This window comes from Haliotis rubra, unplaced genomic scaffold, assembly GCF_003918875.1.
Source record: "Haliotis rubra isolate DU_JTF1 unplaced genomic scaffold, ASM391887v1 Scf274, whole genome shotgun sequence".
NCBI lineage: Eukaryota > Metazoa > Mollusca > Gastropoda > Lepetellida > Haliotidae > Haliotis > Haliotis rubra.
The window spans coordinates 373,012-444,120 of record NW_025766825.1 but is presented as its reverse complement, the minus strand read 5'-3'; the positions used below and the strand labels follow the sequence as shown (position 1 = coordinate 444,120).

Here is a 71,109-nt window from a genome sequence, read left to right as displayed (position 1 = left end):
GAAGATATCATATGTCGCTGCATTTTGGTAAGAAGATATCCCATGATACTGCATGTTTGGTAAGAAGTCTAAATCTGTCGCTGCATGTTTGGTAAGAAGATATCATATGCCGCTGCATGTTTGGTAAGAAGATATCATATGCCGCTGCATGTTTGGTAAGAAGATATCATATGTCGCTGCATGTTTGGTAAGAAGATATCATATGTCGCTGCATGTTTGGTATATAAAATGTCGCTGCACATGCTACCTGTGTGACCTGTTTCGCGGTCAAGTCTCCATGTAGAGAAAGGGTTAACGCCACCACAGGTCGCCGTATGTAGGTCTGACCTGATCGATATTCAATCATCTTGCCGTGATAAGATCCTGTACTGTACAAACACACTTGATCGTTGTCCAAGGCACGGGCGTGATGCAAGCCCGTCATGCGGTCAGTACAGCTGGCGATACACTGGATATATCCGACGCTTGTGTAAATCAAGTTAATTATACATATTACGGGCCCTAGGGTAACATCGCAGGCCCTGTGATGTGCAGGTTTTATATAGAAGTCACATGTGGGGATTGTTATGAAACGTCACGTGTTATGGAATAACATGTGAGTGAGTTTAGTTATACGCCGCACTCAGCAATATTCCAGCTATATGGCGGTGGTCTGTAAATAATCGAGTCTGGATCAGATAATCCAGTGATAAACATCGTGAGCATCGATCTACACAATTGGGATAAGACGATATGTGTCAACCAAGTCAGCGATACTGACCACCCGATCCCGTTGGTCGCCTCTTACGACAAGCATGGGTTATTACTGAAGATCTATTCTAACCCGGTGTAATAACTAGTTATATGATAATGGCTTTTTTTGGCATCAAGTGATGGTGATGTTGATGAAGACAAGGGAAGTTACGTCGAAGGCTTGGTTTCGATTCCCAACATGGGTAGAATGTGTGATACCCATTTCTCGTGTCCCCCGTCGTGATATTGCTGGAATAGTGTTGAAAGCGGCGTAAAATACGACTCACTCACTATGTCAAGGAGGATAATTATGCAAATGACGATCAAACCGAAAATGAGGTCGACACCGAGTAAGAATATAGAACCACAAGAAACTGCAGTGGAAGCGCTCTAAACCGACATTCGTTGGGACCAGCAAAAAATGCCGGTATAGAGGGCGTGCCGGTTTAAGAGACGACTTTTGATGAAACCGGTTTCTGTAGTCGAGAGAAAACATTGTCTTCTCGCCTTCAATCATGCTCACTCCAAAGTAGAAAGCCACAACACCAGGAGAGAAACCCATATGCAAATGCCTTTATACAAATGCTGCTGTCGCGCTCTCGTCTCCTTTCTCGCTCGTCCTATCGCTTTCTCTCGTCTCCTGCTATCGCTTTCTCGTCTCGTGCTGCTACCACTCGCTTTCTTCTCGTCTGGTGTTTCCACTGCTATCGCTTTCTCGTCTCCTGCTATCGCTCCTTATCGCTTTCTCGTCCCACGCTACTGCTTTCTCGTCTCATCTCCTGCTATCGCTTTCTCGTCGTGTTTCGCGCTTTCTCGTCTCTTGTTATCGCTTGTCTACCGCTTTCCCATCTCGTGCTACCGTCCTATCGCTTTTCCCGTCTCTTACCGCTTTCAAGTCTCACTTCCCGTGGTGCTATCGCTCTCGCTTTCCTCGCTATCCTTTCTCGTCTCTCCTGCTTTTGCATTCCGTCTCGTGCTTCCGCTACCGCTTTTTCTCGCCTCGTGCTACCACTTTCTCGTCTCGTGCTACCGCTTTCTCGTCTGGTGCTACCACTTTCCCGTCTCGTGCTTTCGCATTCTCGTCTGGTGTTTCCACTTTCGTCTCATGCTACTGCTTTCTCATCTCATGCTACCGCTTTATCGTCTCCTGCTATCGCTTTCTCGTCCCACGCTACTGCTTTCTCGTCTCATGCTAGCGCTTTCTCGTCTCATGCTACAGCTTTCTCGTCTCATGCTACCGCTTTCTCATCTCATGCAAGCGCTTTCTCGTCTCTTGTTATCGCTTTCTCGTCTCCTACCGCTTTCCCATCTCCTGCTACCGCTTTCCCATCTCCTGCTACCGCTTTCCCGTCTCGTGCTACCGCTTTCAAGTCTTGGTACTATCACTTCCCGGCCTGGTTTCCGCTATCGCTTTCTCGTCATATGCGTCAGCTTTCTCGTTATCATCCTTCCGCTTTCTCTTTCTTCCTTCCGCTTTCTCTCCTTCTGCTACCACTCTTTTGTTTCTTGCTACCGCTTTCTCATCTCCTGCTTTTGCATTCCCGTCTCGTGCTTCCGCTTCCTCATCTCGTTCTTCCGCTTTCTCATCTCATGCTACTCCTTTCTCGTCACATGCTTAAGGTTTTCTCGTCTCGTCTCGTGCTATTGCTTTCTCGTCTCATGCTTCCGCTTTCTCGTCTCGTCTTATGCTATCGCTTTCTCGTCTCGTACTACTATCGCTTTCTCGTCTCATGCTTCCGCTTTCTCGTCTCGTGCTTTCTCGCCTCATGCTACCGCTTTCTCGTCTCGTGCTTCCGCTTTCTCGTCTCGTACTATCGCTTTCTCGTCTCATGCTTCCGCTTTCTCGTCTCGTACTATTCTTTCTCGTCTCGTACTATCGCTTTCTCGTCTCGTACTATCGCTTTCTCGTCTCATGCTATCGCTTTCTCGTCTCGTACTATCGCTTTCTCGTCTCATGCTTCCGCTTTCTCGTCTCGTGCTTCCGCTTTCTCGTCTCGTACTATCGCTTTCTCGTCTCATGCTATCGCTTTCTCGTTTCAGGCTACTGCTTTCTCGTCTCATGCAAGCGCTTTCTCGTCTCACCCTACTGCTTTCTCGTCTCATGCTAGCCCTTTCTCGTCTCATGCAAGCGTTTTCTCGTCTCTTGTTATCGCTTTCTCGTCTCCTGCTGCTTTCCCATCTCCTGCTACCGCTTCCCGTCTCGTGCTACCGCTTTCTCGTCTCGTACTATCGCTTTCTCGTCTTGTGCTTTCGCTTTTCGTCTCGTGCTTTAACTTTCTCGTCTCCTGCTATCACTTTCTAGTCTCTTGCTATCGCTTTCTCTTGAAGTTGAAGGCGAGAAAGCGATGTCCCATCCGGACCACCATGCATTTCAGAACTTCTGTCTTACAATATCAGACACCATGTGGTCTAGTTTAGAATCTAATGTGTACCAACAGCCATCATAAAACAGGAGTGAGTGAGTTTAGTTTTACGCCGCTTTCAGCTATAGACATTCACCTGACATCCATAATATTTTGAATACTTGAATGCCTCTCAAGAACCTGAATCTGTACAGTTTTACGCACCTTTCAGTAACAACGAGAGAACAGGAATGGGCTTCACAAACTGTACCCTTGCACAGCGTGACGAGCGAACGCTTCAACCACTAGGCTACCCCACCGCCCCCATAAACCAGGAACAGTGCAGCGTTAAACAGAAAACAAGTATGACAATACCACTGCTCGATGAGTTGACCCTTCCTCACTTGGTCTATCATCTAAAATAAGGCGGATATAAATGACTGACTGACTGACTAAGTTTGGTTTTACGCCGCTTTCAGCAATATTCCAGCAACATCACGGCGGGGGACACCAGAAATGGGCTTCACATATTCTACCCATGTGGGGATTCGAACCCGGGTCCTCGGCGTGACGAGCCAACGCTTTAACCACTTGGCTTCCCTACCGCCCCGGATATAAATAAAATAGTGTTCACAAAATAGGCAACAGAGCGCTTATGCAAGTAGTTTCGGTATACATGTATTTGAGTGTCAGCAAGTGTCTAAAACTGTGCGCTATTGTGTATGAATTCTCAAGGTTACTCTTTCATAACTCCCGTGTAAGAAGTCCCCCCTACGCGTGATTGCGTAAATAGTATAATAATGTGCATGACTAAGGCATTAAATGTATAGAAGTGTGGGACGCGATCGTGATGTGGTTTGCGGCAGATGTTGTTCACACGATGTTGATGGTGCTGTAGTGCACTTTAACAGTCGTTTGCAGTCTATAATCACAGATTGTCAAAACAGTAGAGGTTGTCATGTTTATACCGCGAGATCGTGGGTTATAACGAGCACTATAATCTAATACCACGCTGACCGGTCAAAACAGTAGATGTTGTCATGTTTATATCGTGAGATCGTGGGTTATAACGCTCACTATAATCTAATATCACGCTGACCGGTCAAAACAGTAGAGGTTGTCATGTTTATACCGTGAGATCGTGGGTTATAACGCTCACTATAATCTAATATCACGCTGACCGGTCAAAACAGTAGAGGTTGTCATGTTTATACCGTGAGATCGTTGGTTATAACTCTCACTATAATCTAATACCACGCTGACCGGTCAAAACAGTAGAGGTTGTCATGTTTATACCGTGAGATCGTGGGTTATAACTCTCACTATAATCTAATACCACGCTGACCGGTCAAAACAGTAGAGGTTGTCATGTTTATACCGTGAGATCGTGGGTTATAACGCTCACTATAAGGACGCATTCATAATTTATGGCTAGGGGAGCGTTGATGGTTCCGTAAGGGAGTTCACCCATTATGTTCTGGGGAGGTGTGTGTGTGTGGGGGGTGTGTGGGGTGGGGAGGGGTGGTGTAAGCAATTTTGTACACATGTACTAAGGGAGACGGGGTGTTCAGCTACTCAGCTATTTTGTACATGAAAATATTAAAACAATTATGCTAAATATTATGGGAAGGGGTGGGGTCGTTGATGTTGTACATGACATGCAGGGTGGTCACTATTAGTTTGTACATAAATTTTAGTAGGGGGGATCATTCACATTGTACACGCTTCTCCATAAAAATCATCATCACCCCCTAGCCATAAATTATTAACGATCCCTAATGGAAAATCGTTTACCTGTCAATACAATAGTGGTTATCTGTTAACATATGTTATAATTCCCAGATGCTGGCTGAGCGGGTTAGGCGGCTGACTTTGTGTGTTGGCAATTGTAGTCTGTCATCCCAACTTTGGGGACACCCCTTTTGTGAAACATCTTCCAAATAACACCGACATGACCACATGCCATTAACGTATATCTTAATGATCCCCTTTGATATATTTGGAACTTAAGTGTTTGACAGTGAGTGGCACCAAGTGTGCATGTCGATCGTATTTTGTACATTATAAGTCCCAAAACTTATACACTCAGGGGCAAAAGAAACGATACCATATTATTGAGGCTAATTAATAAATGATTACAAAAGATAAACAGAAAATCAATGTTGTAGTTTGAAGACAAATATGTGAGGAGCATGGAAAATCAAATTCATTAATCGAGGCCAATAATTGTTTGAGATAGTTGCAAAAAACACACATAATATTCATATGTCCTGTATTCGATCACTCAAGTAAGATGAGATACGTCAATGTCTGTGACACAGAGACACTCCTGCGAGTCAATATCGAGTGTGGTCACCACCGGCATCGATGCAGGCTCTAACACGACGTCGAACACATGAGGTCAGACGTCTGATCACGTGAGGAGGTATCCTGTTCCACTCCTCCCTCAAAGCTTGGATAAGGGCTTGTCTGTTCACTTGGGCGACCTGTCTGGCACGAATCTGCCTCCCAAGATGGTCCCACAAATGCTCAATGGGTGAAAGATCCGGAGAGCGTTATGGCCGTGGCAGGACAACAACGTTGTTGGAGTTGAGAAAGCCTTGAACACGTTGAGCTGTGTGACATGGGGCGTTGTCCTGTTGAAATACGGTTCTTGGATTCTGTTGTAGGAAGGGTAGAACAACTGGCTTGGTCGATATAACGCTGCCCATTCAAATTCCCATCGACAACAACCAGATTTGTCTTTCTGTCACCACATACACCCCCACACCATAACGCCACCACCGCCAAACGGCTCAACCTCCTGCACGCAGCAACGTGCCGTCCGCTCTCCTCTGCGTCGATGTACTCGTGTCCTGCCGTCAGGTCTGTTCAGGAGGTATCTGCTCTCATCAGTAAACAAGACTGTCCCATCGTCTGCGCTGCCAACCTTGAACGATACGTGCCCATCTCACACGTCGACGTCGATGTAGGCGCCTCAGTGCTACACCACGGTAGGGTCTGTACGCTCACAGACTAATATGTTGCCAAAACACCACAGATATCGTGCCCAATTGCGAAGTTTTCAAATAATCCCCAAACGCCAGGTGTATACTTTCTTTTGTACGTCAGTTTAGAATTATGAGAGACATAAAAAAAGTTTAAAAAAAGTTTTAACCATATAATGATTTACAACCAATCCAGGTCCTAACTAAATCTGTTAATGGCCAAAAACTTATCAAATTCTCTAAAATATTTAAGATTCCAACATTCAGGTCTCCAAGGAGTAAAATTGTGACATTATCTGTCGTACTTGTACCTGAATATGTGACCGGTTGGTTGTTGTTTAACGCCACACTCAGCAATATTCCAGCTATATGGCGATGGCCTGTAAATAACCGAGTCTGGACCAGACAATCCAGTGATCAACAGCATGAGCATTAATCTACGAAATTGGGATACGATGACATGTGTCAACTAAGTCAGTGAGTCTGACCACCCGATCCCGTTAGTCGCCTCTTACGACAAGCATCCGAATATGTGAAGTGAGGCCATCCTTCAGGGGAATATATAAAAAAAATAAAAAAATAAAAAAAATTCTTGGATCCCCCTATGTATATAGTGTACCATAGCTGAAGTTGCTTGAGGGCGGTGGGGTAGCCTAGTGGATAAAGTGTTCGCTAGTCACGCCGAAAACCCGGGTTCGTTTCCACATTTGGGTACAATGTGTGAAGCTTAGTTCTGGTGTCCCCCGCCGTGATATTGCCGTAAAGCGGTTAAGCGGTGTAAAATCATACTCACTCACTACTCACCTACAACCGAGGCACGTAATCTTCAGCCAAACAGGACGGTCATTGGGCGAGCAAGCGAGTATGGTTTTACGCCGCTTTTAGCAATATTCCAGCAACATCACGGCGGGGGCACCAGACATGGGCTTCACACATTGTACCCATGTGGGGAATCGAACCCAGGTCTTCGACGTGATGAGCCAACGCTTTAACCACTAGGCTACCCCACCGCCCCTACGGTCATTGGTCTTGGCTTCAATTGTGATAATGTTACACAGTTACACAGTTTTCCTACCGTGGACTGTGATTATGCGGGTAGCTTTTGGTTGGAAAGTTTGTGGCTTTGTGCCAAACACGTGACCCCGAGGCGAGCGGTGTTGAACTGAGCTACGATCATGACTCAGATTTCGTGACTTCACTGACGTAACGTACATAAGAAAGTACACTCTTGGTGAGTGAGTGAGTGAGTGAGTGAGTATGGCTTTACGCCGCTTTTAGCAATATTCCAGCAATATCACGGCGGGGGACACCAGGAATGGGCTTCACACATTGTACCCATGCAGCGAATCGAACTGGGTCTTCGGTGTGAAGAGCGAACGCTTTAACCACTGGGCCATCCCACCGTTTCAGGTTAGGTGAAAGCGTCATGAAACGTAACTGATACCATTCGTAATGCAACACGTTTGTTCAATGTGAACAATCACGGCGGGGGACACCAGAAATGGGCTTCACACATTGTACCCATGTGGGGAATCGAACCCGGGTCTTCGGCGTGACGAGCCTACCACTAGGCTACTCCACCGCCCGACACTCTTGGTATTTTGGGCGATAATTCTAAAAAACAACAACCCCAAACAACAACAAACACCCCCACACCACCCCCCCCCCACACACACCTCCCAATCCCACCTCCTCACATTGTAAATTTTAGCATGTGAGTTGTAAATCACAATCAAGACACTTTTCAAGATAGTGAACTTGATGTTCGAACCTGTCTGAAGTCATAGAGACAACCGAGTTGAAAATGGTAATTGCAGACATGGAAATCGGTCTGTAGTATGTATTGATGATATCACAAGTGTGTAACCACAGACTCATATTTTACTAACCCGTGAAGGTCCGGGTTAGAATATTGATCTTCAGTAACCCCTGCTTGTCGTAAGGGGCGACTAACGGGGGTTGTGTTGATATGATTTGTCTCACTGAAAGATGATCTGGTATGGTTGTGTTGATATGATTTGTCTCACTGATTGATCTGGTATGGTTGTGTTGATATGATGTGTCTCACTGGTATTGATCTGGTATGGTTGTGTTGATTGTTGGATTGATATGATCTGTCTCACTGATTGATCTGGTATGGTTGTGTTGATATGATGTGTGTCTCACTATTGATCTGGATCTGTTGGTATGGTTGTGTTGATATGATGTGTCTCACTGATTGATCTGGTATGGTTGTGTTGATATGATGTGTCTCACTGATTGATCTGGTATGGTTGTTGTGTTGATATGATGTGTCTCACTGATTGATCTGGTATGGTTGTGTTGATATGATGTGTCTCACTGATTGATCTGGTATGGTTGTGTTGATATGATGTGTCTCACTAACTGATCTGGTATGGTTGTGTTGATATGATGTGTCTCTCACTGATTGATCTGGTATGGTTGTGTTGATATGATGTGTCTCACTGATTGATCTGGTATGGTTGTGTTGATATGATTGTGTCTCACTGATATGATTTGTTGATCTGGTATGGTATGGTTGTGTTGATATGATGTGTCTCACTGATTGATCTGGTATGGTTGTGTTGATATGATGTGTCTCACTGATTGATCTGGTATGGTTGTGTTGATATGATTTGTCTCACTGATTGATCTGGTATGGTTGTGTTGATATGATTTGTCTCACTGATTGATCTGGTATGGTTGTGTTGATATGATTTGTCTCACTGATTGATCTGGTATGGTTGTGTTGATATGATGTGTCTCACTGATTGATCTGATCTTGGTTGATATGATTGTGTTGATCTATGATGTGTTGATATGATGTGTCTCACTGATTGATCTGGTATGGTTGTGTTGATATGATGTGTCTCACTGATTGATCTGGTATGGTTGTGTTGATATGATGTGTCTCACTGATTGATCTGGTATGGTTGTGTTGATATGATGTGTCTCACTGATTGATCTGGTATCTTGTGTTGATATGGTTGTCTCACTGATTGATCTGCTATGGTTGTGTTGATATGATGTGTCTCACTGATTGATCTGGTATGGTTGTGTTGATATGATGTGTCTCACTGATTGATCTGGTATGGTTGTGTTGATATGATTTGTCTCACTGATTGATCTGGTATGGTTGTGTTGATATGATTTGTCTCACTGATTGATCTGGTATGGTTGTGTTGATATGATGTGTCTCACTGATTGATCTGGTATGGTTGTGTTGATATGATTTGTCTCACTGATTGATCTGGTATGGTTGTGTTGATATGATGTGTCTCACTGATTGATCTGGTATGGTTGTGTTGATATGATTTGTCTCACTGATTGATCTGGTATGGTTGTGTTGATATGATGTGTCTCACTGATTGATCTGGTATGGTTGTGTTGATATGATGTGTCTCACTGATTGATCTGGTATGGTTGTGTTGATATGATGTGATGTCTCACTGATTGATCTGGTATGGTTGTGTTGATATGATGTGTCTCACTGATTGATCTGGTATGGTTGTGTTGATATGATGTGTCTCACTGATTGATCTGGTATGGTTGTGTTGATATGATGTGTCTCACTGATTGATCTGGTATGGTTGTGTTGATATGATGTGTCTCTGACTGATTGATCTGGTATGGTTGTGTTGATATGATGTCTCTCACTGATTGATCTGGTATGGTTGTGTTGATATGATTTGTCTCACTGATTGATCTGGTATGGTTGTGTTGATATGATGTGTCTCACTGATTGATCTGGTATGGTTGTGTTGATATGATGTGTCTCACTGATTGATCTGGTATGGTTGTGTTGATATGATTTGTCTCACTGATTGATCTGGTATGGTTGTGTTGATATGATTTGTCTCACTGATTGATCTGGTATGGTTGTGTTGATATGATTGTCTCACTGATTGATCTGGTATGGTTGTGTTGATATGATGTGTCTCACTGATTGATCTGGTATGGTTGTGTTGATATGATGTGTCTCACTGATTGATCTGGTATGGTTGTGTTGATATGATGTGTCTCACTGATTGATCTGGTATGGTTGTGTTGATATGATGTGTCTCACTGATTGATCTGGTATGGTTGTGTTGATATGATGTGTCTCACTGATTGATCTGGTATGGTTGTGTTGATATGATGTGTCTCTACTGATTGATCTGATTGATGTGTTGATATGATCTCTCTCACTGATTGATCTGGTATGGTTGTGTTGATATGATTTGTCTCACTGATTGATCTGGTATGGTTGTGTTGATATGATGTGTCTCACTGATTGATCTGGTATGGTTGTGTTGATATGATGTGTCTCACTGATTGATCTGGTATGGTTGTGTTGATATGATGTGTCTCACTGATTGATCTGGTATGGTTGTGTTGATATGATGTGTCTCACTGATTGATCTGGTATGGTTGTGTTGATATGATGTGTCTCACTGATTGATCTGGTATGGTTGTGTTGATATGATGTGTCTCACTGATTGATCTGGTATGGTTGTGTTGATATGATGTGTCCACTGACCGATTGATCTGGTATGGTTGTGTTGATATGATGTTGTCTCACTGATTGATCTGGTATGGTTGTGTTGATATGATGTGTCTCACTGATTGATCTGGTATGGTTGTGTTGATATGATGATGTCTCACTGATTGATCTGGTATGGTTGTGTTGATATGATGTGTCTCACTGATTGATCTGGTATGGTTGTGTTGATATGATGTGTCTCACTGATTGATCTGGTATGGTTGTGTTGATATGATGTGTCTCACTGATTGATCTGGTATGGTTGTGTTGATATGATCTGTCTCACTGATTGATCTGGTATGGTTGTGTTGATATGATGTGTCTCACTGATTGATCTGGTATGGTTGTGTTGATATGATGTGTCTCACTGATTGATCTGGTATGGTTGTGTTGATATGATGTGTCTCACTGATTGATCTGGTATGGTTGTGTTGATATGATGTGTCTCACTGATTGATCTGGTATGGTTGTGTTGATATGATGTGTCTCACTGATTGATCTGGTATGGTTGTGTTGATATGATGTGTCTCACTGATCTGATCTGGTATGTTTATGTTGATATGATTGATCTGGTATTGATCTGGTATGATTGTGTTGATATTGATGATGTTTCTCACTGATTGATCTGGTATGGTTGTGTTGATATGATTTGTCTCACTGATTAATCTGGCATGGTAATGTTGATATGATTTGTCTCAATGACTGATCTGGTATGGTTGTGTTTGGAATGGTGTGAATGAGTGAGGAAATACTGTTTAAACCCCGCTTCTAACAACATTCTAGAATTATCATATCATAAATGGAATTCACTCCTTGGAATTCAGCCCATGTTGGGATTCGACCCTGTGTCTTTCAGGTCATGAGCCAATGGTGAGACTACATTCCACAGGAAAAACAACACAACTCAAAAATGTAAAAAAAAACAATATGAATTTTATTCAACAACATTGTACCAGTCTCTGTACACACCTGCCTTGACCTTCATTGTGAAGGTGAAGGTCATCTAAGCTAGCAGAATTTGCCCTGGACTGTTGAACATATGGAGTCCCAAGGCTTCCACAGGTTATCATCACGTGTTATAACCACATGTTATAACCATGTGTTATAACCACATGACATCTGTACAGACAGATACAGGCTGGTAGGTAGTATTCCATTGACTTGAACTAATCACACACATGCGTCCCCTCTGTACACATGGACTGTCCCAACCTCACCTCAATTATCCATACTCTTCCTCACTCACAGTAGCCATGCTCTGGCTACACAAACACCAAGTAGGCCTCCTACTTCTTAAGGCTTTGCCTGCTTTTAACTTCAGTTATCCATACTCTTTAACACTCACAGCAGCCCTACTCTTGCTGAATTTTTGTTTAAAGTAGCCCCCCAATCTCTAACTTAGGCATGGCCTGCCTAATAACCAGTTTACCATACTGTTCATGTCACAGCTGCCCCGCCCATCCTATACATTTATAACGGTACATCTGTCTCCCAGTAAGTAACAATCTAATCTTACTCTTCATATAACACACCATGCTGTGTTTTTAAGTCTTAAAGGGGGACTCACATCCTCAAAAAGCTGGACCTACCTACTTAGCAATACAACTCTTATTTTTCATCTCAGTTTGCACAACCCTTTTAAATGCTAAATATCTTCAGTTTGTATACAATGTCAATTCTGGATGCATCTATTTCCTATCAACATTTATCGGTGTAGTCTAAAAGCACTTCAGCACTCGATTTAAAAATAAACTAAATCAATTTTAACTGGGACAAATGTATAATAACAATCAACTTAAAAGGACTTTAAAAGATTCTTAAAACTGGCCCCAGGTCGATCCCAGTATCAAGTCAATGGGAACACACACAGCAGATATTAAACATTTGAAAACATCTTCTGTCATTGGTAGTATGCGGAGAGAATACACACATACCTTATCCAAGATAAAATGCAGAGTAACGGAAGCAGATTCGGAGCAGGCAAACCCCTGTTGGGCGTATAACACGTCTCATTTGTACTGGACACAAACATTTGAAAAAAAACAATCTATATATCATAACATACTACTTTATGGTATATATAGCTTTTGTTTTGTCAGTTTTTTCATCACCTTGGATGGTTATCTAATTAAACATGATTCTTCATCTCTCTTCCATGGTGATTGCACCTCATCACTTCATGGAGCTTCAGATATTTTCCATATAATTATTTCCACATCAAAATTGTGATTCTATAACATATCATATATATTATAAATGAAATCTGAATGTGTATAAATCACCTCATACAATAAGGCTTGCCTAAACATCCACTTTTGCTGTGATGTTAGGATTACATTATAAATCCATAGCCTTAGCAACACTACAACACCTCATTCAATTGCACAGAGGACTCTTACAACTTTAACTATTGCCAACTAGTAGTTAGGAAAACAATATCAGAAAAAAAATGGTATTCTCAACATCATTGTAAATGACTGACTACCACTTCAGTCCTGCGGTTTGTAATATACTACATATCATAATTGATATTTTTGTGAATATTTTGTGTACAACAATAATAATGCACCCACAAGCCTTCTAGAAGGGTCCTTGTTACCATGACAAATTAATTAATCGTTTCTTAGAGTGACAGCTTGTTCCATACATATGGGGTAGTATTAAACTAGAAGTTTCTTGATTTGCTGTTACTATTAGTCCACTATTTGACCACTATTTGACCACTATTTGAAGGTCAATCTGGCCTCAACACCTCTGTAAAATATTTCTCAATATCTGGAAATATGCCAAGAAACTCAGAACTATCTTTCATTCATTGTCAAATTGAACTGATTAGATTAATCTCTGACATTCAGATCACATTATCTATAATACCCCTGAAAGGCCATTTACCTGTCCATGCCAAGAGTGTGTGGGGAGTGCAGTCCATTCCGTTGTGTCTTGTGTCCAAATAAGGAAGGACACAAACTTACAGGTCATGATCTCATCATCAACCAATCAAAATATGCCACATCATCAAGGTATCAAATTATCTACAGCATATTGAGAAGGACATGAACATTGTCAACAACAAACACAGACCAACTAAGGGGGATAACTGCTGTTGCAACTAAGGGAGATAACTGATGTTACGATTTGATGGAAGTAGTATGAGGTAAAATTCTTGCCATTTCTGAGTCACTATTAACAAACAGTTCATTGATAATCAAACACAACAACCAGGACATACATGGCACCATCATTAATACCTTTCTGTTATATATACCTGCTTACTTCAGCACGTGAGACAATCCACAGATGAAACAACAAAATTCAAATTCTACAAATACTCTCAAATAATTGGACAGTCATAGGAACAATTTTCTTTTCGTCGTGTCAATTTATCTGACATCATCATCTTTTGATGATGGCAAACGTATTTCTGAGCGTAAAATTCAATTTATACCAATTTATTTTTTTAAAACTCTTCCATATGGTCTGAAAGTAATAATTATAGATAATCAATATTACACTTATTTTTTAAACAAAATATTTTTCAATGTTTAGGGATCAGTGGTCTGTATGGTTGGTGTCCCTGTATGTTTCTTGACCTCAATGTCAGTCCTACGGATCTGCTTCTGGTGTCTGACCAGCTTCAATTTAAATAGTTACACTGTCATTTCACTTTCACAATTTATAAAAAATACAAGACCTTTTTTAATTGTCATTGGAAACACCGTCTTTTTACCTTTCAAATAAATACCTACACATTCAAATTATTTACTTTTTATCCAATAAAAACAAAATAATTCAATAATTAACAAGAAATTAAGTGATCATTAAAGCACTAATAAATGGCCACAGATAAAGTCATTCTGGATACTGTCTCATCCCAAGCTCATGGTGGTATAGATATAGATATATATATTTTAAAAGAATACTAAACATTGAATAGCACAAGACTTGGAGGATCTGTGTCAAAAATGAAAAAATGCTTTTGACACAGCCCCCAATAGAATTATCACAAATAGCACTTAAACCAAATCTACCAGCACAGCAGAGCAGAGCAGAGCAGGACAGATTGTGCAAAACGGTCACATTTTGAAGATATTTGGCAGTGTCAGGCACATCAACAGATACCACATCAGTTTGAGGGTCTTAACAAGTCCAAACTCTTCATTTGGCATTATTTTAGGCACTTGATGCAAAAATAATATTTTATTTAATTGTTAGGTACCTCAGAAAAAATTCTTTAGCAACAGTAAAAATGGCCTATTCTCAGTCTAAAAGCTAAGCCAAAAACATTTGCATGAAACGATGGGTTAAATGACAAATGTTGATTTAATTGTGAAATGTATTTCCTGCCAATATCTTCAGAAATGTTTGAAATATTTTCACAAAATACACGCTAAGCACATGAAACGTATCCTGTAACAACATGATGTCTGACGAACGGATGAATCCGTTTGTCCGTAAAAGGCGTTGACACAACAACCCAGCTCAAAGAGTGTTCAGAAATAACAATTTCACATTTCATTTGCAATATTCTGCATAAAACTCAAATCTGTGAAATCTCAACATTAGAATAGCTTCATGAAGTTGCCATGACAACTGAAATACTCATATGTCCATAGTGTAGCCTTTTATGTTGATCAGTGAGGGTCAGAAATGAGGGGTTTCAACTTGAAAATAATCTTATGAATATTTCTCCATATCATAGGAAATACTTATTTAAGTTAAAATAAATATTTGCGATGTATGAATAGAAATGTTTAATTTCAGACAAAATGCATTTTCAAAAACATTCTCCACATGGTTTACGACATCCCCATTGCAAGCCTCACTGAGAACACAGAAAAATATCATTCCTACAGATTGAGATTCCCAGCACTACGCCCATCAAGTTGCGCTCTCTCACATACAAAAAACAGGGAATATGTAAAAAGAGGGATCCACTATTTTGAACCAACACCACTGTTTACAATACTGCTTTCCTCAAGGCAATCATGGTGGTTGGATCACGTTCACAAGACTTTGAAAAATCACGTCGCCACAAGAATGAATTTTTTAATTTTCGAAAAAAATTTTGGTTTGGTATCAATTGCTGGTGATGCAATGATTATTTAAAAAATGGCCATGTTTTATCTTGCGACACATTAACAAATTAATATATGTTCTTCAGACCTTGTCCTTCATTTTGGTTCCCTCTTTTTAAATAAACCCTTGGTAAATATATACAGCATACTCCTGAGTAAGTAGTAGTTCTCTTGAGATCCATAGTGTATTCTAGCCAATCAGTGTCTCTCTTGCAAAAACAGGCAGCAAATGTGACCAATCACATCCTCTGGCACTACTACAAACCATCACCACATGTTGGTTTATTCTAAGAGGGACTGCTGATGGCTAGGTTTGACACCACATACACCGCACTACCTTGAGGTGTCATAATATTTACGACAACAGTTCATGAATAGTTGATCAATTTCAAAATCAAGCAGATTTCATAAATAGGTATCAAGATTTTGTGAGAATATTCAACTATGTATCACAAAAACATCTCCACATATTGTTTATCCAAAATGGCTTATATCCAACATGGCCGTAGTCTTGTCCAAGTTCGTCTCTACTCCCAACTGGCCTATATTAAAACTGACCACAACATGTGGGTATTCTGTCCACCACGCATCAAACTGAGGCTCAGAATGTCAAATTGAGGCTCAAAAGGTCACATGATCATATGAGGTCAGGATATTAAATGTCTTCATGACTTCAGATCATGTGATGGTATTCCAAAAACTTGACTATATACAGAGTAATATTTGTATAATATTTCCAGAAAACAAGTCTCATAAGAAAAATGAAAATCCCTGGTGAGGGGTTCTTGAAAAACAATTGTGAAAGCCGTCTCTACCTCACAGAAACACATTCTGCCATCGCAATTCCTGGAGTCCAAGCAATAACACACCTCCCTCAGAGCACAGGAGGTCTCAGACTAGTACCACAAGTGGTCCTTACCAAAAAGGTTCTTCATTCATGACCGATTTGGTTCCCAAAACAATATGGCCGTCCATCCTGCACATGACCACTCAACCAGAGCTTGATGAAACAAAATAATCCCCATCTTCGATTCAGTCTCCGACTAATGGGCAAGCATTTCCTTTCATCAAGCACAAGTAATTTCCCAATGCACCATGGGAATATTTTCCAGAGCATTATGGGAAAATCACACACATGCGAAACAAGCTTCCTTGAAGTGCTGTTTGAGCATTATGTTTATATTGTACTCTCCACTTCCAAGCGTAGTGTTTCGGTGATTGGCATCTCCTCGGGCAGCCTCGCAGGCTGTTTGTTCAGCTCCCAGTTTTTAAGGCGTCGTAGTGGGATTCCAAGAAGGCCAGAGAGAGCAAGAAGCGAGCCAGCCAAGTAGAAACAGACATTCACACTCTTCGTCGAATCCAGCAGAGTACCTGGGGAGGAGAAGGTCATGGTTATTGTCGAATGTCATGGTCACAGGGAGGTCAGGTCACATGATTGAAACATGGTGAGAGAGGTTTTCACACATAGTGTTCTTGTAATTCCATGATGCACAACCAAAACATGATGAAATCAATACCCAGAAATAAAAATGGAACCAAAACGTTTTTATTAACTGCAGAATTAATCAACAAAGAAAATTTGAAGACAGGCCCAAAAAATAATAATGTTGTGGTTCCAACTACACCTGTTTAAAATTTAGGGTAGGTAGGTCGGAATTCTTTCGTTTTTTTCACATATATTTTTAGAAGTAAAGTACGAACAAATAACACATTTATCAATGTGTAATTGTTTATTCAATCAAGCTTGCGGCCATCATGTCGACTTTCTCTATCAGAATGACCAATGTCCGTTGGTGCCAGGAAAAAAACAATGGTATCTGAAAGCTTATTTTATTCATACCTCTTTAAAAAACTAGGATCGGCACCAGAATTCAAGGGTCGATCGGGTAATCGGAACCATTTTTTTATAGGCTACATCAATGCATTGTTCGCTCTTGACTCACCTGCAAGAGGGGGGCCAGCCATGGAAGCCACACCTTGAAAAAGCATGAGGATCCCAAAGGACTTGGAGAGCTGGTCGAGACCCAGGAGGTCCACAAGGAGGATGGACCTCAGAGATACAAACACCGCTGTAAAGAAAAATTTGTCAATATGAGAAATATTTTGTATTTGCGTAGGAAAAACTGCGATATCACAAATCACTGACAATTTGACAGTTTTCTCAGTGTGAAGCAGGACATGTAATCATCCCCACAGATGACTTCCTGACTATCAGCCTGCTGACCATTGGCCATTGGATAAGGTGACCGACCTTGATCAGAAGGTCGCAAAATTTTATGGTTGTAACAAGTGACAATTGGAATTAAAGTTTTATAAGTGTTGTTTCATGCCATTGGCAGCATTTCCGTCAAAATCATCCTATTAGTCTTATGACATGCGGTGGGGTAGCACAGTGGTTGGGGTGTTTGTGGGTCCCGCCGAAGACCTGGGTTCAATTCCACACATGGGCACAATGGTGTGATTTTGATGCCAAAGCATGAACAATGTGAATCACCCCCCCCCCCTTCTAAAATTTACGTACAAAGTAAGTGACCCCCTTTGCATATCATGTACAAAATCAATGACCCCCTTCCCCCTTTAATCTGTAAACATAATTATTCATTCTTTTAATGAACAAAATTGCTGACCCCTCCTAGTACATGTGTACAAAACTGATGACCACCAAAAAAATAAAATATAAAAATCAAAAATCAAATCAAAATCATCAAACTAAAGTGTAACCATCCATTGTTAACTCACCAACACACAACCCAAAGGCGGTGCCATAGATCGCCAGCGAGACATAGGAGTGACACATCGGTACCATCAGCGTTGCGATCCCTGCGATGATAAGTGCTATGTTGTTAAGATGGAGAGGGTCCGCCCATGGCCGGTCTGCGATCCAGCCGCTGATGATGCGTCCGAGGGTGTTGGTGATGCCAATGACCGTCAAGATCAGCGCACCCTCTGTTTTACTGATTGACTCCATCTCTGCCTTGTCTTTCAGGAAGAAGAACGGGATAAAGAAAGCTGGAAAAGAAAAAAAGTATAATAATAATTGGCCACTTATATAGAGCTGAACCCAATGTTCCAGGGACATGCTTAAAGCACATACAACATGATGGACTGTGAGGCTCTAGAAGGTTATAGTCATATGACTTACACCACCAGGTACCCATTTGCTGCTGGGTGAACCAAGGCAATTTTGAACAAACTCACTTGCCTTAAAAGTGTGACCACATAGGTGCTTCATTGTGGGGCAGGACAGAAGTCCTAGAAACTCTCAGGAGTCAAGCTGCCAAACATGGTCACCCATCAAAGGACTCTTCTTCACCTACGTTGCTTAACGTCACCTAACTTGTGACCTGAGCTCTATGCACCAGATCACACACCACCACAATTAAATACAATGCCCCAACAAACTAAAACATACAGTTCTCTAAACCATTACTTCATAAGACCCTTGTACTGCCTGCAAGGACCCTTAAAACTAATTATTAGGGGGTACCAAGACCCCCATGTTTGTGAGTTGAGGTAAAACCTTGGTTCTTAGATTCTTATACAATGTTCAAACACTCACATACTTGGTACAGATTAACAGAGCCAGACAAGCACGATGACATACAGACGACTCATCTGGGAAATAACATGAAGGAGGTGGTGAAATGATGACGTGCATGTGTGTGCTTGCTCACTGAGATACCATGCCGCAATTAAGCATGAATACCCCACTCAGACACATTATAATAACTCCGAGCCGACCAGTCCTTGTTGTACCTATTAATGCCGAACACCAGGCAGGGACCAACAAGTATCATATTTTAACATCTTTTGGGATGACGCGGCCGGGGATCGAACCCGCGACTTTCCGCTCTCCAGGCGGACACTCTAACCACTACACCACGGAGGCGGTATAACATGAATGAATATACAACGGGAGATGAAGTCAGTACTTACCCAACATGCTGAGAATACTGGCAAATACTAGGAGAGCAAACATCGGGCTCTTCAGCAAATGGAAGTCAAACATCTCCTTGAGAAGATAGAAGACTTTCCTCAAGGTGGACTGCTTCTCCTCGTACTGGTCGATAGTCTGCACACTGTACTGAGGTATGCTCATCACACTACCCGACACAATACTCGAAGGGTGCATGTTCCCTGAACTCGCGTATGCAATGGAGCGCGACGAAGAGGACCTGTACGCCCGGTGGCGTGACCGCGTGGTTGGTGGGGTCGGGACGACCTGGATACTTATCACACTCGCTCCCATCGCGGGACAGTTCACAGATTTCATGCTCTGCGTGCACGAATTTAATTCTGAGTCTTGTGAGGACCGCACTGCCCCAGGGATTATGTCACAGCTCTTGGCGGTGAGGATGAACTCAGGTGTCATGTTACACCCACTGTCGCTGCTGGTGGACAGGGAAGACTGAGACGTGTTTTTGGCACTGGGTCTGTAGATGGGGCTGAGAGGCTGGGAGCCAGCACAGTTGCCATTAGACACATGGTGGTCAATCTTAATACTGGGAATCACCAGGCTCTGCTTACTCTTGTCCAAACTCTTGGTGCTGAAACCTAGCGACTCCTTAAACCTAGCAATAAACGAGTTGTTCCGCTTAGCCTCGAAGAACGAAGGGTCGATCTTGATGAGGCGGTTGTCTTTTGTAATAATACAGTTGTCCAAGGAACCATTGGAGATTGTTCTCTGTCGTTTCTTTTCCTCGATCAGGGCTTTCATGATCGATCCTCGCTGAATCTCAACCATGCGGCGGGGAATTCTCTGAGGGGTTTTGTCCAGCGGCCTGAAGAGTGCCCCACACACGACACAGTTTAGGATAAGTCCTGCCAAGATGGCAAGTCCACCCTGCCAACGGTACTCTTCAACGAGGTAGTTGACAAACGGTGCAAAGATGGATGTTCCCACGCCAGATCCACACACTGCTATACCTGTAGCAAATGCACGCTTCTTCTCAAACCAGAATCCAACGGTCACTATCGCTGGGAGGTAGATCATACCAAACCCAATACCTGCAACACAAACAAGTCAGTGATTTATGGGTTAGTGAGTGAAATATACATTATTCGCTGAGTGTATTTTCATGTGATAAATTGGAATATTTTTGTATTTTGCACACTTTTAATACGTCATATTTCTAATATATGATATTTACCGATATGGAAACAGACAAGGATGATATTGATAATTTTAATCTAAACAAATCGAAGTGTAACATGTTTAAATTTATTAATTTAACTAATGAAGTCATACACTGACATAAATGAACTGTCCTATTAATTTTTTCAAAACGATTGGTTTCATGCTGGTTTACATAACCACAAATGGAAACCCGATCTAAACCTTTGGGGAACTGAACGAAAATGTTTTTGGAGCAAGTAGACTTTGGCTCGATTTAAAGAGTTTACTGCAACTAGTTCCGACTTGATAACCTCATTTCCATAGTTATCAAATGATGATACCAAATATATTGCACTGGTGTACCATATTGATAACACTATCCCTCATATGATAAAATTCCCTCTGTCATCTTCAATATCTTCTGATGGGACATATCTTTATCTTCTATCAAAGAGGTGATAGAGCAAAATGTGAAAGTCAAATATACATTAATAAAAGAATTCTTCATATGTTATTTTGAACAAAACGAAAGCATTGAAAATGAAGGACTTGCGCTTTAAATTGTCAATTTCATTCAATATGTTCTTAGGGACCATTCATAATTTATGGCCAGTGGGGGTGATGATGATTTTATGATTTTAAGGGGTGGGTGGGGGTGTTCATAAAAATATGTTTAAAATTATGCTTAGTAATTATGGGAAGGGTTAGTAATTTTTGGAAGGGGAGGGGGAGTCATTGATTTTGTCCATATAATTTAAGGGGGATCATTCACATTGTATATGCTTCTCCATAAGAATCATCATCCCCCCCCCCCCACCATGAATTATGAACAGTCCCTAAAAGGGAAGTCCCATGGGGGAGGAGACATATTAGTTTGATAAAATATTCTGTATCGTCCATTGGGAACCTACCAAGACAATCAACCTACCTCCCATAATTCCGAGTGTTACGATCATCATCTGAATACTGCTTGCTTGTGTGCTGAGCAGGAAGGCAGATGTTGCGATGAGGCTGCCCATGATCGTCACCTTCCGACAGCCATATTTAGAGGCCAGGGCGCTAACCAGCGGACCTGTGTGGATTAGAAACATGTTGATCTTATCTTGAGGATAATACTACTTTCCAACAACTGTACTCTTTACTTAGACAAACGCTTAGACCCAGAATATATATAATTTTATTAGTAACAAATAAACTCATTTAAATTGAAAAGGAGTCCCAGTGAGATGGGAGATTCTGAACCTGAGTAAATCTAGACATGCTTCATTTAGGGAGAGAGGAAGAGACTCTCTGAGGGAGTGTGTGTGTTTGTGTTTGTGTTTGTGTGTGTGTGTGTGTGTGTGAAGCAACACAACTATGGCGATTTTTTTTCTCTATTTCTTTCATAATCTGCACCGATACAAAATAATACACTTGCAAAATGACTACTCATTCAATAACACCCCACCCTCCGTCCATGTTTGACAATCAAATATCACACAACGAATGACAATGAGTGTTTCAAGTTCTACTAAAATAACCGCTATGAACATGCATCGAGGACCATATCTCCTTCAGAACCTACTCTGAAATATTTCTGATAACATTTCCACACGATGGAAGCTAAACAAGTGTATGATGTATTGTATACATCGTGACTGGCATTGTATTGTGACCTTGTATCATTTCCCGCCTTGTGTGATGGTGTTTTTACTCACCTACAGTGAGGTAGCAGCCCGCCAACAGGGAGGGTATGAGAGCTGCCTGCGCATGGTTACAATCGAACCGACTCATCAGCTGCTGTTCGAAGGTGGCGATGGTGAAGCAGATGCCGTCAACGATGATGTTGCACAGCAGAGAGGCAAGGACAACCATCCATCCCCATCCTCCATCGGGAGGGCCGTTGCCCCTAGAGGGCGCTCGCACGTCCTCCTCCTCCTCGCACTTATCCTTACAGCAGCAGTCATCATTGGAGTCGATTGCTCGTGTCATTATCACAAGTGCCGCTATTTAGATCATGGTACACCCTGCAAACGAAACAAAGCATTGATAATTTATTGACAGTTTAGATTTACCTGAGGGAATCATGGCAAGAATATTGACCCTCGCCAACGTTAATCTCAACCAATCACTGGATTGTCCGGTCCAGATCTGACAACTGTAAGATTGCTTAGTTTCCTGTTAAACTATAACAGACAATTATAATAAACATTTTCCCCCATGAAGCAAAAACCCATCATTTGGTGTTAAATAGGTGATGGAGTCAATATCGTTTTGTGCAGCAATATAAATTGCACCAAATACAGGATCTGGACCAGACAAACCTGTGACCAGGCACTATGTAGCTGCACATCATAAACTGACGTACAAAAGAAAGTATACACCCGGTACTTTTGGATTACTTTCGAAAAAGCGATGTAAATGTTTTCAAAAGAGTTTTTACAGTGATATATAAGTCACAGATTTTCCTAATATGTTGCCCAAAAACCAGAGATATTGTGCCCAGTTGCGAAGTTGCCAGTCAAAATCACAACACTTTTCAATATTCCAGCAATATCGCGGCGGGGGACACCAGAAATGGGCTTCACACATTGTGCCCATGTGGGATTCGAACCCGGGTCTCCGGCGTGACCAGCGGACGCTTTAACCACCAGGTTAACCCACCGCCAGCAGTAGTAGTAGTAGTAGTAGTAGTAGTAGTAGTAGTAGTAGTAGTAGTAAAAACAATAAAACAATGAAAATAATCGAGTTAATTTGATCTGTTAAGTGAGTGAGTGAGTGAGTTGGATTTGACACAGATTTTAGCAATATTCCAGCAATATCACCGCGAGGGACACCAGAAATGGGCTTCACACATTGTATTGAACATAGGGAATCGAACCTGGGCCTTCTGCTTGACTATATGGCTGGAATAACGCCGATGTGACGTAAAGCCCAACTCAACTCAACCCTTCTGCTTGACGCGAACGCTTTAACCACTAGGCTACCCCATGGCCCCTTGAGCTATTATGATTTTCACCAGTTTTTCATTTTTTAACTTTTCACTTGGTTCAGACTTGGATTAGGTCTCACTATCATGTCCCTCACTATCCATACACAGATGGGAGCCACCACTATCACGTCCCTCACTATCCATACACAGATGGGAGCCACCACTATCCAGCCAATGTCGGACACAGCGGGATGCACCTGTGCACTGCGTGTGTCCACGGAACACAATGGACAGCCAGTGGACACGCCGCATCTGCTGCTGCAAGTGCGTGGAGGTCAGCAAACATTACTCTCCAGTTGGATCGTTATCTACTTCAGACGTTGTTTCCCCTATAAAGATCTACAGGCGACAGCTGAATCGCCACGGCGATTTATATCGTTTTGTTCAGCTACCTATGTGTTAAACTGAGTTGACGTGATATACTATTTCCATGACTCGGGGTCACACGCGTCAGGAAAATTATATTTCCGAATCATGTGTGGCCATGAGCTGGGAGAAATGTCAGACCAAATTTCTTTCAAATCCGGAAAGAAGGCAATATACCTCCAATCGTTAACCGACATCCAACAGTTCAAACATTCAGCAGAGACAGAGTCCTTGAACGGCACTGGGATACATATAAAGGCGAGAATTTACAGATGTCAACTTCCTTATTTTGGGGGGACACGACGTTTGGGCTATATGATCTCGTGTTCGCGAAAACATAAATAAAATAATAGTAATAGTAATAGTCCGCTTATATGGCGCTCATATCCAGGCACATTGCCTGCTCACGGCGCTACGTACAATACTATCCCCGTTCATAGGACACTATCGTACTTTCCGATACTTTTTCAACTCCCTGGGGATCATGCAGCCATGCTGCCTGTTAGGCGCGATGAACTAACACTCACATTGCCAGCACATCCTCACGGGTACCCATTTTACAGCTGGGTGAACTGAGACAATGTGGATCTCTAAGTATCTTGTCCAAGGATACTACGCAAATGTGCAAACCTCGGACCCGAACCTAGGTGCCTCCACCGGGGATCGAACCCGGGCCTTCAGCGTGATAGGCAGACGCCTTACCACTGCTCTACTGCGCTCCCAAACAATATAGAAGTTAACATCCATCAATTATCGCCCTTAAGGACAGACAAATGTCCAGCTTCAAACACGGTACCAATTACAGTATCTAGATATGGCGTGGAACCACCCAACATTTCATATGTGATTGGGTCTGTGGTTCGAATCTTATCATTTTATCATATCAAATTTCAAACAGACAACTTCCTTGTTACTATCAAAATTATATACATTCAGAGACTAAGAATTAGTCCAAGTTCTCAACAACAGCCCTCTTGCGAGTAACACGCACACCTGCCGAGAGTTCGCGGGCCAATTTGAGTTGACAAACGTAAATGTAAGACATTTTATCATCAAGGGTTATCTAGACACCTGCTGACTTTTCTTCAGTCTCAAAAACATGGCGCGAACAAGTTGTTTCGACAGTTTCCTGAATATATAGTAAATCATGGATCTCAAGAGCCCCTATTTTCACAGTGTCTTCAAAACGTCTTCCGCTAGTTTGCACTTTGCACGGGTGTGTTCTGGAAATACTCGAGTCGGGGCCAGACAAAACTAGTGACTGGTACTTTGAACAGTAACTCACGTGAAACATGACCAGCTGTACGTCAGATTGGCTTGGCCGCTTGCTGGATAAGCGGGCACTGGGAACCTTGTCTGCCCTGGCCTGTCCAACCTTCGAGCAGCAATGACGAAATATTTTACTGACTTAACAAAATTACTTTAAAAAACTTGAGGTACTTTATGCCTGCATGCTTCCGCGAATTTGGGGAATATAACTCCGTTCTCCCTCAAAAGTCTTCATCATATAACCAAACTCAACCACTAACAATGACAAACTGACCGATCAACAAGTCTTTCAATGAACAGGATCCACCTACCAAATCTACAGTATTCAACAGCGTCTGCGGGCGTCACGTCTGCCTCGGCCTGTGCTCATCGCACACATGCGAGCAGACGACAACTTGTTATCTCATCCAACAACCGCAAACATGTTCCTCGGTCTGGTATGTCGCCAGGTCCTCAGATCAGTATCTCTCCGTATAAACCTTCCCACTTCGAAGCGCCCGTGAAGGTCCGGGTTAGAATACTGATCTTCAGTAACCCCTGCTTGTCATAAGAGGCGACTAACGGGGTCGGGTGGTCAGGCTCGCTGACTTTGTTGACACATGTCATCGGTTCCCAATTGCCCAGTTCGATGCTCATGCCGTTGATCACTGGATTGTCTGGTCCAGACTCGATTATTTACAAATCACCGCCTTATAGCTGGAATATTGCTGAGTGCGGCGTAAAACTAAACTCACTCCCACTTCGAAGCGTCAACCAATCAGCCTGTCGTCATAGCAACTGCCCCACGCTATCGACTCGGCAGGGTAATGTATCAAATCTCCCGACCGTCCCGGCAACAGTATCCGGCAGTCTCACGTAGTGATGATACACTTTTACATCTTCACTTCCATATTTATTCATAAATCATAGTTCTCAACTGCGAAGTTACCTACTAGATATCTGGCGACATTGTACAGTGCTACGAAGACAGCGACACTCATATACTGAGGAAACATGTTTATTCCACAGACGTACTATAACAAGTATTGTAACTGAGTGAGTTTAGTTTTACGCCGCACTCACCAATATTCCAGCCATAGGCGGCGGTCTGTAAATAATCGAGTCTGGACGAGACAATCCAGTGATCAACAGCATGAGCATCGATCTGCGCAATTGGGAACCGATGACATGTGTCAACCAAGCCAGCGAGCCTGACCACCCGATCCCGTTAGTCCTTTACGACAAGCAAGGGTTACTGAAGATCAATATTCTAACCCCGACCTTCACGGGTCTCCTTTGGAGGAATAGAGAAAATATATACTTCTACGAGACGACTGAATGGATTGGAAGGCCAGGCTCAGTGATTAAGTTGAAGTTTTAAGGAGAAAGTAGCCTAGTAGTTGAAGTGTTCCCTCGTCACGTCTAAAGACGGTTCGATTTCAACATACGTACAATGTTTGGAGCCTACTTCTGTATCCCCTGTGCTGATTGTGTTTGAATAGTGTTAAAGGCGGCGTAAAACTATACTCACTCCCTCTGGGGTGATCGGGTTGTTTAGGGAACTCTGACCGTCAGTTTCAGGGTCGCACCAAATCGTCACCGCCACTGCCTCGGATAGTTCTGGGACGGGACAAGATCCTTTACTACAGTGATACAACGTCACCACCCCCTTTCCGTAACCGAGTGTACAAGTAGTACACATTGTGAAACACTTATAAATATCTTGACCTTTGCTCGTGTCGCTTCACACTGAACGCTCGTATTGTTGTCTTGAACAAAGTCGACGGTGTATGGCATATATGTTGCACGACATCGACGACACTGCCGATGTCAGCGGAATGTGTCAACAGAATACTCTGACGCCTCATAAATGACATACAACGACACAATATACATGATAATAAACCTGCTCACAAGAGGACAAACACAGTGTTTGGACTGTCACATTTACCAACACAGTATGCTTTGAACAAGAATAACAGTTCAATCATATATATCGTCGGATTATTTGTTTTCGGACGTCACACGTTTACTCGCGCTATAACGAGGTGGGTTGCGCCACACAGATATTGTTTACACCCGGACGATAGCTTGTTCCAAGGCTGTACTGAATGCTAAGCTCATGGATGTATAGTAATTCTATCCTTTAAAGAGGCAAGTCTAGATAAGCGGGCGGTCTAAGGATGCCGGTCTGTTAGAGGGACAATATATTAATATTATTTATATTTTTTTTAGAAATCATTTAAACTATTAATTAATACCTTGCAAGTCTAGGGTACAATGTGTGAACGTCATTTTCAGTGACCTCTGATTAAAAACGGCATAAAACAATACTCTCACAAAGCGGCTTAACCCCCCACAACACACATAAACCGCACCTGCTTATGTAAATCATTGTTCAATCCTTGTATCACATTCGCGAACAGGTGGTGACAGAGTGGATTGAGCAATTAAAGGCGTAAGTATATGCCTTTACAGCACCCGCTCACAACAGCGTCCTTGACATTGTATTATTTCCGTCAGGAGATATACGATATATATCCCTTTTGTTCTGTAGACACGTGACACCAGGGTACCGGAGATGGAGTATATGGTGACACCACTGGGTCAGGGAGGCAGATGAGATAGGGATAATGGGGTATATATCCCCAGAGGTTGAAGGTTGTCAGTGTGGGTAGGCAGAGGGGTGATTGATAACCGTGATGGATACGAGATAACGTCTTCCGTTATAACGTCCGATGACGACACTCCTGCACGTTGCCGTCAACGTGTCTGCAGACGCTCATCACGTGATAATCGCAAATGACGGTTGAGTGTGTGGGTGGGTGGTAGAGTGTGAATAACTCCGATATTCAGACCCAGAGATATTTAGAGATCTGAAATATTTAACACATATATCTACAAAATATAATTACATATGAACCAAATGGAGCCCAGAACAGTTCTTAATTCCCAGGGGGGCGGTGGGTAGCCTAGTGGTTAAAGCGTTCGCTTGTTACGCCGAAGGCCCGGGTTCGATTCCCCACTTGTGTACAATGTGTGAAACCCATTTCTGGTGTCCCCGCCGTGATATTGCTGGAATATTGTTAAAAGCGGCGTGAAACCCAACTCACTCAATCACCCACAAATACTGGAGCTAAGACACCGTAGACTTGCGCAATCGTTACAGACTTGATTTGGGCTCCTTTTTCAACTTATTCTCTTGGGTCGCATCGAAGAAAACATCGGGTGAACAGGTCTGGATTTAACAGTTGGCTCAATGTGGAAGTAGAAGAAAGGTTGTACATTTCGTGGATCTGGAATTTGAACATTCCGCCAAGAAACCCCGACGTACCGAAAGGCTGAAGTCCATGGAATGGTTTCCTCTGTACGCGACGATGACTCAGCGTGCTCTCTTCTTGACAGTCGAGCAAATGTGTGGAAATGCTTGTCAGGTCTTTAAACACGTACACAGACACAGACAGACAGAAAGACAGGCAGGCAGACAAGCCATGTAGTGTACGTTCCGCCCCACTCACAGGTGTCTGAGACACAAAGTTTGTCTTAGAGACACACTAGCAAATATGTGCATAAAATGTACAAAATATAAGCTTAAAACATAAAAGGAGTATCACATATAAGAAAGATCTAGAACAAAAATAAAATGTTATTGGGATGATATATGTGAAAGGTCCGATAGATGTTTGATCGTATTGCATAACGTCGTACGGTGAACATTACCGGAAGTGAAATCCGTAGATGTGACGTGTGCAGATTTTAGCACTAATGTATCTATTCTATCACACTCGGAAACCGTGAATTGCTTGCGTTCTGGTCTATTATAATGGAAACATATGCATGTAAGCAGTAAGATTCCTTCAAATAGACTGAGGAACATACGGCTGATAGGTGGTGAAACAGTACACCGTATCATCTTCCATCTCACTCATGTCGATAACTCACTTCATTCAAAATGAGTTGTATAACAAATAGTATAATACCAAATAAGTCCAAAGTAGGGGCCATTCACGCATGTTTTTCTATCCAACTCTAAATACCTAGTTCTTGAACAAGGATTCAAATTGACATTGACACAAGTGTGTAGATTGTAATGTCCAGCTGTGACCTCAGCGGAGGTCAATCCCTAACATCTGCTTCCAGCAAGTCCGTTCAAGCCCAGCTCGGTCATAAACCAGCTACCATTCCAGGTGAAGTCCAAGAAAAATCCAGTAGCGTCTTTGGTCAACCTCATCTCGGGAGTTGGATTCCAGAACCCGGGAAGATCCGGGTTAGAATTGATCTTCAGTAACCCATGCTTGTCGTAAGTGGCAATTAACGGGATAGTGGTCAGGCTCGCTGACTTGGTTGACACATGTCATCGTATCCCAGTTGCGTGCATCGATGCTCATGCTGTTGATCACTGGGTTGTCTGGTCAATACTCAATTATTTACAGACCGCCGCCATATAGCTGGAATATTGCTGAGTGCTGCGTAAAACTAAAACTCACTGGATTTCAGAATCTGTCACGGTGTTCCCATCCACGTTCCCACCACTACGCAGATCATCAATGAATTTCGCCACGAAGTAAACACTACTGTTTAGAAAGCGCCTTACGCTCACGTTGTAATCAAATCAGTGGTATAATAATTAATATAGTAAAAACGTCTTATATTGTCAACAGAGTTATCGCCCCTTTGTAAGCACTCCCGTTATATCACAATTCTAGAAAATCCCTAGATTGTCCCGGGTCATTATTCACATTTGTTTTAGTATATGTATTGTTACTCTGACTTATTATGTATCTTGTTTATGTAGTTTATAGAATATTGCCTCTGTGTCTACATGGAACGTTTGCGGGGGCGGTGGGGTAGCCTAGTGGTTAAAGCGTTGGCTCGTCACGCCGAAGACCCGGGTTCGATTCCCCACATGGGCACAATGTGTTAAGCCCATTTCTGGTGTCCCCCCGCCGTGATATTGCTGGAATATTGCTAAAAGCGGCGTAAAACTAAACTCAGTCAGTCAGTCGAACGTTTGCGCAATAAATATCTTGTATCAATGCGAGGTGTTTATATTGGAGGGAAGTCTCGAGTCAACACGTGTCGTAGACGTTTGCTATTTCGATGAAACCAGCAGACATGTCTCTGACACCACGGATCGTAATCAAGGTGGATACTGACATCCAAACGCAAGACTTGCAGATCCTTGCTTGACTAAGAGGCGTAACTCTGCATTCGTTCTCGACCAGTCGGGGGCCTGTTAAGGCCCTAGGTCGTCCTAAACCCTTACATACCTACCCTACCTCGACTCGTCGACCTGTTTGCCCCCTGTCAATGTCAAACCTAGGAAGGAGGCCGAATCACAAAGTAAACGCATTACCATGTGGGGCTTTTGGAAGAAAACAGGAAGAGTATTTCAATAGGGTTTTCACTGCAGTTAATCTAGCATGGATATTTCAATAGGCCTCGCGATTGTGACAGGGACAACCCATTCAGGACCTGCCAAGTGCAAAACGATTTCGTTGAAAATACTATCGAGTAGCATATATGCGATTCACTTAGTAGTTTACAAAACTTGGTGCCTTTCCTAGTTTCCACCAAGTGGCCCTAGCACTACTACAGTCGTAGGTCTACGTTAAAGTATGGGTGAGTGAGTATAGCGTTCCGCCGCTTTTAGCAGTATTCCAACAATATCACGACGGGGGGACACCAGAAATGGGCTTCAAACATTGTACCCATGCGGGGAATCGAACCCAGGTCTTCGGCGTGACGAGCGAAGGCTTTAACCATTAGACTACCCCACCGCCGTTAAAGTATGGGAGTTACTATCACTTAAGCGGTACAATGACTTTGTTGAACGGGACCCTTGATGTGCCGAGAAAACATTGGCGAAAATTGTCACCTGCAGCGAATAGGAGGGTATATGAGTATCTGCTTCAAGGTCCAGAAGTGGGCACACAACACGTGTGCATGAGTGAGTGAGTTTAAATTTACACCGCTTTTAGCAATATTCCAGCAATATCACGACGAGGGAACCTAGAAATGGGCTTCAAACACTGTACCCATGCGGAGAGTCGAACCCGGGTCTTCTGTGTGAGGAGCCAACGTTTTAACCACTAGGCCACCCAACCGCCCCTCACGACAAGTGTGTGGAGAAGGTTTTTTTCTGATGATTTAGAGTCAATGGGAATGTACAAGATGGAGTATATACATGTTCTAAGGTGGCTGTTGGCCTGTAGTAGGTGTTGCACATGATGGCGTCCATGCTGCGTATGAGATGCGCCTGTCGCATGGCATCAATGGGATTACGTTTTTGTATTAAAAGGAACAAACATTGTCACTAAGGTGACATAATCCCCCTCCGCAAATTATTAACTCAAACTTAAAAAGTAATGAAAGTGAAGGTTGTAGTTTAAGATAAAGTTTAATGTCAACAAAAGCATGACCAGTCAACCACCTTCCCTAGATGAAGCTTGGTGTCAAATATGAAGAAAATCCAGTGAATGGGTCTTGAGGTATCTCGCTGACAATCATAACATGCAGGTTAACATGCTGAAATCTTCAAAGTGTCGCTGTGACCTTGACAATTAAGTGAAGGTCACCAAATCAACCGGGCCCTGCGCCTTCTTGAGATATCTCGCTGACAAGGGTTGAACTGAAATGAAGGTCAAGGTCACCAAACCTGACTGGGACCTTTTGCATACTGTGATGAACCTAGGTACCAACTATGAAAATAATCTAGTCGGCGGTTCTTAAGATATTCAAATTCTTACGTACGGACGGAGCCTAATACTATATTCCCCGCTTCGCGCTATACGCACGACGGGGGATAATTATACACCCAGCCTCCCCTCGATTATCAAGCTGACTTGGTTGACACATGTCATCGGTTTCCAATTGTGCAGATCGATGCTCAGGCTGTTGATCACTGGATTGTCTGGTCCAGACTCGATTATTTACAGACCGCCGCCATATAGCTGGAATATTGGTGAGTGCGGCGTAAAACTAAACTCACTCAATCAGACTGGAGTTGCTGAGGCCCTGAAGTAGATCCCATGCATCATCATAGTGCTTGAGTCTGTTCTCACTCTGGGTATTTATTTTGGTGACTGCGGTACTGAACATCATTCACCAACTCTTTCTGTCCAGCAAATTCCACAATGATGGTGATGCAGTTGTGGCAGACAGATCAACACTCACACTGACATAACCTATATTTTCATTTTTGTGAACATGGTGACAATGACCTGCTATTACCCCTATACAGCCAAGGGGAAATTCCCCACAACGCGGCTATTCACCCCTAGTTTACAATACCGCAATATGAACAAACACCAAATTCAGGTGGTCATTCGACCGAGGCGACTTTCTACGCCTCTAGCGTACATCACATAAGCATGACTGGCAAGAGGTCCACGCGTGTGTCCCGACTGTTACCTTGCCCTTGTTACAGGACAGAAAGGAAGTCAAGACTTACGGTCACTGACAAAGCTAGAGAAGACTTAAGAATGTCGTACACGTTAACGGAATTTCTGGTGGGACTCGATTGTAAATGTAAAATATGACAATGTAAATGTAAAATATGTAACGGGTTTGTCCCAACTAGTATATCACCGTCTTCACAAATTAAGCAATCTCAGCACATTACGACTGTGAAAAGTAGTCTGCAAAATCCGGAAACTCTCATCCTGGCGATTGACGTTCACAACATTAAGCAATATAAGCATATTACGACTGTGAAAAGTAGTCTGCAAAATCCGGAAACTCTCATCCTGCGATTGACGTTCACAAAATTAAGCAATATAAGCATATTACGACTGTGAAAGGTAGTCTGCAAAATCCGGAAAACTCTCATCCGGGCGATTAATGTTAGTAACATCTATCGGAAACGGAAACTGATCCATGCCATAATTATTTGTGTGTTGTTGAAAGCTTTACTCAGCACCATTCCAGTAGTATGACGCCGGTCTGACAATAATAGTATCTGGATTTCGACAAACCAGTGATTGATATCATGAGCAATGAATATGAGGTACGATCACACGAGAAATCCCCTCTTACTACAAGCATAGGTTGTTGGGGTCCATTTGAACCCGGAATCAATACCGCATCCACACCAAAGGTCGAGGCTTGAGTAACGTCCGTGTCCAGTATGAAGCGGTTCTATTGTACTGGACAAGTGTGAAGTCCATTCTGGCCTACCCAACCCTGATACTGCTGAAATATAACCTAAAACGGAGTCAAACAATACTCACTCACTAATGTATTTAACTCGACACGCAACGGTTAGGTATCGGTAAATTACCGTATTTCCCCTAATAAGTTCCCGGGCGTTTATTTTTTCAACGGACTTACAGACCCGGTATTTATAGAGGTCCGGCGCTTATTGCGCTTACTGGGTATACCGTAATTAATTTTTAGTGAGCGTTACGTCAAAATTAGGGACCATTCCTTAATAAATCTATTTTGGGATCAAGGGAGAATACATTTATAAAAAACGTACCCTGCGCTCATTAGTGACCCGGCGCTTATTAGAGGCCAGGCGCTTTTTCTTAAACCGCTGCTTTACCCCCAGCGCTTACTGGAGACCGGTGCTTATTGGAGGAAATGCGGTACCTTGACTTTGCTGGACGGAAATAATTCCCACTGTTTTAACCCACTTCCGAGAATCAATTCATCCCGCGGATTCTAGAGGTATTAGCTGCGTAGGTCCCCGACAGGGTTCATGGCGATCAACACAACTTCCTAGCGTGGAATACACGGGGTCATTCCACTACTAACAACAACATATTAACGTGTAATAACGCGGTGAAGGTCAGCTGGAGGCGATGACTTGGGCCCGTATATGGACAAAGGTGCCTGAACTGTATGGCCTTATAAAATTGGTTGGTTTGTTGCTTAACGCCGCACTCAGCAATATTCCAGCTATATGGCGCCGGTCTGTAAATAATTGAGTCTTGACCAGACAATTTAGTGATCAACAGCATGAGCATCGATCTACGCAACTGGGATACGATGACATGCGTCAACCAAGTCAGCGAGCCTGACCACCCGATCCCGTTAGTCCCTTCTTACGACAAGCATGGGTTACTGAAGATCAATTCTAACCTGGATCTTCACGGGTATATAGCTTTATATAACAATGTTCCAGTTTAATGTCTATCACTGGATTGTCTGTACAATGTGTGAAACCCGCCGTGATATTGCTCACATATTGCTTAAAACGGCGTAAAAACATACTCACTCACTCACTTCAGGGAGATATACGAAGGCTTCAAATCTATCATTCTTTTCGCAGTGGTTCTAACCATAACTCGCTGTAAAAAGGTATTGTTTCTGACAAGCACATGACGTCACATCAATGACTATGACGTCACGACCTACAATATAACAATATCATCCTCCTTCTCGATAATATTAACATTATGATTCACTGCATTCAAAAACGTTGCTGCAACAGTCATTGAGATCTCCTGGACTATTCTAACTGCAGGGTGCTATAATGGAATGATCCAACTGCTTCAAACGTCTTATATATCTCATCAATGGTGTTTTAAATGCTGACCTCCCAAAAGTGGCCATTTTGTAAGGCACTAGTTCTTCCCTACTTAGCAATGAATGTCGAGTCTGCTGTCTTACGAGACAGTCCACGGACAGAGGTTTTAGTTTAATGGTTTACAGATTAAAGGTACCGAGAAACAACATGGCTTCACATGGCGACAACATGGCGGCGGAAGAAACAAATCATTTTCGTTCGAGCAGAAGATGACAAAGAAGTTTTTCAAAGCAAAGCATTATTCGGACAATATTTAAAGACTTATCCTATTATTAAACAAATGCTCAGCTTCCTTTATAATGCTTGATCTATGTAATTATTACAAAAGGTGTCCTGTTTGAAGGGTCGTTTCCAGCGCAACACTTTCAACCTGTGATGACACTAATTTAAACATGCTCGATTTGGGCCTTAGTGCAAAAGAGTCATTTTTGAATAAGAAAATCAGAACTACAGAGAAACTGAATATCAGACAATAGCTGTGACCCATATCTGTATTCACATCATAAACATGTTGATGTAGCGAAGGTCAATCACAGCCCTACTTCCAAAACAGAATAAAACTGGGTTAGAGGCTATGCATCGCAAGATGGGTTCGAGGCTGCAGAAGTAGTGACACCTGATCGTTTCTGTGTCAGACAATTATTCACGCTTTTCCAGATTGTTGACAGAAACACAACGAGAGCAACACGTGGCGAGTACATTGCATACAATGCCCCTAAGAGTACAAATCAATAGCGCCATATTTCATCTAAAAAAAATTATTTTTGAAGGGAATATCGCATCCATCATATATTGTGTCACTTACTCACTTGGGTTGACTCACAAACGTGCATTATGATATTGGGTTCAATATTTCCCCTTGAACTCACATGACTTCGGTAGGAATGAGTTGTGTTTTACGCCGCTTTTAGCAACATTCCAGCAACATCACGGCGAGGGACACCAGAAATGGGCTTCACACATTGTACCCATGTGGGGAATCGAACCCGGGACCTCGGCGTGACGAGCTATCACTGGGTTACCCCACCGCCCGGGAATGGTATGAAACCGGGTTCGATTCCCCTGATGAGTACAATGTGTGAAGCCCATTTCTGGAGTTCCCCGCCTTGATATTGCTGGAATATTGTATACTAAAACGGCATAAAACCAAAGTCACTTACTCTGAGGTTCTATTGAGCATAAGAGATACAGACTGTGCGCGTGTGTGTGTATGTGTGAATCATACCGATGTTTCACCACATTCCCACATGTACCATTACATCAGGCGATCTGTCTGACACACGCTCCAGATGTTCGCAGTTCTCATGACAACATACTTCCACAAAGGGAACGTGGGAGAGTCAGGTAGGGGGCCCTCTCAGCATACATTTCTCAACAATCATCCCCATAATGTGGACAGAACTTATCAAAAATACACATTCCATTTGAAAATTACTTAAAAATTAATAACTATACCCAATTTAATAAATTTCCCATTCCTGTAGCGATTTTTTATAACAAAATGGCAACTGTGCTGTATATACGTGCCCTCTGACAGATGGGGGCTGACATGACACACCCCACGCACGTGTCAACAGTACTGCCAGTAGTTATAAGCACAGCCCAGTGATACGAAACTAAAAATAATCACTCCTGCTTTGTCTGTCACTTCTGTCACTTAATGTTCACACCTTTTATCATAACGTTTATGGCCGTACAGGTTCATATAACCATACTCTGTGTTGATCTGTAGCGCGAGATTATGCCTGGATATATTGCATGCATATTTTTGTTTCAAATTTTATTAAAAGTTTTCAAATTGTGCATCACTGTTTGTGCTTAATAACGTAGGTTTTACAAACAGACATTAACACAAAACTCCCTTTCACAATTAACTAACCGTCTGGGGGGGGGGAGAGACTTTACTACATTAAAACATTATACCCTGTTAATAAAAAAGGTGATTAACACTTAAAATCAAACTATCAATATTCTCCGAAACACAAAGTAACCACCAGATATTGTGACAGTTTCTGTTATCCATCAATCATAATATTTCGCATTTTAATTAAATACATATGATATATAAAGATATCATGACACGTGCAATAGGTTCAAATGACACTGTTATATCCCTACTGCGCAATAACTACAATAATGCCGCGCGAAGTCCATATAGAAGTAGGTGCTGCTGCTGTTAGGCCTAGGGGCCGCTAGCAGTTATCGCATATAGAACCTACTCGAGTTCGGCGTATCCATATATAGAACATTCTAATCAGTAGTTGACCACATATACCACATCCCTGTCGACCACGGGACAATCTGGATTGTTGATTACACAATCATGTTTCAGACAAACTAGCATTGTCAAGTAGTTTAATTTTTTTATTGATTTTGTTCAGTCTTGAAAAACGGTAGAAGCAGATACGCCCTTATCAACACGTTTTGATTTGTCCTGAATATTTGAGTCTGAGGTGAAATAGACTATACATTTCCCCTGAAACTGATTTCAATATTTTGAATAAAATATAAATGTTCCACGCTCATTGGGTATGGCTACGGGTGAAAGGTGATGGTATTTCCTTAACGACAATGGGATATAGAAATACATTTTTCCTCACGACTGTTTCAATCAGAAAACATTGACACAGTGGGTTAGATATAGATGTACCCAGGTCCGTCTGGATTAAAAACCTACAGAAAACACACATCGCAATGCACTGACTCACTCACTCATCCCGATATTGAAACACGCCATAAAGGACAGCTGGTCCCGTTTCCGGGGAATCAGGGGGAAACCCACCCTCATGATCGATACCAAGCATGTGACGTCATCCAAAGATCTATTTTAGGTACCGAGACTTTGAATTTGCCAAATCAATGCGACGAAAATAGCATGCAGTTGCGGTCGAGGGGTCTGCCAAATTTCACTGTTCTAATTCAAAGAATATCATTGGAATGAAAAGCGACGGAAATATGACACAATGAAATATTAGATAATGAATGAAAACCATGAAGTGTATTTCAACAATTTTACCACAGAGACTTGTAACGCTAAAAACTGCCATCAAGGTATATACAGAACGGGGTATTAGCACTATATAAAAAGATTTTTATATGGTGCTAAGTTCCCGTTTGTGTCAGTGTATACCTTGATGGCAGTTTTTAGCGTTACAAGCCCTTGTGAATTTTACTACGCCTCACTGAGACGAGATTTCCTAATTTTGTGAAATATTTCAATGGACAGATACTGTCTGCTGCCTCATCAGACGACATCTGACCATTAGAACTGTCTGCGTAGACCCCTGAAGGTCTAGACAAGACCTGACACGCCACTACAAAGAGTAGTTTCATCTGTAATCCATAAAGGTTTTTCAGTTTCGGAAACATGTTGAAACAGCAGATTATTTGACCACATTGATTCACGAAGACATCAATCAAACCCCAGTTCACGGTTTTAGATTCTGTAACAAAAGATTCTGTTACAATCTAAACGAATGGTGTATATTTGAACGTTTCTTACCATGGCGACCAATATATCCAGTAGTAACGATGTAATACTCCACAGTACTCCTAACGGCGACAGCGTTCGCCAACCGCGCTACATTCCAGTCGAGTGTATGAAGAATAGAGATGGCATAAACACATCAGCCTTGACCCTGTGCTCGGCCATGCATATGCTGACCTGACCTACTTACACACGCTCCCCGCTATAGAGTCAATTAAATCTAGAATTTCCAAAGACCTGCAATTTTCAGTCATAAAGCCTCTGGATTGTCATAACACGAAATATCATATGTAACACCGCTTGGGCGCAAAAGACAACGTGAAGGTTCTGTATGCAATGGGTCGTGGTTTAACGAGGGAAGGGTGAGAGACGCATTGGAAATAACGCAGGAAAGTGGTATTCTGATATCTACATGCATTAGCGTCAGCGTCCGTCATGTTGGCTAGATAAGTAACGGTTACAAATGTTGAAGCTGCAACAACTGTTCAAGGGATTTTGGACGTGGAAGTATTCGACTTACAACAGTTATTTTATTGCGGGCAAGGTGCGCGGTCTCACACAGGATGCACGTGTGTTTGTGTTGGATAGATGCGTAAATTTCTGTTATTTCTCAAAATTGAATCTTAATTTTAAGGGGGGGGGGACTTACACGTATTACATGAGACTTCAATGTTACATGAGCCTGTTACACGGCATCCCAGTAATGTATGTATTGACATTACATTAAACAGACTTTGCCGCACTCCAACATATCTCAGCCCTCAACTCGTGTGACCTATTCTGAGAAAAGACTTGGATATACATTGCAATATTGTTTACATGAAAAACATTTTGGGTCAAAATAGTGCATTATTATTGAAAAAGGTTTTTTTGTAAAACCTGACATGAACGCATCTGAAGCCTTCTTGTGTTAAAATGCACCACTGTAGTGAGTTGAACAAAACAACATTTTACAGGAAGTAAAGGTCAGGCGCCATCTGACGGCATACGATAATCAGATTCAACGGGTCACGTGCAACGCACGTTGTATGTAACTAGTCAGAATCAGAATAATGACACTGTAGCGTATTAATAGGCATACAGTTTGGGGCGCCTGCTATCGTAGGTTCCCAGATACAGAACCAGTATGCGTCGAAAATGTCATCGAGACTAACAGAATAACGAGATGTCATTGGTTGACAGTAAGGAGGAAGGGAAAAACACTCCCATCTCTAAAATGATGGCGTATGTTGCCAAGGACGTTGACGTTTCGACAAAGTAACATAGTAACATAGTAACATACGAGCTTCTGCATTTTTGCAGTACTGGTTGTATGTCAATATACCAATGGCTGACGACCTGAAGCGTTCTGTACCATACTGTGTACACAGTTCCGACAGAACCACGACTTCTTTAATTTTTAAAGGTTTTACAGCGTATTTTTTATAACAATTATTCTCCACTTTATACTCAACAGCTACATTGGTCCAACTAAAAGTACCAACCCTGTTTACAAAGTGTCACTGTTAAAATATCATTTACTCTAAGAGAAAGCTTTTAAAAAGAAGTCATGTTTAAACGGAAACAACTTTGCAATTGATTCTGTGGCATTTCATTGGCTAATCGAGCCATCGCTTATAAGCTTGCCTTTCCATAAACAAAACAATGATACTTTATGATAATCTTCTTTTCTTCTTTTCTGCGTTTATGGAGTTATAATCGTTTTATGCCCTTGAGAGAACATGTTTAGAGGAGAAACTTTGAACGATCACAGCGTGTGTATTATGATAACTTTATCTGTGACTGACTCCATCTGAGTAAGTGAGTTTAGTTTTACGCCGCTTTAAGCAATATTCCAGCAATATCACAGGCGGAGACACCAGAAATGGGCTTCACAAATTGTACCCATGTGGGGATCGAACCCGGGCCTTCGGTGTAACGAGCGAACACTTTAACCACTAGGCTACCGAACCGACCTCATCAGAAGATAGTCGGGAAGCTTAGTGGTTGAAGTATTTGCTCGTCACGCTGATGGTCAGGGTTCGATTTCCTACTCGGGAAGAATTTCTGGTGTTCCTAGTCCTTCAGTTAAATGCGGCGTTGAACCATATTCACTCATCAGACAAGGATTAGTCACGTGGCAAGATAACTTCGGGCAGAGAACGTCCAAAGATCAGGGTTACATTGAGCCATATCGTGTCTAGACAGCCTATTGCGCATGCGTGACAAAATCCTCCATCATATGCGACTGTTGACAACACATGATGGACTATTGTTACGTTAATTATAAAACACAATTATACCCAATTATAAAACAACCTAAACTTATCGACCACAAGTTCTAAACATATATGGCACATGGACTCCGATAATTATGCACGTGCTGGTTTAACATTATCAACCAATGATTAGCGACCACGTCACAAGCGTCAGAAACTTGTCCTATCTTTCGTATAACATTGTACGGGTCACAATGTCACAAGAGGCCAATGCCGGTTCTGAACTATATACTACCACGATACCACGTTTATTAGGTACCACGTATTGATGAGTGAGTGAGTGAGTGAGTGTGTGTGTGTGTGTGTGCGCGCGCGCGCGCGCGCGCGCGTCCTAATCTGTCCTGAAGAGCGCGTGCGTGCGTGCGTGTGAGTGTTTGCCATCAATTTTGTGCACATGTACTAGGGGGGTCAGCAATATTGTACATTCGATTCCCCATAAATGTACAATGTGTCACGCCCATTTCTGGTTTCCCCCCGTTGTAATGTTGCTGGAATATTACTCACTCACTCACTCACTCGTAATATAACAGAAACCCGGACTGAGCGATGTAACTGCGGTCTGTTATCTCGTGTCACAAACAGACCCCGTCATAATTATGTGGGTCAAGTGGAATACGATCTATTTATTGTGAATCAGTATCGGTGCTGGTCATAAGAACTGGTCATAATTACCGCCTGATACACCATGATGAGAACGGCACCAGCGATAGCCCGTTGTTCGCCTTATAGGGTAATATAGAATGTCTTGTATGTCGCAGTCAGGTAGTGCAATTTCAACCCTGATTTTACTTCAGAAGCGTGAATACTGTAATGTAGGTAGCGTCATAATGTAGGTAGTTTTAATATGTAGTTCCTAACAAAAAATAGTGTTAAAAAAAAACTACGACAATAGACCGGTGCACTGGCAAATAAACTGTATTGAATATAATGCGCAAGGGCGGATCCAGGATTTTGGAGAAAGGGGGCTGCACATATACTCATGCCAATTATGGTTGTCACCCCCCCCACCCCAACCCCCTCTCCAATTAAAAAAATTGAAGGGGGTGACAACCATTATTGGCATGAGTATATATCATGAAGTCCAAATGTTAGGGGGAAATGCTCCTCAGGGGGAAAAAATCGGGTGGGGGGTGGGAGGTGCGCGCACCCCTTTTCTGGATCCGCCCTTGCTGCGATACAGGTTCCGTATTGCGTTATATTGGGAGTTCAAGTGTTTGGCAGTGAGTGGAAGTAATTGTAAATGTAGACCTATTTTCTACATACAAAGGCTCTAAAACCTAGACACATGGTTCCGATGACAGTTTGGACAGTTAGGGATTCTTTCCGTTTTATACAATTCGTATTATGTAAAATATACCGTTTAGTCAGTTAAATACGAAGGGAAATACCATAGGTGAATGAAAGTCTGAGTATCGTTTAACTAAACCCATGGAGATTAATGATAGTCTGTCTCACAGTCCCTGAACCACATTACTGTCCCTATACTGCTTAGCCCTCCCTGCAATGCTAAAGCCCTAAATGAAGCAAGTCTAGATTTCCTCATCTCACTGAGGTTCCTTTTCAATTTAAATGGGTTTATTCGTTAGTGTCAAAATAATATATATTCAGAGATTATGCGTTAGTCTAAGATTATGAAAAAAATGTTTATATCTCTTACCCATTATACCGGTTCTCAGAAAAAATATTGAAATACGTCTCGTTTGAAAAGCGTATTGCGGTATATGGGTAACATCGTGCAGGGTTACCAACATGCTGGCTTGCCATTTAACATCACGGGAAAAATACACATGGTCCTTTGTGGAAGATCACACCATAATTTATGTACGCTAAGCTCTTATGTAGGTCTCTTCTATATCAGGCCCGTGAAGATCCGGGTTAGAATTGATCTTCAGTAACCCATGCTTGTCGTAAGAGGCGACTAACGGGATCGGGTGGTCAGACTCGCTGACTTGGTTGACACAAGTCATCGTTTCCCAATTGCGTTGATCGACGCTTATGTTGTTGATCACTGGATTGCCTCGTTCAGACTCAAATATTTACAGACCGCCGCCATTTAGCAGGAATATTGCGGAGTGCGGCGTTAAACAACCAAAATATTACATTGTCTCTAAATTGTTTAAATATTGTCGTCGTCCACCCAGATTCATTTCTTACAATATAATTAAACAGATGATGGTTATCTTTGTTCAGCGACACTGACATCCAACAAGCCCACGTTTCCTGTTTGTTGTTAAGTGGCGAGTTACCCCATTCATCGTCATCATCCATATGTCATCCCTTTCTAGATTGAACACAGGGATGTTATTAGCACTTCCTGAAAGCGGACCGCGTCAGGTCACCAGGTATCACTACTGGCTAGCAATTACGTACAGACACAACGCGTGGTACACTAATGTCCTCACTGGCTCTCACCGTATTGAAATATTCTACTATGCATAGGTAGCATTATTTAGTGAAGAGTGAGTGAATTTAGTTTTACGCCGCTTTTAGCAATATTCCAGCAATATCGCGGCGGGGACACCAGACTGACTGACTGAGTTCGGTTTTACGCCGCTTTTAGCAATATTCCAGCAACATCACGACGGGGGGACACCAGAAATGGGCTTCACACATTGTACCCATGTGGGGATTCGAACCCGGGTCTTCGGCGTGACAAGCCAACGCTTTAACCACTAGGCTACCCCACCGCCCCGGGGACACCAGAAATGGGCTTCACACATCGTACCCATGTGGGGAATCGAACCTGGGCCTTCGGCGTGACAAGCGAACGCTTTAACCATGAGGCTACCACCGCCTCTGGGCCTCGAGACGATCTTGCACACCTACGTACACTGATCCACTTGATGTCTGTCTGATCTGTCATGGGGGTTTATGTTCCGAGCAAGGAACGTACCTGACACGAACAGCTAGAACAATCTATTATCTATAACACGCAAGTCTTGGAATGGCCTTCTCTGCTGCGAAAAAAACCCGGTAAGTCTCAAATTTGATTCTGGCAATCCGTGCCCCTCACGTCAAGAATTTTGTATCTTCGCCGACAAGTAACGGCAACTCTGCAACATCATCTGATTCTAACAAACCCCTCCCATTTCTCCTAAGGAAACTCCAAACCTCCCCGAACACGCACCCCGCGAGTTCCTGGGAATAATTAAGAGCGTGAGAACATCACCTCTTCGGCAGCGGAGCAGGTGCGCGATTACCTCCTTGCAGCGTCTTCTCAATGAAGCCTTGCCAGGAGCTCTCACTACTTTTTGTATCTCTGAACGTCTTCGCTAAATATGTACTTTCAGAAAACACATGGGAGAGGAAGGCACAAGATTATATTTAACACTCTTACATACGTCCATCGTACTGAGGCGGTACTCGTACTGAGGCGGTACTAACTGACGTCAGAAATTCTCAAGGTTGACTTTTATCGCTCGTAACTGAATATATTTCTTTGGGTACAAAAAATATCATGTTGATTTCAGGCATATGTCGAATTCAGAAAATAATGAATGGCGTTCAGAACGAAATGGAATTATATAACCGTGATTGAATTGGAATTGACTGTTGAACAATGTCGAAAGTCAATGGTAACATTTTCCTGACAATGACTGTACAATGAACAGTAGTGACTTATTCGTCACAATGACGGAGCACTGCCGAAAGTCACTGGTGAATTATTCGTGTAAACGACTGCATACTGCCGAAAGTCAATGGTAACATTTTCCTGACCACCCAGAGATATTGATACGCAGGATTACGCAATCAGAGATATTGATAAACATATTGATACGCAGGATTACGCAATCAGAGATATTGATAAACATGTAGCAACACATATTTATTGAGAGACTGCATGTTGAAATATGGTTCTGCATAATCGGAGATATTGCAAAAAAAGGCTTGTGCAACCATAGACAATGATAAAGATGTTGAAACACGGGTTTGTGCAACCATAGACAATGATGAAGATGTTGAAACACGGGTTTGTGCAACCATAGACAATGATAAAGATGTTGAAACACGGGCTTGTGCAACCATAGACAATGATAAAGATGTTGAAACACGGCCTTATGCAACAATAGACAATGATAAAGATGTTGAAACACGGGCTTGTGCAACCATAGACAATGATAAAGATGTTGAAAGACAGGTTTGTGCAACCATAGACAATGATAAAGATGTTGAAACAGGTTTGTGCAACCATAGACAATGATAAAGATGTTGAAACACGGGCTTGTGCAACCATAGACAATGATAAAGATGTTGAAACACGGGCTTGTGCAATTATAGACAATGATAAAGATGTTGAAACAGGTTGTGCAACCATAGTCAATGATAAAGATGTTGAAACACGGGCTTGTGCAACCATAGACAATGATAAAGATGTTGAAACATGGGCTTGTGCAACCATAGACAATGATAAAGATGTTGAAACATGGGCTTGTGCAACCATAGACAATGATAAAGATGTTGAAACAAGGGTTTGTGCAACCATAGACAATGATAAAGATGTTGAAACACGGGCTTGTGCAACCATAGACAATGATAAAGATGTTGAAACACGGGCTTGTGCAATCATAGACAATGATAAAGATGTTGAAACACGGGCTTGTGCAACCACAGACAATGATAAAGATGTTGAAACACGGGTTTGTGCAACCATAGACAATGCTGCTCAAAGCGGCATTAAATTAAATTCACTCATTCTTCACAAAGTTGCTGATATTACCGATCTTAACATTCCAAATGACCAGAATCAGGATTCGGAACAACAATCAGCAGGTCCTAGAGTGACTAAGGGGCGCAACTCGGTAGCACGAAAGGTTAAAACAAGAAGAAATAACAAGGGGAGTTCGGATTTCACTGACGATTGTTTTGGTTATATCATACAGCTGTATATCCATCTGGATGTCGCCCAAAAGGTAATTTATCTGTAAAACCATTAACAAACATCAGCTGCTGCAAGCACTGACTTGGATTAACAAATACTGATTCATTTGAAAAATGACAATTAGCATACAATCAAATTGATGATTTACAAGTAAATCCAGAGACGTTTATCTCGAGACTTATACCTTTCGGGGTTCAATGAGTGAGTGAGTTTAGGTTTACGCCGCTTTGAGCAATATTCCAGCAATATCACGGCGGGGGCACCAGAAATGGGCTTCACACATTATACCCAAATCTGGATTCGAACCCGGGTCTTCTGCGTGACGAGCAAACGCTTTAACCACTAGGCTACCCACCGACCCTGTCGTGAGTTAAACGTGAAAACAGGTAAATATGATGAGAAACAGCAGCCATCTCGCTGGCTCATCAGCCATGTTTCCAATAGTGTCAGCTGTATCACTCTCCCACGAGTGACCTATTGGTTATAATCTGATGGCCAAACACCCTCCCCCCATTAGCGTCCAATGGAGTCACGCCTATTTGAGAACAAACAGACTACTGCCTTGAAATGATGAGTTGGCGAAAACCACTTGTGAAGTCATCATTGCGGACCACTTCGCTGTGGCCAGTTTGTCGTTGATGGAGCTAACTTTGATGATGGCGTTCGCTAGTGGATTTACTTGCTCTGCTCCGAACTACGTTAAACTGGACATCCGTTGATAATGTCAGAATTCAAGTCATTTCATGGTTCGACATATCGGGAGTTATGTTTGTTCGTATTTTTCCAGATTTGTATTTTAACCTTACTCAAAAACATCTTCCACTTCGATATATCCGGATGTGACATATTTCGTATTTTTCCAGGTTTGTATTTCCACACTACTCAAAAACATCTTCCACTTCGATATATCCGGATGTGACTTGTTTCGTATTTTTCCAGATTTGTATTTCCACACTACTCAAAAACATCTTTCACTTCGATATATCCGGATGTGACTTGTTTCGTATTTTTCCAGGTTTGTATTTCAACACTACTCAAAAACATATTCCACTTCGATATATCCGGATGTGACATATTTCGTATTTTTCCAGGTTTGTATTTCAACACTACTCAAAAACATATTCCACTTCGATATATCCGGATGTGACTTATTTTGTATTTTTCCAGGTTTGTATTTCAACACTACTCAAAAACATATTCCACTTCGATATATCCGGATGTGACATATTTCGTATTTTTCCAGGTTTGTATTTCAACACTACTCAAAAACATATTCCACTTCGATATATCCGGATGTGACTTATTTCGTATTTTTCCAGGTTTGTATTTCCACACTACTCAAAAACATATTCCACTTCGATATATCCGGATGTGACATATTTCGTATTTTTCCAGGTTTGTATTTCAACACTACTCAAAAACATCTTTCACTTCGATATATCCGGATGTGACTTGTTTCGTATTTTTCCAGGTTTGTATTTCAACACTACTCAAAAACATATTCCACTTCGATATATCCGGATGTGACATATTTCGTATTTTTCCAGGTTTGTATTTCAACACTACTCAAAAACATATTCCACTTCGATATATCCGGATGTGACTTATTTTGTATTTTTCAAGGTTTGTACTTCAACACTACTCAAAAACATATTCCACTTCGATATATCCGGATGTGACTTATTTCGTATTTTTCCAGGTTTGTATTTCAACACTACTCAAAAACATCTTCCACTTCGATCTATCCGGATGTGACTTGTTTCGTATTTTTCCAGGTTTGTATTTCAACACTACTCAAAAACATATTCCACTTCGATATATCCGGATGTGACATATTTCGTATTTTTCCAGGTTTGTATTTCAACACTACTCAAAAACATATTCCACTTCGATATATCCGGATATGACTTATTTCGTATTTTTCCAGGTTTGTATTTCCACACTACTCAAAAACATATTCCACTTCGATATATCCGGATGTGACATATTTCGTATTTTTCCAGGTTTGTATTTCAACACTACTCAAAAACATCTTTCACTTCGATATATCCGGATGTGACTTGTTTCGTATTTTTCCAGGTTTGTATTTCAACACTACTCAAAAACATATTCCACTTCGATATATCCGGATGTGACATATTTCGTATTTTTCCAGGTTTGTATTTCAACACTACTCAAAAACATATTCCACTTCGATATATCCGGATGTGACTTATTTTGTATTTTTCAAGGTTTGTACTTCAACACTACTCAAAAACATATTCCACTTCGATATATCCGGATGTGACTTATTTCGTATTTTTCCAGGTTTGTATTTCAACACTACTCAAAAACATCTTCCACTTCGATCTATCCGGATGTGACTTGTTTCGTATTTTTCCAGGTTTGTATTTCAACACTACTCAAAAACATCTTCCACTTCGATGTATCCGGATGTTACTTATTTCGTATTTTTCCAAGTTTGTATTTCAACAGATCTCAAGGACATCTGACACTTTCCTTTAGCTGTGGTGACGATATTCCGATTTTTGTAGTTCTTGTTTTGCACAAAATATGTATAGCCTTACAATAACAGGAAAGATAAGATGTTGCACCCGGATGCAAGCCCAACTTGCACGTGTATACCAGCATAAGCTGCACCTGAATATTATAATATAGGTTGCATCTATGTATCACACAAGTCGCCTGTCGAGTTTGGGCGGATCGTGACGTCACAATTGTCTCATTCTCGCGCGTTGTGAACTTTGACCGTGGTTTGAAAGCCAGAGCCAATATAAAATCGCTAATGACCCCATGTATTATATGTTTCAACATAGATATAACGATCCCTACTTGGACAAGAACTTGAAAAACAAAATCCCCCAATGCGTGAACCACCAAACAAACAAACCAATTATCGGGAGACACAAAAGCGTCAAAACTCCGGCAGCGGTTTACAGTCATACCGCTCCAATGGATGATCATTTCCCTTACCGCAGTGTTCGGCCGGTAATATTCAGTTTAACATATTCAAAAAAATAATGAAAACTGGCTATAAAAGGAAACATAATATCATAATTTGAAAAAATCTGTCATTATGAAATAATAATAAAGTTCAACATTTCATTTAAATTATACTGTTTAATGTAGAGCTTATTGGTTGATTCTATAAAGGATTACTGGAATTCTTTGGACTTTCTTTTAAATGATGAATTCTTTCTTTAAAATATTGAAGACTTTCTTTAAAATCAGGACTTTCGTAAAAGTTTGAAAAATAAATTTGTCTTTTAATCCATTTCAGTATATGACAATATTCAATTTGTTCTGTCTAGATCTTCTCATGTTGGTAAGCACGTATGCATGTCGCGAGCTCTGACGTCACATGACCATATCTAAACTAATATTTCTAAAAGCATTTACATAAAGGAAATGAAAATATACCCTGTCTTTCGATGAATCTAAAAAAATAATGTAGTTGTACGATGATGTAAAGTCACTATTGTGGATAAAGGGAAGTGTTTTGCTACAAAACTTGAATAATGTCAATTTCATCAACATATGCAAACGCGATAATAATGAGCATCAGATGAAAGTGAATTTGTTACTTTTTTAATAAGTGTAGGAATTTTATGAAAATTACTTTTCCTCTTGGAACAAACTATGCTTTTAAAAAATGGTCTTTGTTAAGAAATCCCGACATGCTGATGTGTGAATAGCGAGAGCTCAGCTGATGTCGTCCGCGCTGAACCACTTGATCTAAATATAGCCACTGAGATCATCTTCACAAACTCCAAGAAAAAATATCTCGCAGCTGATGCTGGCTTCGCTTGGGAAAAAACATATTTTACCCAGTTTGGAAAATGTAGGATTTTTCAAATTGTGTATAATTATATTTTTTTCAATTATTGTACATTATTTAGATATTTTTGTTCAAATGACTGGCTTGAATGTATATTATATTTTTCACTGGATTGAGTACAGTATTATAATTGTGCGTTCCCTGTGTATACACTATGGAAGTATGTGAAGCTCATGAATTATTAACCAAATGGAATTCTGGGTAACGGCGTCATCGTTTCTCTTTGTCCGAGGCCTATATATCAAGGTTAAAACCCAGAAACAAAGAAATACAGGCGTCGTATGAATATGACATGCGTGAAAATGACAAACATGATCATAAATGTACTTGAAAATGACACAATATCGCAGTGACTGATCGTAGTTTAGTCGATACATACCAGCTGAACGGAAAGCTCTGCCGGTCGGGAACACAAAGAAAGTGGGCTACAGATAACCGTAGATTTAAGGGAAAAAACACCAGCAAACCTACCTTATCGCCGCATGTGGGATGGAAAAGGGGTGTTTCCCCTAATTCCGGTATAAAATGGGACAAGGGTTAATATCCAAACGCTGTCTTGATAAATTCCGAACACCCCAACTCGTACTTCGTCGTCTCGAGCGAGAACAGCTGATCGTCGGCGACCTATATGCTGGGAAGGGGAGTGAGCAAGAATCTGGGGTTTTGATTGGTCGGGATATGTGACGTCACTAATGTAATGCACAATGGTCCAATTGCAGTCGCGGTGCAGCATGCATTCGCTGTTGGATTTCGGGACATTGTGACATGTTATAACCGTTAACTGATCAGTTTCGGTCTTCGGTTTGCATGTATTTATCGGAGAGAACGTGTTGCATTTGTTTGTTACCGGGGTTGTCCGTTAGCGCGTGGAGCACGAGGCTGTGCAGCGTGGTGTGCACGGACCCTCGCCCAGCCCGAGGATTTCAATCAGCTGCTGCTCAATTGATCAGGAAAATCAGCTGAGCGAGGAGAGGGGAATCTTAGAGAAGAGTTTTGGCAGATATTACACTTTGCCCTTCCAAGATGAGCCTCAGACGCCATTTACTTGTAGTCTCTGTGTTCGCTAGTGAGCGTTGGCGCAGCTCAGAGGCAATCTGACCCGTGACAAGTAACAGGTGCTTGTCGGTAGCGCACCCGCCCGAGCACCTGTCAAACAACAGAGCGTTAATGTCGGGGCAGGTCCAAAACAGACGTTACAGTTCCGTGGCCATGTTGTCACAGTGCACACTAAGCTCAAAAAAATGTACATGCTTATGTAAAATACACACGATGATGGGTTAACCTGAAAGATATTTGTGTCCCTTCCGCCGATGCAGTCCCTTCTTTCGTGTGAAAACACCGAATGATGGATGTCAAAGTTTCCCTTGAATTGCTGGGGCTCACTTTCAACTTTGTTTGTTACTGTAACAAAACTCCAATTTTAAAAAATATTTCATTAAGCCTGTATTCAGCAATATTTCATCTGTATCACACAGGCCTGTAGTCAGCAATATTTCAGCTGTATCACACGGGCCTGTATTCAGCAATATTTCAGTTGTATCACACAGTCCTGTAGTCAGCAATATTTCAGCTGTATCACACAGTCCTGTAGTCAGCAATATTTCACCTGTATCACACACAGTCCTGCAGTCAGCAATATTTTCAGCTGTATCACACAGGCCTGTAGTCAGCAATATTTCAGCTGTATCACACAGGCCTATAGTCAGCAATATTTCATGTGTATTATATAAGCGTATAGTCAGCAATATTTCAGCTGTATCACACAGGCCTGTAGTCAGCAATATTTCAGCTGTATCACACAGGCCTATAGTCAGCAATATTTCATGTGTATCATATAAGCGTATAGTCAGCAATATTTCAGCTGTATCACACAGGCCTGTATTCAGCAATATTTCAGCTGTATAACACAGGCCTGTATTCAGCAATATTTCAGCTGTATCGCACATGCCTGTATTCAGAAATATTTCAGCTGTATCGCACAGGCCTGTAGTCAGCAATATTCAGCTGTATCGCACAGTCCTGTAGTCAGCAATATTTCATCTGTATCACACAGGCCTGTAGCCAACAACATTTCATTTGTATAACACAGGCCTGTGTGCAGCCTATTGACAGCAACTCAATGCTTAGTTCAAGACACTAAACAGTTCGAAAACATTAGTTTGACATCGTAGCAAAGTGATGCTTCCTAAACATTTAACAATGAATATAGTTTGAGTGCGTTTCATTGATTTTTTGTTGTATCGGTGCGTGCGTGCGTGCGTGCGTGTGTCGTAGCAGACCGAATACCAAAGGACAGGCCCGTGAAGATCCGGGTCAGAACTTGCCTTCACGTTCGCGATCCACAAAGCGTTCGTAGCGCAACGACATTCGTAAGATTATTGTAAACTGTATAGTTACGAAAGGTCGTAACGTTACGAATGCTTTGTGGATCGGAACACAGCAACCCGTGAAGATGCAGACAAGAATGTGTCTTCACCTACCGATGATTATGGTAATACGCGACTGATGAGCTCGAGCTGACGGATATCATCGCATCTGGTTGTGGATATCAATGTGCATTACGTCACATTATTTACAGACGTCATATAGATAGAGTGAGTGAGTGAGTGAGTGAGTTTAGGTTTACGCCGCACTCACCAATGTTCCAGCTATATGGCGGCGGTTTGTAAATAATCGAGTCTGGACCAGACAATCCAGTGATCAACAGCATGAGCATCGATCTGCGCAAATGGGAACCGATGACATGTGTCAACCAAGTCAGCGAGCCTGACCCCCCGATCCCGTTAGTCGCCTCTTACGACAAGCATGGGTTACTGAAGATCAATATTCTAAGCCGGATCTTCACGGGTCTCATATAGATAGAATAAGGCTGTGCAGTATCAAACTAACTAACAAGCAACAAACGCAATCAAGCAAATTGATGACAACGGTCCACCCAGTTGTGTTTGACCGACTCTTACGCCAGGCTCTATAGGAGCTATTCTTCAATGGACTCCCCAGGTTATTTAAACACGAGATATAGATTTATTCCATCAAACCCGTTTAATGAATCAGCTGTATGATGTATGTGGAATTCAATGGCAATGGCCCCGAGGTACGAAACACGTACATACGATCGGCCTGTAATATTACGTCAACGGCCTGTCCGTTCCGACTGCTATCTAGGTCTGGTTTGACGTTTCTATTATTCTGTTACACAATGGCGTTAATTTCTGAGAGTCTGTTAGACCGTTATAATCCGATCTGATTTCGACGAGGTGCAGGCAGACAACTAACCTAACACGAAGCAAGGCGGTTGGGTCGGTGCAAGGGTAGTGATCTTGCCTTTTTCGTCTATGATACGAGTGAGTGAGTATGTTTTTACGCCGCTAAGATCAATATTCAGCAATATCACGGCGGGGGACACCAGAAATGGGCTTAACATATTGTACCCATGTGGGGAATCGAACCCGGGCATGTCTAGCAATCGCTTTTTTAACCTCTGGGTTATCCCTACCGCTCCCCGATACTGGTCGAACCCTGTACTTTCACAATGATTGCAACCGACAGTTGGTCTTTAGCAACACATACTTTTTTTCAGCGACTGGTCTCAGACAAGGAGCGCTACAATACGTTTGGCACTAATGGCCAAATGAATTTTTCAAGTGGTAACTTTCTTTAGAAGGGCAATTCAGCTTCAACTTCAGCGACTTCAATCAACCAACAATGGACATACACGCTGAAATTCAAACCATCACTCGCTCGCTTGATGACTTAGACTTGCACATGTCTTTGAGGAAATAATTGGTAGTTTTAATGATAATTATTCACAAAATATAAACAGAATCAACCAGTGTTTGCAATACTTTAATTTGCCAGTTGGCCATCAGGGCCTGGCACCTGCTGCCTGCAGGCTTTAAAATCTACAGACCCTGAATGAAATCTGCAGGCCCATTTTGTTAAAGTCAAACCAATATAAACAAAATAGACTACACTGTACACAGTTTCACACTGTTTTTACAAAATCAGTTAGCGAAGCCTGTGGTGCTGAGACAATTTTTTATTTGTTAAAGACTGGTGTTGACATTCCTATGCGCAAAGCGCTGATATACCAGGCAGTGAAGCTGTAAGTTATCGTAACATGACGAATCATGTATGATTCCCGAACGTTAATAAAGAAAACAATTATGGGAAAGATTCCAGTTCAAATATTTGAAACTGCCGGCCCGAACAACCGGGGCTGGGCCTCCGGGCCGGCGATTATTTCGAACGCTGGAATCAACACATAGTTCCTCTAACAGACACCACCATGTACTGTCCGCTAATCTAGACTGTCTCTTTATAGGGTAGAATTACTATACATCCATTGGCCTAGCATTCAGTAAGGCCATTGATGACGGTGTTGTAGGGTGGGTAATTTACATAACTGTAACGACATAACCTGGTTCATTTTGAGAATGAAAGTCAGTGTTTCCATGGTAACGAGAGAAACAAAATACAGTCGGGATTATGACCAATCTGTATTTACGTAGAATGAGTGAGTGAGTGAGTTCGGTTTTACGCCGCACTAAGCAATATTCCAGCTATATGGCGGCGGTCTGTAAATAATTGTGTCTGAACCAGACAATCCAGTGATCAACAGCATGAGCACCGATCCAGCAATTTGGATACGATGACATGTGTCAACCAAGTCAGCGAGCCTGACCACCCGATCTCATTAGTCGCCTCTTATGACAAGCATGGGTTACTGAAGATCAATTCTAACCCGGATCTTCACGGGTTACTCCGTAGAACCACGGTACCGGGAACACGATTTAATTAATAAAAAAATAACGCTGATGGGTTATGTTTACTGAACACCGAATGACGAAACACGTATTGTTCCATTGTCATGATTGTTTTCGAAGCAGCCCTTTTCAATGTGACGTCATATCAGTGTATTTCTACATAACTGACTATGACGTCATTCAGTTATACTTATGGTCACATATTATTGAAACAATTTCTCTGAGGGTTTCGAGGACAGTGAGCAAATATGTGTGTGAAATGGAAACTTGGGTTCACGAACAGCAATGAGTATCTGCTACTCGACGTTTACAGATCTCGGCCAGTTTGTTAAATAGTTTTATCCTATTAACACAGATATGTCTCATTTTCACATGTCACATTCTACGTGACCAGCAAAACTACATTTTTTATATTTTCCGTTTAATTTGCCAACTAATCTCATAAAAATGATACACAGGGACACGATAACACCCACTCCCTATGCTTGTCGTGAGTACCAAGTGAAATACATGTCAGAACGTTGCTCCTTGTTGTCACCAGAGTGCGAAATAGTTTCCAAATTTTGCTAGCCAGTCGGGCTAGCTATGCCTGAAAGTTACTAGCCCACAAAATAATTCACTAGCCCGAAATTTGAATGTAGACACGGGTTTCATCATTATGCTGCTACTATGATGATCATTTTTATCAGGCCATAATCGTGCATGATTTAAAAGCGTATTTATAACTTAGCACGTCGGAGAGAGTGATATATTTACAAAATGACCCCATGAAAATTCACTAATGTGAACTGATTGTAGTGTTTATTTACACATTGCGTTATATGAGACAACGCTTTACAGTCTATTTATGATTGACAGATAGTCATCATTTATCTACAACAATGTGTAGATCACAATCATCATCAAAATCACCATGAACATTAATATTGACTAAATTTTCTTCTTCTGAAAATAATTGTTTCTGTACAGACTATGTGAGTTAAGCATTGTGAATGGGGCTTTGTACTATCTATACTTAACGGCAAAAGAAACACAAGTCTGGCTTTTTGTCAAGTTTTTAAATAGACAACCATAATTATGTCTAATCATTTATTCTATAGACAACACTATCAATGTAACAGCTGAAAGTTGCTGTTGACATTGAATTGCATTAAGTTCAAATTGATCACAGGCCGTCAAATGGAGATACCCCTGAACGCGAAAAGTGACAATCTCTTTATAGGCGCTTATAGCCACCTTGAGCTTGCACACAGGCCGTGCAACGTCGCCTCATTGAGTTCACTAGAGTCTGAAAGAATGCCTGAGCCAGATAAGCCATCGACACCCTTGCTGTGTGAGGGCTGTAAACGTCGCTGAGGGCTGTAAACGTCAAAATTGGCCCCGCTTAAGACCGTTGGCGGTGGATTCCAGCAGCCCGAAGACGACGCCTAATCGTGTCGCTGGACACTGCTCCCATTGACCAATAAAGTAAGGCTGCTGTTCCTGTTGCTGCTTGAGTGCGGTTCCTTAGATGAGTGACCCGGATGAACCGATCTTGCGAATGAGTTGTCACTCGTGGCCGTCCGGTACGGGGACGATCAGAAGCAGCCTCGGTTTGCTGATGACGTTGACAAGCCATGTAATGGTGGTAAGGCGACAGCCCAATTGTCTAACTACAGCAGTTGCAGAGCTACCTCCGTGCAACTTTCTAATGGCCATACCCCCTGTTTTGGTTTTGCTGCACTGTGGGTGTGTTTGTGCGAATGTTTCGTATGGACGTCAAATTGCATGACATCATCTCATCTGGGAAGAATGCTTACATGAATGCTTACATTTATGAGATTTCATAGTTTTCGAAACTTGCGTTTCTTTTGCTGTATAGTATATTTGTATAGGTTCCATTTCGAGAGGTAATGATATCGTGACTAGCAATCACTTGCGGGTAATATAGAATGGCGAACTGTACTTGATGCACATAACATTTCCCTTGAGATAATAAAGAAATCATCTATCTTATGACTTGTTCATTTGGGCGACTGACATAATTCGTTATGAATATCCAGTTCTTCGAGGGTTGTTAATGTGGAGGTTTTACTCATATTTATCATCAAAATGACTTTCATTGCAAGTTATGATAAAAAAAATATATCTATGCTATTGTTATATTTATTTAAGTAAATTATAAAGTTGCAAGATGATATTATGTGTTGTTTAGGAAAATTATAGTCTTTAATAAAATTTTACCACAAACTAAAGCTATAATTACCATTTTATCTTATTATAACACATATCGTTGCAAAGACTCTGTGACAAATCACAGACTCTGTCAGAAATCATAAAGTTCTGTCGCAAAAATCATAAAGACTCCACTCTTACTGTAGCCAAGTTCCCTACCAGTGAACATACACACTGGTAGGGAACTTAGGGGCAAACTGTATTGTCTTTACCATGATTCTCAATGCAAAAGGTGAGTATACATTCATATTTGAATATTGAATAGTATTTTTATTTTTTTTGCCTTTTTTTTTTTTCGCCCGCCCGTCCGCCCCAATCTTGGAACAGTCAGGCGATGAGAAAGACAGAATTAAGTACGGTCGCCCTTATAACAGTATAAACTGCTGCAGCTGTCATGGGCGGAACTGGGGTGATTGTTTTTATCAAACATATGCTCTGGGCACTGTACGAAAGGCAAACAAACACCAGCGACACAGAAGAGGTTCAAATCTTGGCCCAAATTATGTAATTGGAAAACCAGCAGTAGTTCTAGTGGTAACAACTTTACGGCCAACATATAATGTGTTGCTGGAACGGAAACCAAATAATTGCACAAAAAGCGACCTATTTCTTCAGTTGGAGGGCGACTCCATGCTTAAATGTCAGGCAAGTTGTTAGCATAACGTAGCTCATTTGTAAAAATAGCTACAGATGACTCCCCACTATTGCGACATGCACCTGCAGCGTAGTCCCGTCAACGTCATTAAAAATATATGCAGTGCCAAAGTCCCGCCGATTTGCATTGGGTCTTGTTTGTTATGGACTATGTCCTTATTCCTGGAGGGCACGTGACACTTCACATGAAATGTCATGGTTTCGGGACATCATTTATTCTGGAACACTGAAACTAATTTCATCTGCTGATAGCCTGCAAGGCAGGGATCGCTATGAATCGTCACAGCCTGACGTTACGATTGTACGCATGTCCTCAAAGCTAAATGTACTATGACGTCATATCATTGAAAAGGTACTTCTGCAATATGACGTCACAGCTACTTCACCAATGACGGCGTAGTGTTACAAGGTTTACTTTTGAGACATGACATATACTAGCCACATAAAGAAACTGCGCATTGTCAAAATATTATCCCAGTTGATAAGTACGATAACAATGTCAAAGGTACATATAAACTTTAATGGAGGGATCATGAGACCATAACAAGTCGGGAGAATTTCAATTGAAAAGTCAATCACAATGACGTCACGAGTCCACAAGCGGGACAGGGGTCAAACGACCATGTCACAAGCTCAATAACGGGTATGTCCACCATCGGCATTGAGAACAGCAGTACATCGACGACGCATAGAGCATATCAAACGTGCAAGGAAGGCTTGTGGGATGTCACGCCAGATTCTCTCAAGTTCTGTTGCAAGGTCAAGGACGTTATCTGGCGGATGAGGAAGACGGCGTAGACGTCGATCCATCTCGTCCCAAACATGCTCTATCGGGGAGAGATCCGGTGAATTTGCAGGCCAAGGCAGTAAGTCAACGTGTAGTGGTGTTGCAAGAAATCCATAGCAACCCTTGCCGTATGAGGGCATGATTTCTAATGTTCAAGGGCCATGACGCTGCAGAAAAGGAATTGCCACAGGTCGAAGAATCTGATCCCTGTAGCCCACACAAGTTAAGTTGCTCTGAACAATCACCAATGGAGTTCTTTGGCGTGCTGTTATTCCACCCCAAATCATCACGGAACCACCACCAAAGCGATTCCTCTCCAAGACACAGGCCTGTGCATAACCTTCTCCCACGCGTTTATAGGCACGTTGACGTCCATCACTATGGGAAATGTTAAACCTGAACTCATCTGTAAAAACAACATTTCTCCACCAAAACAAGGGTCAGCGGACATGATTTCGGCACCACATTCGGCGAGCTTGTCGATGACGTTGTGTCAGGATAGGCCGTATGGCGGGACGTCGTGGTCTGATCCCGTGATGACGTAAACGTTGTCGAACTGTGTTTGGGTGGATACGGCGAAGTCCTGGAATGGTTCGGGCAGTCATTACTGCAGTCTAAAACCTGTGGCGACGATGGGTCACCCTTATCCATCTGTCCTGTCTTGGTGTTGTTACACCTGGACGTCCAGAACGTGGCCGATCGATGACGTCATTTGTGTTCTGGTAGCGTCTCACCAGTGCAGAAATGGTGTTCCGGTGGCAGTGGAAATGTGCAGCCACTTGTCGTTGAGACATTCCCCCACGGACCACCCCAATGGCCTCATGACGTTGTGCAGACGTGAACCTTGGCATGCTATGCGTTTCAATAGCCGTTTAATTTTTTGAACGATCGCAAGGGCAGGGGTTGAGCTTTCCAAAGTGACAGTATTGTGTGGCATTCATTTGCTCTGTTTCTCTTTCCCGGAATGCACGTGCAACAACGTATTGCACGTCTCAAGGACGAACCCACTGACGTCACGGAACGTGGCACGTGCATGCATGTTGGATACATGTCACTAATCTCTGAGTTTAAATCCTTATGTGTCTACACAGGTTTGATAAATTTTGATTTTCAATTTTTCTATGCACAGTTTCTTTATGTGGCTAGTATAGTTTGAATGCCTAGTCGATGACGTCATTATTTGCAATATGACGTCATCTGTACAAAGACGTTATAGTGTTGGAGCGCGCGAGTTGACTTTTACGCCGTTTTTAGCAATAATCCAGCAATATCACGGAAGGGGACACCAGAAATGAGCTTCCCATATTATACCCATGTGGGGAATCGAACCCTGTCATAGAGTTGGATGTATCTTGGAAACGTTCAACTTGCAAGCCACGAATTGCTTAGAGTAAGCAAACTACTCGCTCAACAAGAGTCTACAATAACTTGCGCTTCTAAAATGGACGACACAGGGGTGCACCCCTAGCAGTGATGCAGGCTCTAACGCGACGTCGAACTGAGTATGTGAGTATGTGAGCGCCATTCCTCTTGCAGGGCAACTGCCAAAGCGTCCCTAGTCAATGGCGGATGTTGACGTTTCCGAATACGTTGCCCCAGTTGGTCCCAGAGGTGTTCGATTGTAGACAGATCGGGTGATCTCGCTGGCCACTGTAGCAGGTTGACGTTGTTAGTGTTGAGGACGTCACTAGTGATCTGAGCTGTGTGGCGTTGTCCTGTTGAAACAGAGTCCTTGGGTGGCGTTGCAGGTAAGGCGGCACCACAGGCCGTAAATGTCGTCGATGTAACGACGTCGGTGAGATTACCGTTGATGATGACGAGATCTGTCTTCTGGTCCCCACAAATTACGCCCCAGACCATAACGCCGTAATGCTCCACTTCTTGGATGCAAGCAGGTGCCGTCCGTTCGCCCCGACGTCGGTAGATTCGAACACGACCATCAGATTTGAAGAGCTGGAACCTGCTCTCGTCACTGAAGAACACTCTTCGACAGTTTCGCTGCTGCCACTGCATTACAGTCCTGGCCCACCTCAGTCTGGCACGTCGGTGTCGGAGCGTTAACGTCATGCCCTTGAAAGGTCGATAGGCACGAGTACCATGCTGACGGAGTCGTCTTGCTACGGCCTGTCTGCTGACTGCATGTCCAAGGCTATTGGCGCTTGATGACGTCACAGTGAGGTAGCGGTTTCTCAGATGAAGCACCCGTAAATATTGATCTTCCTGTGGGGTCGTGACCTTGGGTCTGCAACTCCTGGGTCTGTCAGCAGTACTGCCAGTCTGTCTGTGACGTGTGACAAGTGTGGCGATGGTGGACATGATCCTGGCCACGTGTTCCTGTGTTGCGCCCATCTGAAGCATCCCAATTGCTCTTTCCCTCTGTTCTTTGGTCAATCGAGGCATGTTGGCTGCTCTCAGTCGTGTCACATGATGAGAGAGAACAAATCGAGTCGGGTTTTATACCCTCATGTCATACGGGTAACTTTGTGCACAATTATCACTTTTTCTGTGCGAATTCATTTAACTCACCAATCATCAAAAACTCGTGCACTTGTTCACTGGGAATACACAGGTTGTGTTCGAGGGATGTGTTTTCAGCCGTTTTTCAGCGGTTGGCAATTATTTTGACAATTTATGATAATTTTTATTTTGGTGACGTTTCTTTTGGACGCTAGTTTATGTAGGTTCCATGTCAAACCAATGAATATTTCACCATTGATGACTACTTTGAAGATATGGAACAGGCTGAATACGTTGAGGCGTCATCTGCTTTTCCCATTTCCATTCCATTTGATTCAGTGAAGAATTACGTGAAAATTTATGTCATCCGCCCTTTTGGTTCCAGAACGAAGCGATGTTACTAGATTATCGTAATAGGCAGTGAAAATGAAAAATTCTTCCTCCCACACTGCACAAAGAATCCTCTTTCTTGTATGTTTCATCAATGTAACAGAATACGATATGGTAAAGACGTGTCAACCTATTGAATCACAATGAGTGAGTTTAGTTTTACGCCGCACTCAGCAATATTCAGTTATATGGTGGTGGTCTGTAAATAATCGAATCTGGACCAGACAATCCAGTGATCAACATAATAAGCATCAATCTACACAATTGAGATACGATACCATGTGTCAACCAAGTCAGCGAGCATGACCACCGGATACCGTTCGTCGCCTCTTACAAGCATGGGTGACTGAAGATCAGTTCTAACCCGAATCTTCTCGGGTCGATTGAATTAAAACGTTCGCTGACTATTTAAGGTCTAGGTGACAGTTAATCATGCTAAGTGTGGAAATACAAAGAATTTAGATTACACGCTTTTAAAAATAGCCTAGACTGATAGATAATTAATCCTGTTGAAGGTTTTTATGTACTGTTTCGGAAAGAAAACTTCTCGCGATGTCTAGACAAAGTAATATATTTCCTATGAAGAAACAAGATACACGAGACCGACTTGCGGTACTTGGTATGTTATCTTTGCCATCTGTACGTGTAAAACGTATGCTGTTGTCTTCAATTCGAGATTTTCTGAATGTCTGGAAAGGTGTATGACATTTTGGAGTGAGAACTAAACGGGTGTCGTACTTTACCCGTGAAGATCCGGGTTAGAATTGATCTTCAGCAACCCGTGTTTGTCGTAAGAGGCGACTAACCGGATCGGGTGGTCAGGCTCGCTGACTTGGTTGACACACGTCATCGTGTCCCAATTGTGTCGATCTACGCAACTGGGAACCGATGACATGTGTCAACCAAGCCAGCGAGCCTGACCACCCGATCTCGTTAGCCCCTCTTACGACAAGCATGGGTTACTGAAGGTTCATTCTAACCCGGACCTTCACGGGCCTTATTGTGTTTGTTACGGACAGTTAAACTAAACGCATCTTGCGCCATGAATAACTGCTAAATGGCCGAAGTGAAGCAATACTCACTCACTCACTCAACAGTTCCTTGCTATGTGGCAAGAGTTGATTGGTTGGATGGGTGACCATCCTCGATGGCACGGTACGTTGCTCATGACATCAATCATTGGTTCATCTGGTCGAAACCTATATGGATAATATATAATATTGTTAAAAACAAGAAACAACTTAAAGAAACGCCGTGCATGACGGGCGACTGACGCCTAACAGCTTTCCCCAACTGTAGGAGCAATAACATTTCCACATGGGATTCGAACCGTTGATATTCTGATCTGAGGACGAGGATAATGTCCACTTGACCGAAGAGGTAACCTCCGTTAGAGAACTACCAAGTTTAAGTCATCTTTAGGGTGACTCCATGCACTGCCACATACGTACATAAACTGACACCATAATGAAAGTTAGAATTATTCCGAACGAGATTGGTATCAGTGAACTTTTGCATATACATACACACAAACAAGAGTCAAGGCTATCCGCCACTTGTTCGTGAGTTCTCATATAAAAATTCAAAAGGATCCATTTCGTTGAGCATATTGAAACCGGATTTCCCCCCTTTAAAACGCGTTGATCCAATCGTGACGTTCTTCCTTCCTTCCGTCAGCTGACGCTCTGCACCAGCAAAACCTCAAAAGAAACCTGTTTATCAAATCGAACAATGCACGAGCTTGTTGAATAATTCACTTCGTCGCGTGACATTGTGTAACAAAGAGTATATATTGTACATGGGGCGGGCAAATTCACTGATGGTGTTGTCATATGCTGAGAAATGAGTCAAGGTCGTTGAGGGAATAAAAGAGGCGTCGGCTGGTACACTGAATCTGATTGGTTGACAGCAGTGACACCCCGTTGTAAAATACATGATACAGGCTCTTGGCGTGTTGTTACGCAGGTGCACGAGATATGCGTGCGGTTTGGGGCAGAGAACCAAGGTCGATAACTCGGTCAACTATAAAATCAACATTGTGACAAAAATGATGAAAATGTCTGGCAAATAGCAATGCCCCTCGTCATCGAAGTCAAAAACGTAGATTTCGTGTAGGAATTATATTTCTCGAATTTGTACAGTGAGGCAGTTGTTGGGTTGCAGCATCCGCATCTGATGTCGGCCAGACTGACTGACTGAGTTTAGTTTTACGCCGCTTTTCGCAATATTCCAGCAACATCACGGCGGGGGACACCTGAAATGGGCTTCACACGTTGTACCCGAGCGAACGCTTTAACCACTAGGCCACCCCACCGCCCGACGTCGACGAGAAAGGACGTGTAATGTGCTATAGAGTACGGATGGCGTGCGTGCGTGAGTGTGACGAAAGAGGTGGAACTGTTTGAGTGATCTTTGGATTGCAACGTATTTTGCTGACACACCCTCCAAATTATAAACATTTTTCACGCACATTATACTGATTTGTGTGAATCATACTTCCCTCTTGATGTTCATGTTTTCATGGGGGGGTTGGGTAGCCTAGTGGTTATAAAGCCCGGGTTCGATTCCCCACATGGGTACCATGTGTGAAGCCCATCTCTGGTGTCCCCCGCCGTGATATTGCTGGAATATTGCTAAAAGCGGCGTTAAACTAAACTCACGCACTCATACCAGCAGTATGAAACAGTACACGGAGACAGTCCCAACAAGGGGATGTAGTTATGTTTTGGTAAATATATTTAACCGGCCATGTATCTGAAGCGGTCCTTGCATGTAGTGCTTCTGGAACATCAGCCGTGTGATATTGTCTTATATTCCACATGTACCATGTCATGCTGTTGCATACAGCCCATCAAACGATGCTGTTACAAACCATGGAATATGAAACACCAAATTTGAATATCAACAAGTATAAGTGAGTGAGTGAGTTTAGTTTTACGCCGCACTTACCAATATCCCAGCTATATGGCGGCGGTTGTAAATAATCGAGTCTGGACCAGACAATCCAGTGATCAACAGCATGAGCATCGATCTGCGCAACTGGGAACCGATGACATGTGTCAACCAAGTAAGCGAGCATGACCACCCAATCCCGTTAGTCGTCTCTTACGACAAGCATGGGTTGCTGAGGATCAATTCTAACCCGGACCTTCACGGGTCCCATCGAGTGTAAAACAACACTACTGCACAGCGTCAAGTATAAAACCTATGGAATCCTGGAAGGGACATTGTCGCGTTGTCGCATTGTCGCGCTCTCAAATACAAGCAAAATGAGTCAAAATTAACCAAAACGCAAAACGCGACAATGCAACAAATGCGCGAAATGTCGCGTTGTCGTGATGTCACGTGTCGCGTGTCGCGTTTTGGTTCAGACTGTTTTATTACACCTGCTGCTGCCTGTCTGCTATCCTATCCAGTAATTTTGAATGGGGATTCCCATGTTAAATTTTTCGATAAAAAGAGGTACCCCAATTAGCGAGCTCTGCCGCGGCGAGCGACCGTCGCCCACTAATTAAACACCTCGCCGCGTAGGGTAAACACCTGTCCCGGGAAGCTAGCGAGAAAAGTACACAGATGTCCGGACGAAGAATAAACAATATACCTACTCGCGAGAACCATAAAACATACAGACATACAAACACCGAACTCATTGTATATTTCGCGATGGATACGAAACAATATCAGTGGGTTATTATCGCCAAGCCACCACAACGGTATAGACTGCATTTCGACGACGAAGTCGTGTTGGGATGTAGTCAACGTTGGTATTATTCAAAAGGAGAGTGTGTGCGCCATCTGGAAGAGAAGCTGCGATATCGACCCGTGGACATTCCGGACTCATGGGGAAGCCCGTGCACATTTATATATTCTCGACAGCGTACAAATCACCGTAGTCCTTACATCATAGCGGACAGGAAATGAACTTACCAACAGAAGTGGACGAAATAGACTCTGAGAGAGTAACGGCATATTTGGAATACTATCTATCGTGCGCCTATGCCTTAGTGGTATGGAAATTCATAAAAAAGTATGAGAGGGAGACAGAGCACGATTTCGATACATTTTTTCTTACGTCTATGAAAGCGATTGACGAAGACGCGGTTATTCTGAAGTGGCGTCAGTACGTGGATGGTGATCCGTATCTACGCGTCATCTCTCCATTATATTTTCTGAAATATCAATGTAGAGACTACCGAGACACCAGTATCAAAACCGACCAGTGGATGAACCATATCAAACGCACGGTTAAACGTTGGTGTGTGAAAGTATAATCATGCAGGTTGATTATCATCAGGAATACTACGATCCCAGGAAACCAGGCGCTTTCGCGGGTGAACAAAAATTTTATGCCGCTCTGAAGCATCGTAACCCTAATGTCTCTTCTCATAGCGTACGAAGATGGATGAGAACGCAAGACGCCTACAACCTACATCGTTTACCAAAGAAACGATTTTCAAGAAATAAAGTCATCGTGGGAGGAATGTACGTACAAGCAGACGGAGACTTATGCGACGTTTCTAGGTTAGCGCAAGACAACGATGGAATTAAGTATATTCTCACCGTAATCGACTGCTTTTCGAGGTATGTCTGGGTCCGACCTATGGTAAATAAAGAATCAAACACGACTGCCAAAGCGATGAGGGAACTATTGTCATCCATGGAGAAACCGCCATACAGTCTAAGAACGGACAAAGGAAAGGAATTTAATAATCAAACAGTGCGACGGATTTACACTCTATTTAACGTCAAACATTTTGTTACGCAAAACTCAGACATTAAAGCGAACTACGCCGAACGTTTCATTCGTACTTTGAGATCTATGATGTATAGATTCCTCACGTACAAGCATACCCATAGGTACATCGACGTATTACAAGACCTTGTTTATAATTACAACCATCGCCCGCACAGGAGCCTGAGAGGAAGAGCACCTGTGGAAGTGAAACCATCAAACGAAGCTAGCATATGGTTGGATATATACGCGGACAAAGCGAATATCAAACCTCTACGAAACAGCAACTTTGCATTTAAAGTAGGAGACCACGTCAGAGCATCATTGGTCAAGAGAACGTTCGAGAAGGAATACGAACAGAAATGGTCGGAAGAAGTATTTAGGATACGTCAGCGACAACTCAGAGACAATATACACGTATATTGATAGAAGACCTTCAATCCGATCCCATTAAAGGATCCTTTTATCAAAACGAGTTGCAGAAATATCCTCACGATCCCAACGAAGTGAATTGGCGTGTTGAACAAATACTCAAAACGAAATACGTCGGTAAGAAAGGAAGTAAGAAAAGGACCAAACGTGTTTTAGTGAAGTGGTTGGGATATCCAAAGAAATTCAATTCATGGATCGACGCTGACCAAATCAAGAACGTACACGTATTGAAAGAATGACGTCAACAACGGAATGGATTGTGACTAAGAGCGACGATAGCGTCGAGTATTTTCCTGAAAATAAACCTTATAAATTTTCAGTGCACCTGAAACAACCACTCAGACTGAACGGACATTGGACCATATCACTACGAGAAGTATACGCCAGAAGGAAGAACGCCAATAAGAAAAGAGATGTTTTGAATGGAATGTTGTATATATTCTGTTCCATTTGCGAACCGATCATAGTACACGGTCAACGTCAACCTCTGTTGAGACGAGTGCAACAGTCAACAGCATCGACGTGGAAGGCTACGTTCTCCGATCCCTACGACATCGGCGTGAGAGTGATTAACGATACCGTGGAGCGGTTGGATGTTTATATAACGGACGCCTGGGGCAATCCAGCCACTTTTCTGACGGACATTTCGTCTGTCACTCTGCAGTTGAGACCATATCCTTTAACATTTTAGTGTTATGGATGTCGACGACGCACTACCAAACGCAGCAGACAGGATGTATGTTCCGAATGCAAACACGTGGAAGAAATATTACGGCGATGTAGCGCACGGAAAATAAACCCCTATTTTCACCAAAACAATAACTCCAGAAACAATGTCACGACTATGTCACCAGTATCCGCATCAAATCCGATGATCATCAACTCACCATGTGACATGTCATCTCTCCCGAAGGCGCGTGTCGAACGAGTGGTAGACGTCGCAAGGGATATAAACCTCGTGAGTCCGGTAGAACAGGCAGTAGAACAAGCCAAGTCGGAGATCGAACACAACCCAGACATCGTCTCCAAGGTAGCTATAAACGAAGGTATGATGATTAAAATAAGAGGTCGCAAGCACGGAGGAGGCAGTTGGAAGAAGACCCTTACGAAAGGCGGACGTACGAACAAAAATCCGCGCAAGAAGAAAACGAAGAAAGCTCCGAGCAGAAAAAAACGGGAAGACGAGGAAAATATCCACATACGGGAAAAAAAGCGAAAACAGGGAAATCGCTCTCATACAGAGATATATTTAGCTAATTATGTCTACCATATTCTCTTCAGAGTCCGGATTTTTCAGCGAAACCCAACCACCAGAACTGGATCTATTTAGTCTACCCCCGACGCAAACGGCAGTAGAAAGGACGTATCTACAAGACTGTCGCCCTATTTCTCCCCTGTCCGGATCAGCTCCTATCGAATTTCACATTAGCGGACAAAACAGTCTAGATTACATAGATCTCAGGCGCTCGTCCTTGTACGTCAAATGTCACGTGACCAAAGCAGACGGGACCAACCTGACCCTCGGGGACGAATGCTCTCCGGTCAATCTTTTTCTGCACTCACTATTCTCTCAAGTGGACGTCTGGCTACAGGGACGCCTCATCAATTCCACAAACAATCATTATCCGTACAAAGCTATCATTAAAACGTTGTTAAATACAAACGAAGTCGACGCCAATTCCAAGCTGACATCGCAACTATTCGTCAAGGACACGGCAGAAAGCATGGACGTTACAAAGCCAAACTCGACTAACAGAGGAATGTTCGAAAGACACAAGCTTATATCGGAGAGTAAGAGTTTCGACATGGAAGGTCCTATTATGCACGATCTCTTTCAGCTGAGACGCTACATCATGAACCAGATCGACGTGCAAGTGAAACTATACAGATCCCCTCCGAGCTTTCTCTTGATGGCCACCAAACCGGATGAAAATTACACGGTACACATAGACGACATCGTCCTTCGCATCATGAGAGTCGAGGTGAACCCCGGCGTCATATACGGACACAACACCGCTCTTTCTACGACAACGGCTAAGTATTTTTACCCTCGCACGGAAGTGAAAATGATGTCCATACCCAGAGGTCAAGTGGCGTTCACGTACGATAATATCTTTCAAGGCGTGCGACCCAATAAGGTGGTCGTAGGCTTCGTACCTTCCAACGCAGTAGCTGGAGATTATAGTCGAAATCCCTTCAACTTCGCCAACTACGATCTATCTCAGATAGCGCTCTACTGCGACGGTCGAAACGTCGGAGAATCGGGACCTATGAAACTTCAATTCGACAAAACGCGAGGTCAAAACATGATGATGGCATTCGCTAATCTCTTCCGGTTCAACGGGTGTTGGACGGCTGACGGAGGAGGTATCGATTCACAAAGCAGCGTCTATCTAGATAGGACGGATTTCGACGGGGGATACGCCCTATACGTCTTCCCATTGGAACCCGTCTTCGGACGAAGCCACGAACAATCATATCTAAATCTACAAAACAAGGCAACCTCCGCCTGGAAGCTCAATTCGCGACTGCTCTTCCGGAAACGGTCACGTGTATCGTGTACGCGGAATTCGGGGGTGGATTTCAGGTCGATAAAACCAGGAATGTCATAGTGCGATAGAGAGAATGAACAGACAGAAGGAATGTTATGTATACCGATATATACCGAGGCATTAGCTGTATTGTCTCACTACTGTGTCTACCATTAAACCGTGTGCAGCAACGACGATATGACGAGTACCGCGCGAGACAGAGGCGTCGTACGCGGTACTATAGATGATGACGTTGAAACGACGTCGACGACGACCTTACCTCTACTCGCCCCGACCACTATTTTCATTAGCGGTGCTACGCAAGCTGGGAAGTCGACCTTCACCAAGAGATTGATAGAAAATGTTGACGCCATGTTCGAAAGAAAAGTAACGAAAATACTCTATTGTTATTCCGTGTGGCAAGATATCTATGACTCATTGGAAAGAAATGCCCGAGAAAATGCACATCATCCGCTCTTAGAATTCCACAAAGGATTACCATGCGAAGAGAGTGTAAATGAATGGGCAAATTCTACTGAACACAAACTAATGATAGCCGACGATCTGATCGACCAAGCATCACGTGACCCGACAATGTGTAAAGTCTATACGACTCTCGGGCACCATAAAGACATAACGGTGTGTCTTCTCAGCCAAACACTCTTCCCCCTCCGTCGCGTATGGAAAGTACGCCAGGACCATATCTTTAAATTCTCATTACATCGTACTATTTAAAAATAGACGCGATACCTCTCAAATATCAACGATTGGACGACAGATCCTACCCGGGAAGGTGAAGTTTTTTCTGGATGCGTATGAAAAGGCAACGAGTAAACCGTTTGGGTATTTGATCATAGATCTGTCACCGAGAGGCGACCCGCGCTACCAGCTCAGAACCAACATATTCCCGGGTGAGGTGTTGACGGTATACGAAGCGTCCTGATAATCACCATGTCCCATCCGTTATCATCGGCGAGCGCGTTTCTGCATTTTATCAAAGATGCGCCGACGGACAGACAGCGGAAGTCGATACTGAACCTGATGACCAATGAACAAATGGACGTACTGAGCGAAGTGTGTGTAAACATCTTATGCGGAAACATCCCAATTCCGCCCTATCTTAAGGAGAAGCTCAGACGCAAGAAAAGTCAGTTGAGAAAGATCGCCGACAGGAGAATAGGACGCTCTACCACCAAACGCCTCCTGTTACAAATCAGACATTTGTTGCCATTAATAATTAGTCTATTGAAGCTTAGATCCGAATCTGCACTCGAAGACGACGCATCGGAACAAGACGGGCACTATGGCACAGGAGATGGTTCTGATTCCGAAGGAGAAATATGAACGAGCGCTCAACGAGCGATGCGTCCATCTGCATGAGGGAAAGAGCGAAAGATAACAACGTACGAGTGGATGACAATGACAACTCGACGCCATCAAGTCATTACGACGAGACTACAACGGAACAACAGCGAACTGGGAAAAACGCAAACTCCTGCATGTCAATCGACTATGTATTACCACCCAAAAGCGAAAAGAATGAAGACTCATAGCACCAGCTACCCCGATAGCGTTGGTCATCAACACTGGATACGATATTGAAGGAATACTACACCACCAGCCGAACGGATACATTTTATCAGTGACTATCCTCGCATGTATCACGAATCGATTGTGCTAATACAGTTTGTAAATAGCTCCGTGTACAATCGTAGCGCTACTTCTCTATTTGTGTATATATGAGTGGTGTACATAACTTACTATATATTCTGTTTGACCTAACTATGTATCCGTATTTAAGACGTGTATACTTCTCTTTTCCTTTGATTGTATACTAATGAACAATATCAAGTATCACGAATCCACTGTACGAATAGTGTTTGTAAATAGGACGATGTGAAATCGTGGCGTTACTTCTCTAATTGTATATGTACATAGTGGTATACATATTCGGTTTGAGGTATCCATGTATTCGTAGTTAAGACGTATAGATAGATAAAATAAAACTCATAAACACAAAAGAACATAATAGTTGTATTTTATTTATATAGAAATATAGATATACACCAACACCAAGGATATATGTATAAATATATATGAATCCACATTTCTGACCAGACCAACACCTGAGATTACAGATCAACATTATCTGGAAACGGGTTTCAAAGTCAAACATAACGGTCGAGTCGTCACTCCGTCAGACATCACCACTCGTTTCGCGTAGAAATACGACAGTCCCGAGCGCCTTTGCTGATATGTATACATGGTATTATTTCTACTTCTGAAACCGGTATTGACAATCGATCTCGACATTCCATCGCGCAACACGGACCGATAGAGATTCATTGGGTCGTGAACCTTTCTCTTGTTCAACAACGGTAGAACGGTTTCCTGGACACGAGCAGTTGAGCCGCCTCTCTCACGTCGTGATCTGATTTGTGTCGCTTCACTACCACGCTGTACGTGTGTTTGATGACCCGGTCTTCTCAAACAGCTGTAAATAAATAAACATAATAATTTAAAAAAAAAAAAAAAAAAAAAATAATATTTGTGCAATCATCCAATGTTCCTTTAACACGTGCCTAAGAGATAACTGCTCTGATAAAAATGAACAATTGCTGCGAGCGAGCGTTTGTGTTTCATATACCGTTAAATAAAGCTAATACACACACACACACACACACACACACACACACACACACACACACACACACACACACACACACACACACACACACACACACACACACACACACACACATTAAATGGAGAGAAAAGTTAATATATAATTGT

General features: G+C 42.4%; 1 protein-coding gene across 2 annotated transcripts; it reads right to left on the bottom strand.

Annotated features, from left to right (window-relative positions):
- Window positions 1-11,499: 11,499 nt before the first annotated feature.
- Window positions 11,500-49,981, bottom strand: LOC124280786 (monocarboxylate transporter 9-like). 2 transcript variants are annotated; one of them, XM_046716757.1, is made up of 7 exons: window positions 49,825-49,981; window positions 22,472-22,780; window positions 21,703-21,846; window positions 19,595-20,665; window positions 18,398-18,667; window positions 17,602-17,727; window positions 11,500-17,029 (listed from the first exon to the last, which is right to left on the bottom strand). In XM_046716757.1, the coding sequence occupies exons 2-7, from the start codon at window positions 22,743-22,745 to the stop codon at window positions 16,836-16,838; spliced, it is 2,079 nt and encodes a 692-aa protein (XP_046572713.1). In that variant the 5' UTR covers window positions 22,746-22,780; window positions 49,825-49,981; the 3' UTR covers window positions 11,500-16,835. The 2 variants fall into 2 exon arrangements, with proteins under 2 accessions (XP_046572713.1, XP_046572714.1); XM_046716758.1 differs by lacking the exon at window positions 49,825-49,981 and adding an exon at window positions 38,394-38,514.
- Between the last annotated feature and the right edge of the window lie 21,128 nt (window positions 49,982-71,109).

Excerpts from the sequence above, each read along its gene's own strand:
- LOC124280786 (XM_046716757.1), bottom strand. The coding sequence starts at position 22,745 with ATGACACGAGCAATCGACTCCAATGATGACTGCTGCTGTAAGGATAAG. Across the intron at positions 21,847-22,471 it reads GGGCTGCTACCTCACTGTAG|GTCCGCTGGTTAGCGCCCTG; the intron begins GTGAGTAAAAAC and ends TAATCCACACAG. Across the intron at positions 17,030-17,601 it reads GGCTGGCCCCCCTCTTGCAG|GTACTCTGCTGGATTCGACG; the intron begins GTGAGTCAAGAG and ends TCTCCTCCCCAG.